The sequence below is a fragment of the Triturus cristatus genome, chromosome 8 (assembly GCF_964204655.1).
Source record: "Triturus cristatus chromosome 8, aTriCri1.1, whole genome shotgun sequence".
NCBI lineage: Eukaryota > Metazoa > Chordata > Amphibia > Caudata > Salamandridae > Triturus > Triturus cristatus.
In genome coordinates this window covers 793,700,062-793,772,150 of record NC_140591.1, presented here as the reverse complement: position 1 = coordinate 793,772,150, position 72,089 = coordinate 793,700,062, and positions in this window count along the sequence as shown.

Genomic DNA, 72,089 nt, shown 5'->3' with positions numbered 1-72,089 from the left:
CATGTTTCTGTCTTACATCCCCACAACTTTTGAATTTCAGCCCGATCAAGGGTTTTATCACCTAACCTCATCTACCCCTGAACCACATGAATTTTATTTTTTTCAAGCAAAGAAACTTAGTGGAGCGTTGGGTGTACTTGGTGTCCTGCACAAGAAAGTTGTCTGTCTGGCTTCTCCCCATCATTTGTTTTTGAGTTCCAGTTGGCAAGCTGTTCAGGAGTTTTATGCCCCACTCATTGGCCACCATTGGACCCCAAAAGCCACTTTAATTTTAGGGCGTATATTTTGTCAAATGACAAAAATTGAGTCAAAGTGGGAATACATATTTCATGACCTTTCTCTGGCCTTTGCCCACCCTTCAAAGGAAGAGTACCTAAATGGTGCTGCCTACGCTGTGCCCTCTCAAAGTTTCTGGCACGACCCTAGGTGGGGATATTTGTTGGGAAGTGAAGAAATAAAAGGGAAGCCCAAATGAGTCTAGAACTGGGCATATTGTTTGGCACAGAGAGTGCCAATCTCTGGCCTCCACCTGTCATCAGCATCTGCGTTCCCCAGTGGCTCAATAAAGGGCAGATTTTATCAGTTCATGTCCACTGCAGTATAGGAACCCACATATGTGGTCTCATTTTGACAATTTGATGCATGGAGTAGCTGAGGGGGGAGAATGGTGATAGTTATGGAGCTTTGATGGGGAGCTTCTATGAATTTCTGTTACCAGTATTCAATTCAAAATGAGCTTTATTCGATTTTAGGCATTCAAAATCATAAAAGCATTCGTATTCATAAAAGCAAGTAAAAACATTTGATATATACGATAATTAAAATACATTATCTATCACAAAGTGCATGAAGTGCTTTCAAGTAAAGGTAAGTTAACCTACAGAGTAATGCATTCCAGACTTTGATCAAAGTAGACATTGTACATTTACACTTTTTCTGACTCTCAGGGTATTTTTCAGAAAACCAGACATGGCACATACAGATAATATACTATCTGAAAATTGTAAATGTAAAAACGCTGGTCTGCATTGTCTCCATCCTTCCTGTTTTAACAAAGGGAGGATCCATCTAGTTCTTTCCCTTGCACAAAATTTACAAAAAAATGTCATGTGGATAGTAGATTGTGTTGACATGTTATAACAAGGGCAAGGAGAAAGTTCTCTGGACCAATGGTTTATTCCTGGATAACTGCCCAGACAATGAAAACTGTTAAACCTAAAACGAGTTAAGAGATATCTATCATATCCCTCCGTGCAACATAAGAGATATAGGGCATATTATCAAGAAACGGCGTTAAAATTATCGCCGCTTTAACGGCAGAAAACTGCCGCTAAAGCGGCGATAATGGGCTTGATAATATGCCCTTAAGAATTCCAATAGGAGCCCATGTTCTGGTGTCAACATGGGCTTCTATTGGAATTCTCACGGGCATATTATCAAGCCCATTATCGCTGCTTTAGCGGCAGTTTTCTGCCGCTAAAGCGGAGATAATTTTAACGCCGTGCTTGATCAAAGTCATTTGATGTTGGACTACCGTCCCCTTTATGCATCTCCTTGGCGACTCTAAGTGACTCTAAGTGGGTAAAACAGATTAGTTTGAGCTCCTTCCTGGAGATAGAGTTAATTTTCTCTGGGGTTAAGTAGTAATCTGGGTGGCCTATGTCACTCAGAAATTTTTTAGCATAATTCAGCCATGTGATCTTATTAGCATGGTCCAGATTTATAGAATCATTGATTATCTCTCTATTTAGACCTGTGCTGCTGGTGGTCCATACACGGTGCCACAGCAGCTCAGTTTGCATTTTTATAATATCAGAGACATAGGGATACCCAGCTCGCTATGGCAATTAAAATCTGGGGAACTTGCTGGTACAGCTAAAATATACCTTAAAACGGCGTTTTCTACACATTGAATCATAGACACATCATAAAAGCCCCACACACCCGCCACAGATATCGCAATACTTATGCACTTGGCCTGCAAAATTTTAAGAAGAATGCCAGGGGGCCTTTTTCCCAATTTCTTGGAGAAATTAACGAGAGCGGCAGTTGACTTCATAAATAGTAGTCTCCTACTTTTCACCGCTGGGCTCCAGGAGCCCATATTTGCAAATAAAACACCCAGATAAGTAAAAGTGTTGGTGGAGTCTACCATTTTATCCCCCAAGGGGAGGCTGTTACATGTATTGCTCCCTCGCCCACAGGTCATTACAAATGTTGTTTTAGCATTTAATTTCAGACCTAAATTATCCATAAAACAAGAATATGTCATAAGTGCTTTCCACAAACCTAGTTGCGTGTGGGCCATAAGTACTGCGTCATCAGTGTAGAGGAGGGAGACTATCGGACGTTTTTTGGCATACTGGGGATCCTGCGCTGTTCCTTCAAGCTCCTGCTCCAAAGCGTTAGTATATAGAGTAAAAAGGAACGGCACAAGCACACAGCCTTTGTCGCACCCCCTATCCATGGTGAATGGCGCAGTACATTCCCCATTAGTGCCATAGCGCACTTTAGCAGTAGCCCCAGAAAATAATTGTTTTAAAAACTGGATCAGTACTGGGTCGACCTTCAGATTTGATAATATGCTCCACAATTTATTATGTATCACGCAATCAAATGCGGCTGTTGAATCTAAAAATGCCACATAGAGTTTCCCACCCTTTTCCTGTGTGTACTTTCCGATTAAAATGTTTAGATTCAAGACTTGCTCGTTTGTCCCCAGCCCTTGTCTAAAACCATATTGCACATCGCTTATTATGTTATTTTCATCAGCCCAAGTTTGTAATTTGTTCAAGACAACCATTCCCATAACCTTCATTAAAGAATCGAGTAGGGATATCGGGCGCGCGCGTGCCGGGTTTTCTCGTTACCCTTTTTTTAAAATCGGGACAATTACAGACTCCGACCATGTTTTCATAAACCCCTTGGCGCAACTGGCTTGGAAGACCCTGGTTATCAAAGGTGACCAGAGTAGTGGGATAAATTTAAATAAGTCAATGGGAAGCCCATCGGTCCAGGGGCTTTGCCACCCCTGCTTGCGTTTATTGCCTCGATCACCTCATCAAGGGAAATTTGTAATTCAATGGGAATAAAAGTAGTGGGATTTTCCACCTGTGGGGTTAAAAAATCAGGAATGATTTCCTCGTGCCCCTGAATGCTGTAAACCTTTGAAAAGAAATCTACCCATGTCTTTTCGTCTATTGCAACCGCAATTGTCGCAACATACTTGGTTTTAAAAAATGGCGCATTTACTGCCCACCAGAACAAGGTACAATCTTTTCTCAGTGATGCATCATGAAGGGCCATCCATGCTTGTGTTTTTTTAGTTGTTTCTTTCGGATTTTTCGTGCTGAATTGTAAGACTTTCTACACTCCCTAATCTTGTCTTGGTCTCTCACTGTCCTATGTAGGGCCTCTTTTAATCGGGAGTATGACTTTGTACATTTTGTGTCGAACCACCCATTTTCACGGTCTCGACTACTATCTTCAGTTTTGAGCATATTTTGAACAATCGAAGTAATCTGTAAAAAAACATTCAAAATAGTTTTGTGGGAGGAATCTTCCTTCAAGCAAGCTAGAATTGAATCGTAGGCCTTAAAGATAATTTTCTTGTTCAATTCGGCCATATCACAGCTCTCCCAGTGCAAGGTGAATCCATTTTGGCTAGAGAGGTGAACGCCCTGTGTCCGGACCAATTTGTTTTTATTCGCTGGGCAGGTACATCTGGCAATACTAAATCAATGCTTAGGAGCAAATGTTCACTCGTAACATTTACGTGAATTTTAAAATTTTCTAACCAATTTGCATAGCAATTTGGAACAATAATAAAATCTATTATAGATTGGTAGCCTCTGCCTATAAAGGTGTAGTCAAAATCCACTCTAGGGGTACACAATCGATTTGCAAAACCGTAGTCGTGAGAAAACAAAAGTTCATTAAATATTTCTCCACGCTCCGAATGGTCGAAATTTATTATTGGGTCATCCTCTTCAGTCGTTAAGTCACAGGTGCCTGACCCTAATTTAGAGCATAGATTGACATTAAAATCATCCCCCCAAATGGTAATCATATCTATGTCATTCGGAATTCTCAGTTTGCCAATATCATCACTAAGCTGCCTTAGGGTGTCCCCCAAATGGCACTTCTCTATGTTATTGTAAACGTTTACCACAGTTAAAATACAATTTGGGACCACATGAATCAGTTCTATCTGATAATAGTTTGTAGATTTTATCAGGGACTTTTTTGCACCTCCAGTAAGTTTGAAATGTAGATGCAAAGCCCCCCCTTATGTCTACCATGATTTGTTTGGCTTGCCGGCGTATGGTATGTCTTATATCCTTCAATGTGGATTTCCTCTGCCAGCCAGGTCAAAACACAAGATATCAAATCTATCAATAAAATCAAACCAGGCTGTATTATTTTCTTTACTCCGAAGGCCAGCCATGTTCCAAAAAAGCACACTAATAGCCTTCTGGATATTTGATTTGTTCGTGCTTATTGTTTCTATGGCAGTTTCAGTCTGGCAAACCAGTTCAGACCCCATGCGCTCATCACAGCTAAGAACACTGAGCTGGCTTGACTCTAATAAACCGCTGATTATAATCCCCGGCCCAACATCACCTTCCTTTATATCCATATACTCTATCCTGCCAGCATTCAGACTGTGTTTATATTAGTCCTGCCATCCTCATAATCCTTTAAATTATCATTTTCCCTAGGATCAACTATCTGTCCTCTCTTAGCCGACAGTCAATCATTCTCATCTAACGATTGGAGGGTTTTGAATCTATTTAACACTTCCAGGTTATATTTCATTTGGGAAGATTGCTCTGGTCTACAATGGGTTTCATGTTGCCTATTAATCCAGCTTGGTCGATAAAACAAACCTAATGAGAGGACATTTATGCCTGTTTCAGTGATGTTCATTTCCTCTGCTCTATTCAACACTTCCCTAACCAGGGATGGTAAGCCAAGGGAGAGCCACGATGACGTCCCCAGCAAGTGCCAAGCAGTGCCAGCTGGGGATTGTGGTTCTTGTGGCTGTTGCCGTTGCCCTTACGGCGGGACCTGCGGATGGTTAGCCTATGTGCCAGTGAGCTGTTCCCCTCATGGCTGAACTCAAGCTGGTGGAGGAATGATGATGATGAAAAACTGTTCCCCTCACAGCACTGGTGACATGCAAGTAAGCGCGTCCCCAGTAAATAAATTATCCCCTACTGTGAATAAATATCAGTTCCATTAGGTTGCAAGGGAGAGCTCGGTCTACCAAAGTTCTTCCTGTGTAAGCATAAATGCAAATGGTAGTTAAAGGTCAGAGACAGACACTCCCTATGGTAAGCAGGATGCGTGATCCCCACACAGTTGATTTTTGTCTGTTTTTAGGCAATAATTCCTGGTGCCAAAGGGGCAAATCCAACCTGCTACGCCAGGGGAGAAGAGGTGTGGATGGTAGAGGACAAAGAGATGCAGTGCTTTCTCCAGCTTGTCTGGATTCCCACTTAGTTGCTCATTTAATGATCCCTGGTGTTGAGGGTACTCTTGAGGCCAGCAGATGCGGTCGATCAAGGGTAACAACACAAATCTGAGACATCAGGGGAGCTGAAATATGCTTATAAGGCAGAGGCCAGAAAGATAACAAGATACTCTACTTCTCTCTTTTTCTGGTTCAGTAACAGTGTTGCCTAGTGTCCAAAGGGCATTTCATATATCCCTCATAACCTTCCTAATCTTCTCCTAGGTATGAGGGGCGTGCAGATGATGACCTAGAGCCATACTTTCTACCTTGGTTCCATTGCATTATTGACTCTTTGTTAAACAATGATACCTGGTGCTCACGTTTTCAGATATTTCTGAGGTTGTTAAAATTCCCTATGAGCCAGTCGACCTCTGACCCAAACACTGCAGCCTTCCCTCTACGGACAATTGCTACCATTTCTGCACCTCTGTCTAACACTTTGCTGCTGCATTGGTAGAAAAAAGTCTTCTTCACATATTCTGGTACAACACAAAGTGACTTTATTTGAAGTTACATGTTACTCATAAGGTTCAAGTATTTAGGCAACACTAAACATCAACAGGAGCTATTGATGTTTCCTGCTGAAGCTGAGTGTCCTTCCTGACACTTCAGACATTAATATCAAGGGAATAGAACATTCTCCACAGAACCCACATTTCATGCACCAGAACACTCAGCCAGCGTAAGGGACACCCAGGATACTACACTTGTATTGCCACTATTATGTCACTTTTGACTTCGATATGATAAGCCCACCCACACTTCATTAATGCAGTTTTTATGGAGCACAAGAAATCAGGATGGCGGAGCTTTTGAAATTGACTTCAATTTGCATGGCTTTTCATTGCATAACAAGGGAACCCTGTGGGTCAGATTTCCCAACACTTTGCTCTGGTGCAAAGTCACCAAAAGTGCCGCAAACTGACACAAAGGGCCTCATTATGATGTTGGACGGAAAGCCCCCTCCCAACAGTCGGAATTTCCTTGACCACGCCGTAACCCTTCCGACCGACTCTGTTGGTTTACAATCCATCCGACCGATTACGAGGTTTGCAGTCGATAGTAAACCACGCTGTTATTCTAAATCGGTTTCGACTGGCTCTCTGAGTATCAGTGTCGTTCGGAACCATGTTCCACCCTATTTGCCCTACTAACATTTTTAAACGCCCTTGGCACAGGTTTAACCCTGAGGTTCTCTCTGTCTGGTTATCTAGCCATCAACCTCAGTTACCCTCGAATGCGGACGCATCAAATCTGTGTTATCACGATTGGCTGCCGGCCGGCCTGGATAATTGCATTCCTGCTAAATGGGGAAGGAAAGGTCGCGGGCCATCTAATCCATGGTTCAACGACACCCTTTCCCTAGCCAAGAAGGGCTGTAAACAGCGTGTTTGGAGACGCTCATATGATACAACAGCAAAACTCGAGTATCGGATGGCCCTCAAGCAATACCATAAGGGTATCCGAAGAGCACGGGCGGATTTTGTGGCTAGGAAAATTCTGGGCAGCTCCAACCCCGCCAGGACTATTTTTTCTTTGCTGGGTCACATGAAGAATACAGGAGACAACAGGGTTTCTCCTGTTGCCTCCAATCATCAATGCAATGAGCTAGCCCAACATTTTATCAATAAGGTGGAACAGATCTATCAGGGACTTCCGCAAACAGCTTCCCTGTCTGTGGAGGTGGACCCGAAAGGGGGTGAGGCTGCGGAGGGTCGTAATTTGGTGGCATTTCCTTTGATCTCGCCTCTGGAGTTTGTGGCTTTATGCTCAAAAATTAAATCAGGCTCCCCAGCTGACCCAGTGACTCCCACTCGCTTCCATCAGCTCTATCCTTCCATTTCAGGTGTGTATCTGGATGTGGTTAATCTGTCATTGTCGATGGCATCAGTCCCAAGGGCTTGGAAACATGCAAAAGTTGTCCCCTTGCTGAAAAAACCTACCCTAGACATTGCCGGACCGGGTAACTATCGACCCATCTCTCAGTTACCCTTCCGGGCCAAAGTGGCGGAGGTGCATGTGAATTCCATTCTGGCTAACTTTGTTGAGCAACATGCCATATTCGACTCTACGCAACATGGCTTCCGGCCCCGGCACAGTACCGAATCTGCGCTCTTGGCCGTGTCGGAAGCCATTTGGAGCAGTATAGACGTAGGGGACTCAGCGGCCTTGGTCCTTTTGGACTTAAGTGCCGCTTTTTATACGATGTCCCATAAAATACTCCTGAAACGCCTGCAGGATATCGGGATCAGGGATTCAGCCTTGGCCTGGATTAAATCATTTCTATCGGAAAGATCCTTTCAGGTCCTGGCACCTCCCTTTTTCTCACAGGCGTTTGCTCTGCACCAGAGGGTACCACAGGGCTCCATATTGAGCCCACTTGTATTCAATCTTTATGTTAGCCCTCTGGCGGAGCTGGCGAATGGGAGGGGGATGTCGTTGGTATCGTACGCAGATGACACCCAATTGGTGATAGCCTTCTCTAGGAAATGTACCATCAATCTAGACAATTTCAAGGACGATCTGCTGGCTATCTCCGATTGGATACCAGCCAATTGCCTGCAGCTTAATTCCGGTAAATCGGAAATCCTGCTATTTGGGAGGGACAGGGAGCTGTGGACCGATCTTTACTGGCCGGACCGCTTAAAACCTGCCCCATTCCCCAAGGATACCGTAAAAAACCTTGGGGTATGGTTTGACCGAGGATTGACCTTTGAGAAACAAACAAAAGCTGTCGCAGAGGTCTGTTTTGGACTCCTGCGGGATCTAAAGCTGTTGCTCGGGTTTTTCCCCCCTTCGGCGCGCCAGACTATCATCCAGGCAGCTGTTTTGTCTAGACTGGACTACGGTAACTGCCTATATTTAGGAGCAACAAGGGCCAGCGTAAAGTGCCTCCAGAGGGTCCAGAACGCAGCAGCACGGATTCTGGTCTCACTACCCAAGCACTGCTCAGTAGTCCAGGTGCTTCCCAAACTCCATTGGCTGCCAGTGGATAAGCAAATACAATTTAAAGCTCTGTGCATTTCACATAAGATCATAGCAAGACAGGCTCCGCCGGGCCTTCTCCACTTGTTGGAGGCCTATGTACCCAAGCGCCCGTTGCGATCTGCTGACTAAGCTATGGTCTGCACTCCTCGAGTGTGTAGGGTTAGGGCAGGGGGGCGTTCGTTCCGCTGCCTGGCAGCAAAATTGTGGAACTCACTTCCGACCCCTACTAGAAATATTTCTAATCACTTGGCTTTTCGTAAGGCCTTGAAGACATGGCTTTTTCCCATCTCCACCATTTAATTGCCTCAACTTTCTTAAAGCTCCCGCTTCTGGTCCCCTGTGCTGTGCTGGGATGCCTCATTGCTGTGGCAGCCATGCGCATTATAAATCCTAAATAATAATAATAATATGTTGGTAAGTATAGATTTACTATTCTTATTTCCACATCTTCATAACCTAAATCTACACATAAAGGCAAGATACATATATGTGGAGTTAGGTATAGTAAACCTATCTTTACCTATATACACTTACCTTTAAGATATTTTGGTGCTGAATATTTTTGTCACTATATTTTAGCCTCATCATATTTTTTGAACTTGCATTTTTAGACATAGCCTGAGGTTAGCTGTGTATTGTTTCAATCCATGCAAGCTGCAACTCCAATGATTCCAAGCGAGTCTGGTTTTCAGAACTGTCTATATTTGTTAGGGCTCCTATGATGCTGGGCGAACACAGGCCCAAATACTATGGCTGGGCTACATTGGAACTTGATCCCATTTCTGGTACTCAAAAAATACTTACTATGGTTAATATTTTGTGGCCATTCCAAGGATAGGCTAGGCCCACACATGTAGTTTAGTGTTTATCTCAGAGAAAATGTAGAAATAACGTACTATAAGACATTTTATGTAGGCCTCGACTTTATTATTTTATTTTCTGTACATAAATTTGAGCAAATTATCTTTTTTGCTATGGCTTTAGAGTTGCAGAGCATTTTGGATGACAAATGGTGGTGCAAGTTATAAGAATGTCTTCTCCCTGGATTCTGTTTTCAGAAATGTCTGCAGTTCATGGGGTTTAATGATGTAGGTTCACTTCAGGGCCAATACTGCAGCCATGCACATATTAATTTGCTACCATTTCTGCTACTTAGAATAACACTTGGCTTGGATGACATGTTGGCCCTTTGCTCTTCTGTATGAAAAGCCCATCCACACATGGGTGGTAGACTTTTTGTAAAACGAAGTGTGGGCATGCATCACAATAGGACTTTTTCATCATCTCAAATTCTAGTATTCTTTAGTCATAAATATGAGAAAATTGTCTATGATGGAGCTGGGTTCCATGTTCTAAATTTACTCTGGAACCCCTGGTCGATGGCTCTTTGTTTCCTGCTTAAAAGTGTGGATGGGAGTAAAAATCATTTGCCAATTCTTCTTTACCATTGTTCATGACCCCAAAGGAACACGGACTCCTAATCCAAATTTTTATATATTTATTATAAAGCCAGGACCAATTGGCCATATAACCACCTCAATACAAGAGTGTAAAGATACATGGGCACTAATACAAAACCCAACCTACAAATACATTTTAAATGGTGCAACATGAACAGAATAATCAATTCCAAAATCAGGACACAAATAATTATAGGAAGCACATCCAGGGCCTTCTTCATTGGCGGATAATAAACAAAAGTATTGTCTGTCCCTACACTACTTCTATCATGACGTCCATACTTAGCATTCCCCAGGCAAGCTCCCAGAAAAGTGTCAGCACATGAAGACTTCCTAAGAAGCACACTCACGTTGAATGGGTCGTGTAGAGTAAAGCTACAGAGCTCGTTCTAGGATGCTCTTCCCTCTTCAGGTAAAGCAGAAGTCATCCCGGGCTCTGTCCCTAACCTCAATACAAAGTCGAAAACCACACCCAAAAATATATCACATGACCTCCTTAGTAGTTAATTTTCCATGAAGTAATAGTGCATCCAGGCTAGATGACCTTGGTTCCCATGCCGTTCTAGACACGAAAGACATCTTCCCACGGTATTAGCTCCACTTATTCAAAGGCATCCTCTCCTCCTTATGTCCGTCTAGCTCCTAAAACCAAGATGTTATTCTAACTAGCGAGTACGAATTCTTGCACCTGCAACAGAAACGTAACAGGCACATAAACTCTAATTAGCAGTTTCAACATAAGAGCAAACAGGGAGAAACGAAAGTTAGGCCTACCAAATTCGGATAACATAAGAAGAAAAAACACATTTTAAAATGCATGAATATATGAACCATTAATATACACACATTATATGAGCCTTTATATGAAAAGTTCATTAGTCATGAACACACTTCACACATATTTAATTCATCCAAATAAGTATGTTTACTATGTTCATTCCGATTACATGAAGAAACTATCTAGCAGTTCACTTAACTGTTATTACAATTTACGTTCTAATGCCCTAATGTTAAAACAACAACAGATTATATGTAGATGCAGACTAATCATGATTATAATGCACCCCTACAAATGAAAGAGCAAGGTTGCGCTCTATCATGTATTACTCATAGTTTGATAGTTGCAAAAAATTTGGGATCAAAACATGCCAAACCTCCCCTGATTGCTATAAACCTCTAGATTTCACAAATGTCTAGAGCTGGTAGGGTTTTCATGGTTCTGGCTGACTTCATACCTAAATACTATAGCCATCACATCCCCCATGGAAATGTGTATTTCTGCTCTTCAGAATGACACCTGACAAAGTTGCCATATTGGCAGCTCATACCCCACCTGAACATGTGGGGTACCATTTATCTCTGGTAAATCACTGGAATTTAGATTGAAAACACTTTTTTTCCATGTGGCATAATCCCATGTTTTCTTTGGCATGTGTATGATGAAAGTATTTCTTTAGCCGTAGGTTGGAAGTAGCAGACCATTCCTAGGTAACAAACAAAGCTCAGATTCACCTAAGCCATACTTGCATGGATTATGCTACATTTCTAGTTTTCAGAATTATCTACAGTTGGCAGGGTTGCGCAGATTTGTGTATCTTTGATTGACAGTTGGCGTGGTTGCTGTTTTGATAAGGTCCTGTCAACTTGTTTTGTTTTTTTACAGGAGAAGAGTAGGAATGCAGGATGTTAGGACTTTTGCTGGTGGAAAGAAATTCTTGTTTTTTCTGAAACATAAATATAGGGAAAACATTTTTAGCCATAGTTTGGAAGTAACAGATAATTATGGTTAATAAAAAGTAGTGGGTAACAAAAAGTAGTGCTATCCATGCAAGTCACTCCTACCTAGAGATTACTTAGTTCCTCTGGGTCTCTACTTTTTCAGAAATGTTTGATATTTGGTAGCTGACTTCTGATCCCTTGCCTAAAAATCAAGGCTAACCCAATGGGAATTTGCTACAATTTCTGCGCCTAAGAATGAACAATGCCTTCCATTTGTCCCTTCCCAGCCCCACATGACATGCCACCCGCACATGCACAGTACTATTGCCAGTGGTTAGACAAATTGCAACTATTCGTCCCATCACCTTTTGTGCATTTGATCTACTACCCTATGTGACAAGGTATGCCCAGACATTGGTCCCCTTTTGTGTGTTTGATGGATTACCTTGAGTGACAAAGGTACACCCAGACATGGGTCCGGCTCTCACTGTGCTATTGGAACCTAGCTACACCCAACTGACGAGCCCCAATCAGGGCTACACCAGTCATGGGTTACTTGTGTTCCAGTTCATGAAGGACCTAACCTGGAAGTGTGGGCTGGACTGTTCCTACTGGAGCAGGTTTGAGATTTTTTTGCATATGGCTGTTTACAAACTGAAGTGGCATGATTGTTTGGAATGCTACCCTGAGCGATTGCTAGTAGTAAGGGAAATTGCAAGCATTCTTTCCATCGCCTTTTGTGTGTTTGATATGTTAATAAGTTTCCCATACTGCCAGCCCACCCTGTTCTGATAATTGCATCCATTCCACGGGGGGATTAGGTACCATTTCTGCTTCTCTTGCTCCCCTTGCCATGGTACTGAGTTGAAATTTTCCTTCCCTCTATGATATACTCAGCAACATGTGTATGTGTGCTACAGTGTTTTTCAGGAGAAAGGAGGGGGTGTAGGATGCTGGGCCACACATTTCAATATTACCTGGTGCATAAATGTGAGGGAAATGTATTTTTAGGCCATGGTTTAAAATAAAATAAGTGAGGCATTTTGTGCATAAAATATGAAGGGAGACACAAAAGCCACAACTCCTTGGATTCCTGTGTGTTTCTAATCTTTAAAAATGTCTGGTGTTCATATGGTTCCATGGATGCCTGTTGACTCCAGTTGCAAATACTGCAGCCATCTCCCATGGGATCATACTGCTCCTTTGAATGAAAATTGCCAGGTTGCACTTTAGACTTCTTTTTGTCTAGTCATATGCCTATCCACACTTCGGAGAATGTTTTTTTTCTAGAAACATTTAGGAATCTAGAATGGTGTTTTTTTTGCCTTTGATCGCATATCTTGGTGATTTCTTTTGCATGCAACAGAATAAATACTGCTTCTTCACCACATAGTTTATTTATTTATTCTTTTAACAGATTTTATTGTTTTATTCTTTATTTCATTCCATGCATGTACATTTTGATATGATATAAGTAAACCTCCCTTTATAAACTCCCTTCTCCGATCCCCACTGCAGGTCATATCTAGACAGCTGTTATATGGAGTGACACAATTTTGATCAGGTTACAGCCTCTATTCAGCTTGCTGCAGTCTCACTTTAATATTTTGAAACGTCCTCTTCATTCTGTCTTGTTTTCACTCAGCTAGGTACTCTTTCCTTGTGCTCTCCCCATATTTTTAATTACCTAGGCTCTCCGGTGGGGATATTATGAAGGGCGAGGACTGGCCTGACTCTGGCTCCTGGTCTTTCATCCCTTCTAATAGTGCTTCCCAGGCTCTGGCTCTTTCAATTGTACCTATTCCCCTGTGAGCATTTCTAAGTAATACTCTACTCTCACAGACCGCCTATGTTTTTAGTTCCTTTTTCCACCCTGCTATCTGAAACCCCTCGGGTGTCTTCCACGATCTCTTAATTTCATGCTTGACTAGTTTGAAGGCCAGACCCTGGAATCTGTCAGTAACTCTTGATTTAGAAGTGTGAGTAAACAGACTAAGGAGACAGTGGGATGGGGCGCAGAAAACCACCCATTCAGCTACTTTCGCCACTACAGATATGACTCCCACTGCCAGTATGTGAGCAATGTTGGGCCAAAACGTGTAACATTCCCACCTCAAGATCTCCAAATCGTGGCAATCCCATATCCTCCCTGTGAAGGTATTGTTTAATACGTTCTGGGGTGAGATATGTCCGGTGAAGAATATACAAATTAATCAGTTTGAATTGGGCGTTTCTAGAAATCGGAGTGATCCTTGCCAGTGTATTCCCCCAGTCCTTATCTTCCATAGAAACATCCGAGTCCATTGCCCAGTGCTCTCTTAAGGTTGTCAGCGGTTGTAGGGAACCACATAGTTTACTTGCTGTGCATTCCTGGTAACAAAAGGTGGTGGGGTCAATGCAAGCCTCACCTACCTGGAATCTCCAGGACCTCAAAACTATTTGGAGATGGTAGGGTGCCCTCAGTATTGAACAACCCCAGTTCCAAATATTGCAGTCGCGCCTCATTGTAAATTGGCACAATATTTGGTTCTCTTGTTACTTGACATGTTCCCGACTTTGGTTCATTCCTGTCACATATTTTATTTTTACTGAGATCCATTGAGAGTTTACACATATATCCAAATAACACAATACAAATATCCAATATTAGAACATTGGAATGTGGAGCACTCCATTGTAGACAATATAGTGCTCCATGCTTCTACGGGCCGGTAAAGGCCCGCAGAGCAACATTCCAATGTTTTACAAAAGCCTCTCGAAGCTCGAGGGGATTTAAATCCCCTCGAGCTTCGAGAAGCCTTTGTTTAATTTGTTAGAACATTCTGCCCTCTATTGGCAATATGTTCTAATGGTCTTATAGCCCTTTGTAGCAGGGCTATACCGCTATTAAAGTCCCGCTGCTTCTGTTAAAGTCGCTGCAGCGGGACTTTAATTGCCGGTATAGCTCGCTACGGCGGGCTATAAGGCTATAATAGAACCTTGCACAATAGCCATTTTGATCAAAAAAAGTCTGTTGAGATCAGGTTACATAGTCAGAAGAAAAAAGAACAATCTTGGATTAGACAAACCATTAGAGATCAGATACAGTATCCTTTCATCATTAACTCGATAATCACTAAAGCGCCCATCAAGCAGTAAAATATAAGTCAGGGTAAAAGCTGAAAGTATTGCCGATATGAAGGCTACTAATGGTGTTTTGAGTTGCTAAAAATCAAATGCAATGTCGGCTGGCAGATCTAAAAAAAGCTAAGGTGTCTATTGTGCGTTAGGTCCAATAAATTATGCAAAAATATCAACATATAAGTCATGATTAATGTTTTTGTCCTGTTGACTTAAGCCATTTTTTTTAAAGGAAGCTAAAGTGTCGATAGTGCAATACACTGCATGTAGAATACATGTCTGTAGCGCAATAAAGTGCAAACTAGTATACATATATGCCAACAAATACAACACTATTTAAACTTTCTGCAAATTGGGACAAGCTTTAAAAATGTAAGCTCTTATTTGAAATTCAGTCGAAATGGGCCGCCCAGACTTTTTCAAACTTTTTAATCCTTCCAATTCCTAATGCATACAAGTGCTCACTATTCCTAACCTCTTTCATTTTCCGAACCCATTCACATTTTTGTTGGTACCGGGTCTGATCGCCATTTCTGAAGCAAGAGTGACCTGGCACCACCATTGCAATATATAGAAATTTGACCAAATTATCAGAGAGATGTAAAGAAGGATCATAGCCAAGGACTTTCAGCCAAATAATGGAGTTTATTGTGATGGAATATTCAGCCTCCAGATGACGAAAAATCTCTTTCCAGAACCCCTAAATTGACGGGCACTGTGATATAATATGCATCCAATTGGCTATTGGATGATTTAAACAGCGAAAACACTGACTGGATTGGCTGGGGTAAACCTTTGATAAAAAATGTGAGGTTCTATAAAGAAGTAATTTGCTGAAAAATAGCATCTGGCGCCAATTTGCCCCCCTTAATGTTGTAAAGTTATGTGTATTTAATTTGGATCACATACTCGCTGTAACCTCCAAGCCTTCGTGCTTTTCCCATTTTGTTATTGCTTTCTCAGAGATATCTGAACCCCTGATAGGGGCTAAAAGATTTTTCCACTCCTCTGGTTTCCTGACTGAGATTTCTTCAAAGAGATCATATGCCAGGTTTTTACGTTCATTAATCTGTATCAGATCCAGATTGTTAAGGAACCTGATAAGAATATTAAATGACCCGAGAAGAAGGAAATCATACAGAATTAGATTGTACAATTCAGAAATATTCTGCCACCTATTGATCCTTATCAAATCTGAGATCTTCCGGAAGCCGGCCTTTGCCCATTTTAGAATAACTATGGTTGATTCTCTAGCTCCAAATACTGAATTGAGTTCGGAAAGCGGGGTTGATGAGTTAATGACTGGAATTATGTATCTTCTAAAAAAAGTCCTGACGTTTATAAAAGATACCACTGCATGCACTTATAATACACCAATTTGGGGGATTTTGAAATTTTTAATGGACAGCGAATCAGATGCTCTTTACAGATTAAGTTCATAAAATAATAATTATGAATAGTCCTGTATTCAAAACTGGTTTAAACCTAGACATATAGTGTGAAAAATATGCAAAATAATAATCCCTGAGATTGGGGAGAGCTAACCCACCATTCTCGACCTCCTCATATAAAGTGCTTAGTGCAATTCGGGGAGCTTTCGTTCCCCAAAGAAAGGATGTAAACATGGACTCTAATTTCGCAAAAAAAAGGTGCTCTTAAAACACACGGAATTGCTGGAAATGAAACATTAAATAGCGGGAGAACAGACATCTTAATCAGTGAGACCCTTCCCATGATAGATAGCGGGAGCGAGTTCCATCTAAGCAGTAAATCTTGGTATTCAGCAGAGGCTGGTCAAAATGTAAATCATACAAGTTGGCGATTTGAGACGAGAAATAGACCCCCAGATATCTTTTTGGTTTAGATTTTAGACAGGACTAAATGTCAGAATGTAGCACATTGGGCTTGCAACCACACAGGATTATATCTGTTTTCTTTTTGTTGATTTTATACCCTCTGACCAATTTATACTGCACAAAAACCTCAAAGACTTTTCCTTTGACCCCCTATTGCTTTTGATTATAAGCATGATATTGTCTGCAAATAATTTTAGTTTCCACATAGTAGGTAAAGGAGGGCGAATATGTGCATTGTTTCAAATAGCAATACCCAAAGGTTCAATACAAAAAGCAAATAAAACGGGGGACAATGGATAACCTTGTCTGGTTCCTCGTTTTACACTGATTTGTCCTGCCTTGGAGTCATTAACAATAATTTTGGCTTCTGCATTAAGATATATTCTCTGAAACAACCCCGTGATCTTAGGAGGTATGCCAAAGCTGGAGAGGATATGGAATAAAGTCTCCCAGACCACGAGGTCAAACGCCTTCTCGGCGTCTAACAGAAAATCCAAGGCTGGAATTTTCTTGGTCTCGAAATAATCCAATGCTTCTGCTAGATAATGCATGTTAGTCCCAAGCTGTCTCCCGGCTTTAAACCCATTTTGGTTGGAATGTATCAAATTCGGGGCTAGAGCTTTGAAACTATTGGCTAAAAGTTTGGTGATGATCTTGTCAGAGTTTAAAAGTGTGATTGGGCGATATGAATTGGGGTCTTCGCAGTCTTTTCCCTTTTTTTAAAAATTAACTACATTCCCATTTTTGGAATGAAGGTGGGATCTGGCCTCCCTGTAAGATTGAATTAGCAACCAGCAAAAAATATTCTGAAAATGTTTTACAAAACTCGTCCGGGAGACCGTCCGGTCCACAGGCTTTGCGATTCAGGAGATTTCTTATGATATCCCCCAGCTCTTCTCTGGAGAAAGAGCGCATCATTCTACTTTTATCGGCCTCAGAAAGTACCGGAATTTCCTGTCCCTGGAGAAACTTGTCAAGGGATGCCTTATCAATAGGTTGTGTTGACCACGAATATTTTTATAATGTTGAAGCATTATGTCCCTTATAACCGCTAGATCTTCCCATCGGGCACCAGTTACAGAACATCACAAAGTACTCATCCGGTTACTTGTGGCCTGCTCCCTGGCCTGCCATGCAAGGAACCTCGGGGTAAAATTGCTCTCTTCTTAAACCTTTTGCCTATGGTTGCTATTAAATATATTTTACATTCAACATAGTAAGCTTCAGTAAGATCCAGTTTGGCCTGTTCGAGTTTTTGTCGATTGGGGCGGAGAGGTTACTCATAAAAATATCCTGGCACCTCTGTGCCTCCTCTTCTAAATTTTGCTTTTTTCCTTCTCTTTTTCTTGAACCTTCAGCATCCTTTCCAATAGATAGGTCCCGAATATAAGCCTTCAGAGTGTCCCAGACAATTTGAGGAGGAGCTGTCCCATGATTTCTGGTGAGAAACTCCTTTATCTCTGTTATACAGAGTAATACCCAATTTTCTTCTGAAAGATATTGCCTATTTAAAGTCCATCTCTTAGAATGAGCCGAGATTTTACCTAACCCGAGCTCTAAAATGAGCACTGCATGATCTGAAAATCCATTCAGAAAGATTTTCTGCTGACTAAAAATCAAGGTCTTAGATATAAGAAAGAAATCGATGCGTGAGGAGGTGCGGCATCTGCCCGAAAAACAGGTACATGTAATCTTAGTCAGGGATACTGCCCTCCAGGGGTCGATTATATCCAGAGTTTCCCTTTAATGCAGAATAATTCTACAGGTTTTGGGTTGTAATTGTTTTTTAGAAATGGGTGAGGAATCCATTTTTGGATTGGGTAGAAAATTAAAATCTCCCCCTATAATCACTTCCCTGGAAGTTTGTATTAGGAATTGGAAAAACTTTTCATATGGTGCCAGATTATCCTCTAGTGGAGCATAAATGCTAACAAAGGTTAAAAATATATTCCCCAAATTTCAGGTCGCCCAACACCACCTTCCTCTCCGATCACTTACAAAATTAATCACCTTAGCTTGAATTTTTTTGCCCAAGAAAATCGCTGTCTCGTGATGTGATGCGGAGGAGGAGCAGAAAACCCGGTATGCTGCCCAGGACCTAAACATTGAAAAATCTGTTAGCTTCCCCTCTGCCATATGAGATTCTTGAATTAAAATAACGTCAGGATTTTCTGACTTAATCCATGATTCAATGGCCCGCATTTTCTTTTTATTATTGAGTCCGTTTACATTAAAAGAGACCACCTTAAGGATTTTCTTTTTCTCCATTAAAACACTGCACAGAATGATCTGACATTTCTCTCCCACTTATCCTACCAAGATATAGATTTATAGTTAAAATTTGAATGAATCTAAAATTTACAAATGGATCTCTTTTTTCCCTCTTGCTGGCCATCCCATCACAGTGACCCTCCACCCCGAAAAGCTGCGGTGAGCAGTGCACCACCCCTGCTCACACTTCACAGGCTTACCCAAATCCCCAAAACTGGCACCTTGACCTTGTCCCAGGAGCCGCCGGCCTACATACCCGAACCTCCCCCCCTCAACCAGGACGTGAAAGATAAAAAACAAGGAATAAGGTTCAAAAATAGGAAAATAGAAAAATAAACCAACCAGACTTGAAAAGGAAGAAACAAAGTGAAAAGAGCAAATACACAACTTAATTATAATAGCAACTATAGAGGCCATAAGATAAGAAATCTAGAACTTGCTTGAAGAGATTTGTTGCAGTCGTTCCTGTGCTTCGGGGATGTTACAAAAAACATGGAATCTACCTTTAACAAGCACTTTTAGTTTGCTTTGTTGTGCAATCATTACCTGTGCCCCCTGTTCTTTAAATAAGTGCAACATTTTAACCTACTCTTTACGCCTTTTAGCTGCAGAGGCAGACATGTCAGAGAAAATGCGACATAATGGGACGTCGGAGGAGGTGAACTGTCACTGATTTATGGCCTTAAATAGAATTTGTTCCTTGACCCTGTAATCCCCAAAGTTAACAAGGATTGTCCGGGGGAATTTTGCGTTAGGGGGGAGATGCGCTGGCACCCGTTGGGCCCTCATAAGAATCTGATCTCCATTAAATTCCAGGAGGACATTTTTTTTAATGAACGAATCGACCCATTGTAATGTCTGCTGCCCCTCGAGGCCCTTTGGAATACCTAGAATACGAAGTTAAGAGCGCCTCGAGTGATCCTCCAATGACCCAGCGCAGCCCAGCAGGGATCAGGAAAAAACCAGGAGCTTGATTGGTGTTGAAGCTCCCAACAACCGAATTTTCAAAACCACATATAGAAGTTAGAGAGGCTTTCCACCTTGTTTCTCTGTGCCTGGCCTGCTGTTATTTTTGCCTACCTGCATCCGCTTCCTGCCACTTCTTGCCGTCCAGGAGAGGAAATTGTCCCAACTGCCCCCACTGCGATGCTCAGTTGTAGTGAACACCAGAGCCTCACTGTCTCCCGCTCCTGCTCAGGAAAACAACTGCGGCCATTCCGGCCAAACGCGCAGCGTTAGAGCATCTTCTCTGGTGTCCTGAACGTGGAGGGGGGTGTGGCCTACGGCACGCTCAGCCAGCCAGCATTTCCATGGTCAAGTCCAAGTTCCTGTCACATATGATATTCACATTCAAACATGTTGGATTCCATTTTTATTGTGTGAGTGTATACAAAAACATGCTGTACAGAGTAGTAGAAAGAGTGGTACAAATGATGCCTACACATAAACTCAGAGGTATATTTACAAATTCCTTGCGCTGCAGGGCTGCCACTTTTTGTGATGCTCCAGCGGCGCAAATCACAAAATCATTTCCATGAGGCTATGCATGGCTTTGAATGGCCTCATGCACTGGAGTAAGGCAAGACTGTGCAAATCGCTGTGTTGCCTTACCCTGCACTAGGGAGACATTCCATGTGCATTGCTGTGGGTTTTCCCATGCAACACCCATTGATTTTGACTCTGCCCCAGATTTACAAGATCATGTAAACCTGGGGAAGTGCCAAAGGTGAGGCGTAATGAGGAGAAATATCTTTATTCTCCACATTTATTCCTCTTTCTAAGTGTGATACATTCTGCAGCACAAACTGAAAACGCCTCCTAGGATAGTTGCTGTGCAGGAAGTTGCCCCTTCCTGCACTCACTACAACAATGCTGAAGACAACAGAGGCACCCTTGCACCATTGTGCAAGGGTGCCTGCAATTGCGCTAGGCTGCTAAAATGGCACCAACACAAGGGGAAAGGACAGAAGTGCACCGTATTGCATAAATACAGTTAATTTCTGCCCTTTGACTTTGGCGTTGGGCAGCGCAGCAATATGACTTGCTGCTCTGCCCTATGCCAACACCCCATAAATGAGGACCTCAGGGGCATATCAACAACAACCGGCGATAATTATCGCTCAGCGCTCTTAGCGTGAGGATAATTATCACCGGCTAGCGTGAATTTTTATCGCTGAGATAGCGTGCTATTAGCAACGCTTATCTCAATAGCGATAAAAATCTACACGCTAACAGGCTAACGTGAGATTATCGCTGGAAACCCAGCGATAATCACACATTACCTTGTTGATAGGGACAGACAAACTTAGCCATGATATCCTCCTTCCATAGGATATCATGGCTAAGTCTGAAAATTAGCAGACGTAAAAAAGCAGCGTTAACCGCGGTTAGCGCTGCTTTTTTTGTCTCTAACAGGGTTAGCGACATTCTTGATAATAGGAGAAATGTCGCTTAGCGACATTTCTCCTATTATTGTACTCTGGAACGCCCCCTTTGCATCTCATTAGAGATGCAAGGGGAAGCGTAGAGTAAAAGGGTGCTAACAGGCAAATTTGCGTGTTAGCACCCTGTTGTTGATAGGGCGCTAGTTTTATCTCTGCTTTTTTGGCTTTTAAAGCCAAAAAAGCAGAGATAAAGCCCTTGTTGATATGCCCCTCAGTTTCTTAGGTTCAGTACAAGAATGCATGGCTGCCTTCCATTTCCAAGACCTATTCTTTCTTCGTCTAAGCTATCTGACACACGGTTGGTACAAAATTAAAACTCATTATAAGCCAGTTCTCAGTCGTAGCCTTTTTAAACCAACCGGAATATGGGAAATTCACTGGTGTTTTACTTTTGCAGATGGACCTAGATCATTAACCAGATGTAAAGTTTGTTCCTAATGTCTCTTTTTCTCATTTGTATTGACTATTTTGTGAATCAATGATTAGTTTATTTATGAAAACCTTTATTAATTTGCACAAGTGACACCTTGCTGAATTCAGATTTATGTCTAGTGTTCTGAATCATACAATTTTCTGTTTTTCATTGAATTTTGAATTTCATACATACCTAATTTCCCCCAAAAAGTTGAAAGTAACACAAAAAATTGAAAATATTGACTACCTCCTACTAAAGTGAAAAACATAAGAGCATATTTTTGAGCTCCTTGCGCCACCGGAGCGTCAATTTCTGTGATGCTCCGGTGGCACAAACCTTGAAATCATATCTACGAGGCCACGCAAAGGAAATTTATGGCTTTGAATGACCTCATACATATGAAGTAAGGCAAGGCAGTGCAAATCGCTGCATTGCCTTACTTAGACTCAGGAGGCATTCCAGGAGGATTGCAGTGTGTGTTCTCATGCAACACCAATGGATTTTGACATTGCCCCAGATTTAAAAGAAATTGTAAACCTAGATATGCACCAAAACCTCATGCCTCCTTAAGTGAGGTGTGAAAAGGAAGAATAACTCTTCTTCTCCTCCTTTCTTCCTCTTTCCATGTGTGCTCAATTCTGCAGAACACATAGAAAGAGGAAAACACCTCTTAGGATGTTTTTGTGCAGGAAGATGCCCCTTCCTGCACAACAACAATGCTGCCTGTATCGCAGGCACACTTTGAACCATGGTGCAAAGGTGACTGTATTGGGTATAGCCTACAGAAACGACATTAGGACAGGAATGCACCATACTGAATGAAGAGTGCATTTTTGCCATTTCACTCTTACGTATGGCCCCGCAGCAAGGTGGCTTGCTGCACTGCCCTGCGCCCAAACCTCATAAATGACGCCCATTATGGGTAATAATTCCCTCTGTTGCGGTTTTTGACACTTGAAAAGAGGAAAAAGAGAAAGGCAGAAATTTCACTGATGCCACATTTATAAAATAACCTACTCTTTTTTAAACCTTTTTTCCCCAAAAGCCTATTAAATGAGCAGGTGTTTATTTATCATGAAAACACACTTATTCCTGTTTTTTGCAGTGTTTATATGGGTTTTTAAAAAGTAGGTAAGAATCTTTGAATTGTTTGTAAATGTTCATTAACCTAGAGGTTTACGGATGTTCCAAGCATTTTGCATTGTCACTCACAATCAAGCACGTTTCTCACCACACACCTATACTGAGCTTTGCAGAAAAATCACTGCACTGGTATACTCTTTGCGATATTAAGTGCAATCTTCAGGTATCTTAATTCAGTGAATTAGGCTGTGCTTAGTTGTATTTGGATTTTGACGCTGCCACAGATTTACTTAATCACATAAACCTGGGGCAGTGGCATAATCGTATGTCTCCCCAGAGCAGGCTCAACGAGGATAATTATTTTTCTTTCTCCTCGTTTTTTCCTATTTCCATGTGTGCTGCATTCTGCAGAACACATCAAAAGAGGAAAATGGCTCTCTGGATTGTTTATGTTTTCAGGAAGGTGTCCCTTCTTGCACAAAAACAATCCTGCATGCATGGTGCAAGGATGTCTGCGTTGACACTCCGCAGCAATTTGTGCACCAGCGCAGGGGGAAAGAACAGGAATGCACCTACATAAATACAGTGCAATCTGCCCTTTCACATTGGCATAGGGCAGTGCAGCCAGAAGACTGGCATTGCTGTCCTACGCCAATAACCCATAAATGAGGTCCTAAATGTCGAAATACAGAAATACACATAAGGAAGCTAGAAAAAATGTTCACTTTCCAATACGGCCCATGGATGATGGAGGCCCTGGGCAATTGCCACTTTGCCCATGCCTTAAAACGTCTTGGTCAGTGCATGACAGCTTCCGGTTAGTGAATCAAATATCTTCACAGTTTAAAAAAGATTCTCTATTTTTTTTAGAATGTGGACCACTGGTTCTGCTTGTTTATCCATTATGGCAATTATCTTGATTGATTCTGATAACTGCCTAATTTAAACACCCCTAATGCTTTTATGTTTAGTTGTAGTTTTTCAAGCTTAGATATTTATACATATGTAATATTTTGCTGAGTACCTTAGCTGCCGGTTAAACTGTTGTGCATTTTGAATGACACTTGAAAAATGATGATGCTTTGTTCTGTGACTTCTTTTAAAAGCTTTTCCTCGCAATAGGTGGGAAACTTGAACATTAAGCACACATTGGCTTTAATCCATTTTCTTTTGCTACTGTATACTTAGCCCTGCATGAGGCATTTCCTGTAATTCAATGCATTTATATATTGAACAGAAAACAATTGTATTGATGTATTGTTGAAAAGAAATCAGAATATTTAAAAGTATAGATGACTTTAATTATATTTCTCCACTCTCTCTGTATCGTGTCGGTTTTCTTTTTGTATTGTCTTGTCCTTGTTATTTAGAAAGTGCTTTGTCTGTAGCATTGATAACATTTTACTAATAATATACCTCTACTTAAATTACAAAAGTAATCTAAAACCTAAGACACCACTTTCAAAACACGAAGAAATACTAAAAAAGATTCCATATTTAACAACTGAGAGCAGTGGCGGCCGGCATGGATCAGTGGTGGTAGGGCAGGGTGGAGGAGGCGAGGTAGGAGGTGGAATGGGGACGAGGGGTAGATAGAAAATAAATTTCAACGTATCTCCTCGCCACGTCCTTCCTCGCCACGTCCTTCCTCGCCGTATCCTCCTCGTCCCATCTCCCCTCTGGCCGGAACAAGGCACAGGAAGCACTCAGTCTGAGGCTCACCTGAGCCAATCACAGTGCTGCATTGTAGCGTTGTGATTGGTCTGAGTGCCAAACCACGGCGCTCAGACGGGGACAGGGAGACTGGGCTTGTTCTTGAACCAGGCTGTAATGCAGCCTGGGTGGAGAACATGCTAAGTGCACATGAATGTTTGGCTTGCCCGAGAGGGCCGGACAAACATTCATGAGCACTTTAGGGAGTGCAAACCACTCCTCCCCTCCCCTGCTCTGTCAACAGAGCAGCCCCAACCTACCTGACAAAGCTGCAGCGCCTGCAACAGGAAAAAATAAAATGATAACTTTCAGTTATTATCATTTTATTTTTCCTTCCACTGCTGAAAAACAGTGGGACAACGCTCCTTTGCCTTATCGGATTGAGCTGACACTGACTGAGAGTATGTATGTACATGGTATTTCTATAGTGCAAACAGAGTCAAAGGCAGCAGAGTACTGTGCGGGGTAAAAGACAAGCATAAAGTCAACAAGGGATAGGAGAAGTAGCTAGTTACTGCATTGTGACATAGTGCTCTTTAAAGAGGGGCGTCCTCAACTTTCCCCTAAACTGGAGCCACGTTGGGCAGTCCTGGTGGATGCTGTGGTTGCTGTTCCATATCATGATGGCGTAGATGGAAAGCTCCTGGTGTTTTGTCTGCTACGTTTGTTATTTTGTATGCTTCTTAACATGCAGTCTAATGGTGTCCTGGCTGTGGGTGAGTGGGGAAGCACACGGCATGATGAGCTTGTATTTAAGATAAGTGGGTCTGCTGGTCATGATGACTTTGTAAATGATGCAGCAGCTGGTTTTGAAGATGGTGCAGGCTGGAAAGGGGAACCATTGAAGTCCCATCATAATGGGGGTGACGCAATCATGTTTTTTCAGGATCTAGGTGAGAGATGTTTGTGGTATGTACGATGCCTCATAGAAGGTGCAAATGTGGATTGTGGGAGGCAATGGAGCAGGGCGTTGCCACCATCCAGATTTTCACAAGTCTGTAGCAGCAGTTCTGAAGTGCTTACTGGAAAAAATGGTTTCGCTTTCTTTAGAAGAGATTGATGGAACCAGGCCGTCTTTGTTTTGTTTTTGGTAATGTGCTCCTAGAGGTGAGGTTCGTATCTGGAAATGAAATCTAGTGACTTGGCTTTCGGTGATAGTCAAGGTTCAAAGCTATCAAAGGAACATGATATAAAATAATTTAAAACATCCAGCATTCATGCACAATACTTGGATTTTCCTAAAGGTTAATTTAGGCATGTTGTCAAGTACTTGTTCCTTGTAGATTAAAACCAGAAAATTACCCTTATGGAGATCCATACATCCATGAATGTAGATGCTATTTTCACATGTTTTCTTGTTGTCAGATTGCACAGACATTGATGCCTTGCAATACCACAGGTAGTGGGGGCAACATCGTGCATCCTTTGACAAACAATGGCATTACTGGCTTGACAGTTTTTCCTGCAGTATGATCCTAATTGACTTCTATTGATGCTAACAGGTAAGGTGAAGAAAAAATGCCCTATTTTCTCTCTGTTCTCAACAAAGTTCATGCCCCTTGATATTACGAATTGCAGGAACAATACTAGGCACAGAGTGGGATCAGCGGAACTTTGAGATGATTGTCAATCCCTGAACCAGCCTCAATGCGGTCACAGACGTGGATTTTGTCGAGGAAGAGCGGGGGGACAGAGAGCCGGTCAGCCCACATCTACCCCAGCAGCATCTGCCTCAAAGCCTTCCTAGTCCGAGCTTTCAGGCCCATTCCACGCCTGTGGGAGGCAGAGTTCGCCATCACCTGCTCCACTGGTGTACCATCACATCGAACAGGTGGGTGCTGCAAATCATCCGAAGGGGCTACTCCCTCCCCTTCGAGGTGACCCCTCCAGCCATGCCACCACAGTACCACCGCATGTCGGGGATCACTTGCAACTTCTGCAGGAGGAATTTACTGCCCTCTTGGCCAAGGGGGCCATTGAGCGCGTTCCTGGCCCAGAGGTAGGTTGGGGTTGTTATTTCCACTACTTTCTGGTTCCCAAGAGGGCAAAGGGGGCCTGCGCCCTATCTTGGACCTCAGGAGCGTCAACGCCTTCCTTCAGAAGGAGAAGTTCAAGATGCTCACCTTAGCTCAGGTTCTGGCTGCCCTAGACCCTGGAGACTGGATGGTAGTGTTGGACTTGCAGGACGCTTATTTCCACATCCCCGTCCTGCCGGCCCACTGGCGTTACCTGCGGTTCACGGTAGGCCACGAGCGCTTTCAGTTTACCGTGCTCCCCTTCGGCCTCAACAGTGCCCCTCGGGTGTTCACGAAAGTGATATCGGTGGTCGCAGCTCATCTGCGCAGATTAGGGGTTCAGTCTTCCCCTATCTCGAAGACTGGTTGTTGAAGGCGGGCTCGCCCCAGGCAGCGTCTCCCACCTCCAGACTACGGCCGACCTACTGCATTTGCTGGGGTTTTCCATCAACGTGCCGAAGACGCATCTGAGTCCCTCCCAGAAGCTCCTTTTCATCGGAGCGGTTCTGGACTTGGCGCAGTTCTGGGTCTATCCTCCGGAACAGCGGGTTTGGGATATTCAGGCTCTGATTCTGATCTTTCAGCCTTTATCCCGGGTTTCGGTCAGGTTGGTGCTGCGGCTACTGGGTCTGATGGCCTCCTGCATCCTGCTGGTACATCACGCCAGGTTGCGGATGCGGGTTCTGCAGTGGGACCTGAAGTTTCAGTGGGCCCAGCATCGGGGCAACCTGTCCAACCATGTCTTGATCTCAGAGGGCACTGTAAGACAGTTGCAGTGGTGGCTCACGGACCGCGATTGAGTCAGTGGCAGATCCCTCTCCCTACCCCAACCGGAGCACGTAGTGGTGACGGATGCGTCCCTCCTGGGATGGGGGGGCCACATGGGAGAGGTGGAGAACAGAGGCCTCTGGTCTCCGACGCAGTCCCGGCTCCATATCAACCTATTGGAGCTGCGGGTGATCCGAGTGCCGGTGTTCACGGACAACACCACCGCCATGTGGTATTGCAACAAACAGGACGGGGTGGGGTCGTGGACCCTTTGTCAGGAGGCTCTGCGCCTCTGGACATGGCTGGAACATCAGGGCATCACCCTGGTGGTTCAACACCTGGCAGGCTCTCTGAACGCCAGGGCGGACGAACTCTGCCGCCGGTGCATGATGGATCACGAATGGCATCTGAACTCGGACGTGGCGCAAGGACCTCTTTCGGCAGTGGGGAGAGCCTTGGTTAGATCTATTCGCCACCGAAGAGAACATGCAATGTCATCAGTTCTGCGCATTGGAATTTCCAAGGCGGCATTCGCTCGGAGACGCTTTTCGTCGCGAGTGGAGTTACAGTCTGTTGTACGCCTTTCCGCCTATACCACTTCTGTCCAGAGTGCTGAAGAAGATCAGGCGTGACCGGGCTCAAGTCAACCTTGTGGCTCCGGATTGGGCACAAAGATACTGGTATCCCAAGCTACTCAGTCTATCACTCGATCCCCCGATTCAACTGCCTCTTCAGGAGGACCTTCTGTCACAGCAGCAGGGGACGGTCCTCCACCCGAACATGTCCAGCCTCCACCTCCATGCGTGGAGATTGAGCGGCTATAGTTGATGCCATTTGACTTGCCTCATGAAGTCTGTGATATCATTCTGGCAGTAAGGCGTCCCTCCACTAAAGCGGTATACGCCTGCAGGTGGAACAAATTTGTGGCATGGTGCACAGCAAAAGGCTGTGGATCCCCTTTCCCCCCTCTTTCTGAGGTTCTCCTCTTTCTTCTTTCCCTGGCCCAGCAGGGCTCTGCTCTGGGCACCCTCAAGGGATATCTTTCAGCTATTTCTGCTTTCTTACGGCTTCCTGATCAGCCTTCTCTCTTCAAATCCCCTGTTGTTGCTCGATTCTTTAAAGGCATTACTCATATGTTTACTCCTGTCCCTTTCGTAATGCCTCAGTGGGATTTGAACCTGTTGTTAACCTATCTGATGTGCGCTCCCTTTGAGCCACTTCATAATTGTCCTCTTCGTCTTCTATTAAGACTGCTTTCCTGGTTGCCATCACCTCTGCTAGAAGGGTGAGTGAGCTCCAGGCTCAATCTTCTAAGCCTCCTTTCCTTTCTGTCCATCCGGACAAGGTTGTTCTCAGGACTCATCCTTCCTTTCTCCCTAAGGTGATAACTGCTTTTCACATCGGCCAGTCTGTTACACTGCCCACCTTCTTTCCGCCTCCGCATCCCTCGAAAGAGGAAGAGAGGCTCCACCGTCTGGACCCAAAACGAGCGCTGTCCTTCTATCTGGACCGCACGAAACAGTTCCGGGTGGACGACCAACTCTTTGTTGGCTACGTGGGCGCTAAGAAGGGGCAGGCAGTGCACAAGCGAACCATCTCCCGGTGGGTCGTTTTGTGCATTAAGGCCTGTTATTCCTTGGCTAAGAAGGATCCTCCTGTGGGGCTGAGCGCCCATTCCACCAAGGGCCACGGCGGCTACTACTGCCCTGGGACGGGGAGTCCCTCTGCAGGACATTTGTCAGGCAGCAACGTGGGCCTCGCTGCACACGTTTGCCAAGCATTACTGCCTGGACAGCCAAGTCCGGAGAGATGGCTTCTTTGGCCGTTCCGTTCTCCAGGACTTCCTGGTGTGATCTTGGTTCGCAGACCCACCACCGGTGTTGGTATTGCTGGGGTATCTATTCTAAGGAAAGGAATCTAACTAAAGTGTTTCTTTCAGATGAACAAGTTACTTACCTTCGGTAACGATACATCTGTAAGAAACATTAGTTCGTTAGATTCCTTACCCATCCTCCCCGCTCTGCAAACTGATATTTAGGGTTAAGGTCATCCCTTTCATGGCCCTAGATTCATGGCACCAGTGTCAGTCTCTTGCATGGCTCTGCGTTCCTGGCGCAGAAAGCTATGTACAAGAACTGACGTCAGTGCGCGAGGGCGGCATCTAAGTACTCCGACGACGTCATCCCGGCGATCATGACGCCGACGATGGACGCGGGGCCGCAGATGACGCCTAGCGACGCGCAAGGGTATTGCTGACGAAAAATCTTTCTGGATCCAGCCTGACGCCTGGGGATATTCTAAGGTAAGGAATCTAACTAACTAATGTTTCTTACAGATATATCGTTACCGAAGGTAAGTAACTTGTTCAACATTACTAAAATTGTTAATAAGCATCAAATCAGGCAATTTCTTACCCTTATAAAGCTAGTCTGCATACATTTCATAACTACTGTCTTGAAAATGATATTGATTTCAATAACCCAGTTCTTGATTCTGTATCTGAATGGGGCTAATATTTTTGCATCTAGAAAGATATTTAGTGAAAATAAGACTTTATTTACTTGGAGCAAGTATTGTAAATAAATAATTGCTGGGTCAGGGATTGGTTTAACTTGTCCTTTTCTATGGCAAGTTTAGTCAAATTTTGGGTATTTGTAAAATGAAGAGATATACTACATATGGTAGATACATGGGCAATAAAATATAGGTCAGGATTCATTTGATCAAGATTTCCCACAAACTGCCCACAGTTCAAATTAGATCAATGGGCAACAAATATCTAGGGAAAAATATGAAACTGCAAAAATGTACCAGAGAGAAATGTACGGGTAAGTGACAGCATCAGGGCTGGAGTAGTTGAAGGTCTATGTTAAGGAAAAAAAGGAAAAGGGCAAAGTTAGCATTGGGATACTGGATAATGACTTTTCTGCATTAAAGTATAACTCTATTTTACTGTCTTGATCATTGTTCGTTGCTCATACTACATAGAGTAACATCCAAATGTAGTTCTAGGAGGAACTACTCTGCACAGAGTACCTATTTTTGTATCAGTAAGTGTAAGACTTTCTTTAATCCTGATGTGGGGATGTTTGCTAATATTTTGGTGCTTGTGATTATTAGCAAAATGGGTCTGCACCTTGAGCAGAGCATGGGGTCTTTCTCTGTTTTGGGATGATGGGTATATATTACCTCTGTTGAATTCAGATCAGAGGAAACCCTAGCATTCCCCATTTGTAAATGTGTGGTATAAAAGAGGTACAATCCTGGTTGCAGTGATCTTTTGGAATTCCACTGCATCCCAGTATTCCACTAGTATTCCACTGGCGTGCGTAGATTTGATAGCCTTAGAAATGTCAGTCCCTGGATTTTCCCTCTCTAGTCAGTCATAGCATTCCATAGATAGGGAAGGTAATTACAATGGTTGTATTGCATTGTAGCATTTATGTAGTGCTTCAAGCCACATTGATGAGGAAGTGCATGTGGTAGAAACCTAAAATGTGCTTTACTTCCCACCCTTGCATGTGCAGGATGTCAGTCTGGATAGGGTCTGAGCCATGACATCTAAGGCTTCATAGCTGGTACTCACTAGCCTTTGTCAGTCTTCAGGAGGAAGAAAGGGGCACAGGACTTTAACCACAACCACAAGTTTGTCTTCCTTCAGACTAGCAGGAGTGCGTAAAACCTGGGACCTCAATAAATTAAGTAAATTCTGTTAAAAGTTAAACAATTTATCACTTTTTCTGTAGCATCATTGATAAAATAAAGCTATCACCCGAATCAGAACTACTCACCAGTACTGTTCCCTGATTCGTTCTGATATTGTAATGGCCAAGGGTTATTCAACCAACACAGATAGCTTTGATTATATACAATTGTTTTTTAAGAAAGGTGTTTATGGGGATGTACTAGTGTTCTTGGATACTCGATTGATGCCCAATTCCAACAATGATATCCAATTGATATATAATCCTTCAGTAACAGTGGCACAAAAAGATGGGAAATCCATAGTGGTTCCACAATGGGGAAACTCTGGCAATGCTTGTGATAATGGTGTATCACAGATACACTGGCATGTTATTATAGACCACCAAAGATACCTGACATTGACAGTGTAGTCCTAACTTTCACACCATCTCCATCTTCTACTGGGATGTCCGTCCCAGATTACAATTTTACTTTGGGGGCTGAATGCTTGCTGAGATCTACCACGGTTGATTGTCCGAGACTTCCGTTGACTGTCGCCACTCGAAGAACTAACAATTTGGGTGAATATTTCTTTGGCATGTACAATTAAACAATTGTCAATTTTTAGGACTCTCGCTATTTACTACTGGGGGGCAAGAAATGTAACGTTTTAATATTTATAATCGTCCCATCCAGAAACATCACAATTCAGAGCCATTATTAAAATTGGAAGACTCCCTAGAAGCAGAAATTGATAATTGTACAGTAATTTTAGCTGGGGATTTTAACATCAAATATGAACCACTAGATGCCATATTCTCCAAAGCAGATGTTGAGGATCAGAAGTAGAGTACACCTTACATGGACCTTCCCCCATACAGAATTAGCCCGGTATGGCATTACAGTTGTTAGGGCTGATACTATCACATGGTCTGAAATCATGTATTGGGAGGACGTGCTCTGATAGAACAAGAGCAATAGCAAACACTTTCAAGAGAATAGGATGCAGGAGTAGGCTAGATTATATTATGATTTCTACTAGTTTGTGGGCAGCCTTGGAAGACAAGCAAATTATAGAATGAACAGATGGCAATCACAATGTTCTCCATATGACATTGAAAGGTTAATTTATTCCTAACATGGACCTTGCTACCCAGATAGCAGATATCAGTCTAATTGTGACAAGTAATAGGAGGTCCATTTCAGTGGAGTACTTAGTTACCACATCAGGATATTTTAGCATCTCTTTACAAGGAGGTTGCAGACGCGATGGACACATTTCAAGTAGATGCCCATGTATTGTAATGTAAGGTGGATTTGTAGAGTGCTGCTTGTCACCTGGGAGGGTATCCAGATGCTGATTAGGTGAGTATGGGCAGTCTTGATGTTCCCGCAAAAAGACTAATTGAAAAGTCCAGTCTTCAGCTTCTTGCTGAATTCAAGAAGTGGGGAGGAGGCCCTGATGATTAGGGTGAGGGCATTCCAGGATAAGGGTGCTTGCTAGGAGGATAATCGACCTCCGTTTCTGCTTCTGTGGATGCTGGCTGTGTATGAGAGTGAGAGTAATGCTGAGTAAAGTTATCTGGTAGGCTGTTGGAAGTGAAGCCAGTGATTGTGTAGTAAAAGGAATGCTTGTGTGAGAAATTTGAACTGGCAACGCTTCTGGATGGGAAGCTAGTGGAGCTCTCTGAGGAGTGGTGTGATATGGGTTTGGCGGGGGAGGTCAAGGAAGAGTCTGGCAGAGGCATTTTGGATAAGGGTGCTTGCTAGGAGGATAATCAACCTCTGTTTCTGCTTCTGTGGATGCTGGCTGTGTATAAGAGTGAGAGTAATGATGAGCAAAGTTATCTGGTAGGCTGTTGGAAATGAAGCCAGTGATTGTGTAGTAAAAGGAATGCTTGTGTGAGAAGTTTGAACTGGCAACGCTTCTGGATGGGAAGCTAGTGGAGCTCTCTGAGGAGTGGTGTGATATGGGTTTGGAAGGGAAGGTCAAGGACGAGTCTGGCAGAGGCATTTTGGAAGTCTATGAAGGAGATGGGTTGGGATGCCGGCATAGAATGTGTTGCTGTTGTCCAATCTGTTTGTGATTAGGGTCTGCCTGATAGTACTTCTGGTTGTCCATGTGAAGCAGTTGAAGATTTTATATAACATGCAGACGATGTGAAAGCATGAGGAGGGGCCAGCATTGGCCTGGGACTTCATGGCGAGGTTGGTGTCCAGGATAAGGCCTAGGTTCTTAGCGTAATCTGTTGGAGTGGGTGTGGGTCTGAGTTCAGCCGGCACTAGGTGGAGTCCCAAGTTGAGCACTTATTCCCAAAGATTAGCACTTCAGTTTTATCAGTGTTGAGCTTGAGGCTGTTTTCTTTCAGGCAATTTGCCATGCTGGTCATGCATAATTTGAAGTTTGTCTTGGTTGATGGTGTCGCCAGAAAGGGAAAAAATGAGGTGGGAGTCGTCAGCATAGGAGATCATGTTGATTCTGTGGGATCTGATGATTTTAGTCACAGGATTAAGGCACATGTTGAAAAGTGTGGGGCTGAGTGAATATCCCTGTGGAACTTCGCAGATGAGGTCCTTGGGTTCCGATGTGAACAGCAGTAGCCTGACTCATTGTGTTCTTCTAGAGAGGAAGGATGCTATCCATTTGAGTGCTGGCCCTTGTATTCCCACTGTGTGTAGTCTGGCAATGAGTGTGGGGTGGGCGATGGTGTAGAAAGCGATGAAGAGGTCAAAGAGGAAGAGGGCGGTGGTCTGTTCATGGTCAAGGATGGTGCATACATCATCTCTGGTAGCAATGAGGGCTGTTTCAGTGCTGTGGTTGTTTCACGGTCCTGATTACTAGTCGTCCTGGAATTTTTTGCATTCTAGTTGGGCAGAGAGTTGTCTGTTGGTGGTCTTCACAATGACTTTGGCTATGAAAGGGAGCAATGAGATGGGTCGATAGTTGTTGAGTACTTTGTAGGTGGCTTAGTGGCATATTAACAAGGGCTTTATCTCCGCTTTTTTGGCTTTAAAATCCAAAAGAAGCGGAGATAAAAATATCGCCCTATGAACAACAGGGTGCTAATGTGCAAAATCGCATGTTAGCACCCTTTTTCACTGCGCTTCCCTTTGCATCTCTAATGAGATGCAAAGTGGGCGTTCCAGAGCAAAATAATAGGAGAAATGTCGCTAAGCGACATTTCTCCTATTATCAAGCTTCACGCTAACCCTGTTAGAGACAGAAAAAGCAGCGCTAACCACGGTTAACGCTGCTTTTTTACGTCTGCTAATTTTCAGACTTAGCCATGTAATCCAATGGGAGGTGGGTTACATGGCTAAGTCCACCATGGGCTATCAACAAAGATATCCCTATCCTTGTAGTTTTATCGCTGCATTACCAGCGATAACCTCCCATGATGCCCTATCGCTGGATTTTATATTGCCTAGGCGGTTAGTGTTGTTAATAACGCGATAACCAGGCGATATTATCCAGCGATAGCGGGCGTTAAAAAACTTAACGCTAAGCGCCCTTAGCGTTAATTTTCACTGTTCCTTGTTAATATGCCCCTAAGGGTTTTTTTGAGGAGGACAGTGACTTTGGCATGTTTCCAGCCATCTGGGAAGGGCTGTCTTGAGGAACATGTAGATTGAAATGAGTGCAACGCTGATCGTGGCTCTTCCCAGGTTATAGATATTGTGGGGGAAGGGCTCTCTCGGGCGTCCCTAAGTGGACTGTCTTTATTATCGCCTACAAACAGTTGCATGGGTCTAAGGTCATCCCAGTCCATAACAAACTGTTTGCTTTATTTCAGGAATATAAAGCAAGTAGTGCTGGTTTAAAAACAACTCCTTGGTTCTCCAACAACTGAAGAAAGGTAAGGAGCGTCCTTCTGATGGCAGTCAGAAATGATAACAGTGAGAAAATTAAAGAGGCAAGGACCAGTTTTAGGGACATCCTGGCCCAAAGTAGAGGAGATTTTGAAGAAAATAATTTGCTGTTCCTTATAAAAGCTCTAAAGATCAAGGATAGCAGAGCTTCCTGGTGTATTGTTATCAAGGGAATTCAGCATACCCAGGCTGCCTCAGATTGTCATATCACCGCCTCAGCTATGGATGAAACATTTGGAAGATTATTATTCTGTGAAACAAGCTATTGATTATGTGGAAAATGTACCTGAGGTAGTTTGTTCTGGAGAGGGGCTTGAGTTTATATTAGAAGATACCTTGATACCAATATGTTCAGTGAAATGTGGTAAAGCACATGGCCCCGATAAAATATTTTCTGCTCTCAACCTAAGCTATGGAGTTCATATATAAATGAGGTATCAAAGGCAATAGTAGCAGGGGCTAATGTTATGGATCGCTGGCGACATGCAATAATTGTCCCCATTCATGAGAAAGGGAATAAAAAGGATCCTGTTAGTTGCTATCCCGTTGCCTTAATTGATAACCTGCAAACAATCTTTTGCAGGCAGTTGTTTAGTAGGCTTCATGATTGTATACAGGAAAATTCTATTCTTACTCTCTTACAAGCAGGGATTAATAAAAAGGTGGGTACACTAGATTAGATTTTCCGTTTTATGCTCATCTACTGGAAAACAGCATAGAATGAGAGCACCTTTATGCTGCCTTTGTGAGTCTGTTGGTATCTTTTGGTACAATCCCCAGATCAAAATTATGGGCAGTTTTAAAGGAAATGTGTATTCTGCGTAACATCTTGGACAATCATATCAGACTCCACAATAATACTTAAGCCCAAGTTAGGTGGGGAAGAATGGGGATCTAATTTAAGGCATTTCAACTGACAAAGGTGTCAGACAAGGTTGTGCCTCAGCTTTATATTAATGGAGTGATTAATTATCTCCATGCCTTTAATAATGAGACTCCCAAAATGCCTAGAGGCAGATACCCTGCTGTCTTATTTGCCGAAGACACTTTGCTCATATTGAAAACGTTAATCGGCCTTCAATTCCCTTTTGATCAATTTGTGTGCTTTTGCGATGCTTGAGGGTTTGAGCTGAACCCACAGAAAACTAAATATATGATCTTTAGTACACATACCTTGCAGCAGTGCTCGCTGACTGTGGGTTAGTGATAGAACGATTCCCACACTTTGACTCCACACTTTGACTATCTGGGGGGATCACATTTTCAAATTCTATGTCTTGGTCCTTGCAATTCTCCAAGAGTCAGTTAGCTCTTCAACACTCTGTGTTCGCTCTCCAGAAATATTTTGAATTAGCAAACATTAGACTGCTTTCACCAGCATTTCAAGTTTTCAGAGCTAAGGCTAGGGGAACAGTAGTCTATGGTGCTGATGAATGGGGCTGCAGTAATGTCCTTCGACTTTCCCTTGTTGAGAATACATTTTTAAAAGCCTTGTTATATTTACCACAGATTTACCCTATTTAAACCCTTACATTTAGACATGGGTATTTAAGGCATTGCTGATGTAATTAGTCACAGATCATTGTTATATTGGTGTAGAATTTGGTACACTGAGGAATTTGCTTCTTATAGATTGTGTTAAGAAAACGTATAGCCCTAGATCAGTACTGTGTTTTGTATAAATAAAGGAAATGCTGGTTGATGACACTGGGTCTCCACAAGATGAGGGCCAAACCAAGCACAATTACAAGGGGTGCAAGCAATCTTTTAAAAGCACATTTTGACCTCATGAAAGGGAGTCTTGGTATTGATCTGTGAGAGTGTGAAGTATAATTGATAATTTTCTGTATAATAAAAATGTTCTAAACTTTGAGCCTTTTTTAGAAGATATTACTCTGCAACTTTTCAAACATCTGTCGACAAAATGTATGTATGGAAATCTACAGCTAAGAAGTTTTACAAATAACTTGTCTTCCATCAGTTCTTCTTTGACACCAGATTGTTTTCCCGCATGTTCTTCACAGAGAGAGACTGAAGAACAGTACTTTTTCTTCTGTCCAGCCTACGTGGTCCAAAGGAAAAAGTGAATCATACTAATATGCTGTGTATAATGATTAGAGAAGTTTAATTGTGTTTAGCGCTCAACTCATATTTTATATGCAGCTTGGCATCTGCAAAGCAAAATGTTATCTTGATGTAGTGAATTTAGTGAATTGTCTGTCTTTATGAAAACATTTTAAGGACTTTTGTATATATTTGTTATCTGTTTTATGATAACTTGTATTTTAGTGATAATATATTGTATTTATTTATGTTTTATGGGGAAGTACCCCAAAATAAACAATATTGGTAGATTGATATTGGGGGCAGAGGTGTTAGTTGGTGCAGTCTCCTGAAATGTGCAGCTCAATTCTGCCATCTAGGAGAAGAGCCTTTTGTTCACTCGTAGTACTTCTTTGTAGGATTTATATAGTGTACTACACCCCATAGAAAGTTTGATCTCTCGGTCATCATATCTTCCTCAGAGGTGTTGAGGTTTTAGAAAAGCAGGGTGAATTTGTTTGCCATCCTCAGATGATGAATGACAACAAGTTGCCTGAAGACAATATGGCCAATATTAATGACATGGCTTCCCAAAATCTCAACTGCACAACGATCTCAACTGCACAGCAAACAATCTGTCTGCCCTACCCCCTTCATACTGTGCCCATTTAATGCGCTGGAAGCCATATTCTGTCATTGAGGTAAAGATGGTGCTGAGATTGCATTTTGCTTATCAATGCTGAATCTGTTGGGAAGGTGTTGTATTGTTAAATAAATTATTTCATCCTGAATTCCACATCCATCTCCTTCTGTGAAGTGCCCTTGAGGACTATGGTGTACTCCGTTATCATTAAGCACATTATAGATGCTTTGCTTGCAGCTCAAAATACTTGTGGAAAGCAAACGGCTTCTTCATTTTGGTCTATTTATACATCACTTCCTTTTGGGGGGGGGGGGGTTTGTATTCCAAAACCCCAAACCCTTTTGGCAGGCACATTATCTGAGATACTTCTCTTTAAGATGTCACAGCCATGAATCTCATTCAACAGAGGGTGAATGATGATGTAGTCAATTCTGGAACTTGTGCCCTGAGCACAAGACAAAATTGTATAGTCTCTTTCTGTGGGAGGAATGAGATGTGAAGTGCCCATCACAGTATAATCATGCATAAGGTCTGAGTATAGTCCCCTGGCTTTCTGATTTCCATTTTAATGTCCCAATGAGAGGTATAAAATTTAGTCCAAAGGGAAATTCCAATCTCCACCTACAATCGCCCTGTAATTTCAAATCTCCATAAATAGCCTGTATAGCTGGGTAAACAAGACTGGTGGGATTGGTGTATAGATAAAGCCAATAATGAGGGCTGTGGCATTTAAGTGGATTTTAGTGAAGTTATATCTATCTGATGCATCATTCCAGGCCTTTAATAGACAAAATGCTAGTGGCTTACGGAACAGTATGGTCACACTCCGACTTCTTTAATGTAGTGACGGTTGAGATAAAAACATAGGACTCCACCTCACTGAAAGAGAAAGGGATATTCCTTAGCTTGTCCCTCTTCAGGTTGGTAGAGTTAGTTCCGGATAAGTACCTACTGCAACAGAACTATGCCTGACCTTTTAGTTGCTAGTCATCCAAGCATTTTCAGGCATTTCACAAAAATGGAGAGATCAACACTGTTTGAAGAGAGTATTACAAGGTCTCTGGGCATAGCATTTCATCCATTGTGGGAACTTGTTGGCTTCCACTTCCAGAATGTGCAATAGTGCTGAATTGTTGATGTGCAATATAGGATGTAAGGAGAGTTATCAGAAGCCTAGTGCTTCGATGGAGGCTTTAGAAGTTAACCGAAAGGGTGTCTTGAAGAACAAGTAAAGATGTCCTCACGTGTTAGACCTGTCTGCTTCTGGATGATCTTCCCCAAAACGTTTCACGTTTACCCCTCCTTTTTCCTGATCTTGTGTTTGTTGGTCTTAGGACATTTTGTGTCTATTGCTTGCATCCTGGGTCACATGACTAGGTGTACTTGGCAGTTGGTCTTTGTGTATTTTCCCCAGACAGTGATTCAAAGAGAAGCTAGGTGTTTGCAGGGTGGGCCACTCTGAGCTGACTAGGGGAGAAGCTGTCACCTACCAAGCCTGCTCATCACAAACGCTCTGCCTGAGCCCTCTTACAAAGGGTTATTAAGCTAGTCTATTGTGAACCCAGACAATCTAGGTCCAGGGCAAGGAGGCAGGAAATTCCGAGTACCTCTGGGAGGTGGCATTCTCTAGAAGCTTCTCCTACTATAAAGTGGCACCAGCTAAAATATGAGACCTCAGACCCCAACTCTTCAGTACAGTCCTGGACCTGTGGATACTACAAATGGACTGTTGTGCTGCTTTGCTCTCAGAAGGACTGCCACTCTGCTGCCCTGCTACTATGCTGCTCTGCTGCTCTGCTGTTTGCTGCCCTGATTGCTGAGAAGAAGACTGGACCTGCGCCCTACATCCCAGTTGAAGTGACTTCAAGGGTCAGACAGCTGACCTGCTCTGAGCTACAGGGCATAACAAGTTCCAGAGGCTGTCTGCAACTTCCCAGATGATCTGCTGGATGATCTGCTGTCTGGACCTGCCACTTGACCTCCCTGTGCCCTTCTGGCCTCTGTTGGAGTGGGTTCCTGAGCCCGATGTGGTACCCATCTGGTCCTGGACCCTTGGTGTGGCCTCAGTTGAGCTCCCTTGATGGTTTTTGGCACCTTACAAACACGAAATGGCCCATACGTGGCAATATCTTGCCGTCCCTCAACACCCAACATGATATTTGTGCCAAACTGACAACCACCCATGACACCCTGCCTGCTCCTTCCGCTGCTTTGATGGCCATCCGCAACGCTCTCCCTGATCCTCGCAGCCTCTTCCACCTCAAAAGGGTCTCTTTGCACTGGGCTTTGAAGGTAACTCTTTCAGTTGGACTACCCTGGACCCTGTATCTGGTTTGCCTCCATTGCAGTTGAATGGAACTTGTGACTTTCACCTAGTCTTGCATGACCAGATAGCCGAGAGTAGCGCTTTTGTGCTTTTTGGCACTATTTACACTCACAGTTTTGAAATTACATATCTCCAGTTCTACTGATTTGATTTTTATTGTTTATTTATTATTATTTTTTTCTAAATTGGTGTGGGATTTTTCTTGTGTTTTGTTTCACTTTATTTCTGTTTGAAGTGCTGCATAAATACTTTACAAATTGTCTGGTGAAGCCTGGCCACTTTTGTGTCAAGCTACCAGAGGATTAAGCACAGGTTAATTTTGTGTTTACTTGTATATTCACCCTGACAAGAATTGTGGTGCTGCTTGAGTAGGGTTCCATCCTCTCATCCAGTAAAACAATTGTTAACAGTGCAGAATTAATGGTATAGGTTGATTTGGTTCTGTAGAGAGAAGCCCACAAAATGAAAAGAAATTAACAGCACAAGGCCTTAGAACTCTAAATTTTGCATATTGCAAGCATAAAACTTTTATCTGGTGGGCTACACATTTGGCAAGTGCTTTTCAACTCCTTCATTGCTCAAAAACAGTTTGTCAGTTATATGGGGTAGAGATTCATCCCACAGTAATAAACTGTACTATGGTTGGTTTCAATCAATACATTAGTTAGGTGCATCATTGACTGACTTCAGTAGAGACCTTGACTTACCCCGGCTAAGGGTGGGTCTCACTTCCTGACATCTGTAATTGTCTGACTAACACTGTGTTGTATGTTTAAATGCAGGCTTTCTAGTCTGTTCCAGTAAAAGTGTCCTGCAACTTCCTCTATATCTTTTGGCTTTATGACAGGTGAGACTTCCATGGCCGAGTAGTCAAGGTATTTAAAAAATGCGTCCTAGATTTCCTAAAACATAGCATTCTAATGTCTTGTGCTCCACCAGTATGAGCATTATGGCAAAGAAACTGGGCAGAGCAACCCTCAATGTCAAGGAATATTTGCCTATAGAAGTAGTGTATTGATGCAGAGGAGCAGGAACAGGGATGCACCAGGAAAGAACAGACACAAGCAGGGCATAGCACAAGAACAGATTAGAGAATACAAAGCAACATTATTGTGAACCATCAGGAAAAGGAACCAATAATGGACAAACACACTGGTTTGCAATTTTGGGTTGTACACAGTAAGACTGGGAACTTCCTACAGCAACTAGGAATTTCAATTTGTCTGTGCAGATTTGTTGTACATATAGTCACCCTGCAAACCCTATTGAAAGGAGGCAGCAAGAGTGATTCTGTATCGGGACCTTAGGGCACAAACAAGGATTACGTTCATGAGAATGCCCTTACAGGTCCAGCAGAAGATACAGTGATGATCCTTAAGAAAATAGAAAGTTACACTATCACAGTTAAGGCATTTGAGACTACATGTAATACAAGACAAATGATGGGGCAGGAATCGCTTCCTTGAAACCAGGAGACAACCCATGGACATAGGAATACATACCTACATAGGTGAGAACGAAAAGGCACACTTACCAGACACAAGAGCCCGAGAGGAACATGCTGAGCAAGCACTAGAAATGTAATTAAGAGTTGTAGCAAATAGTGAGGAGCAGAGTATTAAAGGAAATTCTGGACAACATTTAAGCAAGTCAAGTACACAGATTCTAGGAACTGTAACAAGCAAGAGACTGCTGCGTCAAGGGAACTAAAGACTTCAAGAGAGCCACTAGGAATCGAAACATAAACAAGGAGCAAAATCTAGGGGACTGACGTGAAAATCAACAGTATGAAAAAGAAATAGGCAAATGGAATTGATAGCAGGAACAGAAGGAACAAACTAGGACAATTAGAAGGAGGGCATCCCCTGGTGGAACATGATTGGGCAGCACAACACTAGTCACAGGTGTGTGCAGTTCCCATCTCTCACAAGTCCTTTAGGAGAGAAACCAGTGCTGATAAATAGCAGGACTACTCCCATTGAAAGCAATGCACAGTGGAAGCCAGGTCTGAGTAAATACCTAGCAGAGCATTATGGAACATAAAGTCCATAAGAACCAAACGTAGGCTTTCCAACGTGTCCAGAACTTAAATGGGAAGCAGACAGAAGTCATGCAGGGACTTTGGTTGAGTCTTAGTGGTGATTTACAGGCTGCAGTTTTTCCACGTACAGCATCTCCCAGAGGTGGAACAATGGAATCGTTACACATTGTCATTAGTTCCACATGGTCAAACTTAATGTCCCATGTTCTGAGTAGCAGGCTAAGAACTGTGATTTGTTTGTGAATCAAGCGTGTTTCTACTGTAAATTCAACATAAAAAAGATTCAGTGTTCTTTGTATTGCTCTGGGCTGTGTATTTTATGCTGCTGAAATTATTTGGTGGCCATTCTGATAGCACCAAAGGCAAAGATTCAGGGTTATGGGAATGGATTCTTTTATTACCCTTTTGAAATTCAAGTAGAAGTGTAAAGGTGAGTTCTAGAATGACGAGGACCAACATTTAAAGGAAGGGTATCATGCCCCCCTCTTCTGATTTTTCTGGCACTTCAAATGCTCTTAAGCCGTTGACATCTGCCTTCCAGGTTGATCACTTTCCAGTAGAGGTTCCCTACGTCTCCAATGCTGTCAGAGATTTGATGTATAGGCTCTTCCATTGTATTCTGTTTCTGCCTTATGCAGTCTTATATTGAAGATGGCGAGCTCAGTACTGTAGTGTGGTTTGTGTGAGAGATAGCGGGACCCCTCTGGTCCCTGACGGACTCCGTAGGAGAGTGACATAAGTGATTGGGTGTGGTTGAGAAAATTCCTTGCTGCTGATGTGATTCCTTGCCATCTTATTTACACATTGCAATATTTTGCACATATTTATGTTGGTTTGTTGAATCAAATTCAGTGGGTAATGTTTCAGTGTTTTGGGCTTACATTTTAGTGTTTTTAGCAAACAACAAGAATAACAAAATAAAGTTGGTCCTTTTTAGGTTTCACCTGCTTGTGAAATCTCTTGTATGTAATATATCTTAAAAGGGGCTCTTATCAGTTCCCATTGCCTAATTACTGTGTTCATTCACATGTGTGTGGAACTTTTTTTTGTTAACTTACCCTGGCTGGAGCATTTATGATACTTCTCCTAAGGCTGTTCAATCTGTTTTTGCCTTATTCGCTGTCAAGAAAAGATCTCTTCCCATGGAAAAGGGAGACAACTTGTGTTTGAAATCTATTTTATTATTATTATCTCACACTTGTATACATGATTATAACACCTAAATTGTTGGCAATGATTGTATAAACATATAACGACCTGGCAGGTCAGTTATATTGCTTATTGTCACTCAAACACCCACGGGGCCCCAGCCGATCCTGGCAGCCTTGTGGTGGTGGAACTATTCGTGGGTAAGCATGCTTGGCATAATTAACTAGCTTAAGGAAGCAAATTGTCTTTGCTGCCAAGGTCTATTGTACCAAGATACAGTAAGAAAAAAACTGGGAACAACAAAGGGAGGGCGGAAAGAGGGAAAGGTTGAGGGGGGAGAGGGTTCCCATAGGGACATCACTTGGGGATATGTCATAACCCTGATTTGTTGTGCGCGCTTGCAGTAGCGACAGCAGCAGAGGGAGAAAAACGATGGAAGGGTGATATGCCATTAGCATGGCCTGCTTCCGTCTGAGAGTTCTGCCCCTCGTAGTAACAAAGCGTCTTTGAATAATTGGAGGGCCCTTAGGCGAGAGGGAGGGAGCAGCTGTGCTCTGGTTTAGCTAGGTGCTGCACTAGGGGTTGCCATATTTGTGTGATTTAGTATCAGAGTTCGCAATGCGGCTGATCAAGAGCTCCATCACCATATTATGCCAGAGGCGGGTGAGCCACACCTGAGTCGGTGAAATCAGGGCTTTCTTCCAGTGCAGGTGAATGACGTGCTTCGCTAACCCTAGCATATGGAGAATCAAACGCCAATCCAAATGGGTCATGGCTTTGAGAGTTTGAGGTCGGAGCCCGAGGATCATTATCTTCGGTGTGCTTGGGTTAGGGAATCCCACTACGTCTTTGATGTGGCTCAGCAACTCTTTCCAAAACAACGTTAGCATAGGGCAGGACCACAGAATGTGTATAAATGAACCTGTGTCAGTGTTACAGTGCCAAAACAAGGATGTGAAGGTGAGGAAAATTTTCTGGAGGTGAAGTGGAGTGTAGTAGCAACGGGTCATAACTTTATATGGCGACTCCTGCTGTGCAATGCCTTTATGTGTTCAGGGGATGTCTCGCCACAGCTGATCCCATTGTTCTACCAGGGGTATCATCTGTAATATCTGTATGCCATTCCTGTTTATAGAGGTGAAGGGGCAAAGGGTTAGAACACGGCATGACCTGGTACGTTCATGAAATCAGTCCTGGGGCGCCATCATAGGAGCGTACTAGCATCTCAAATGAGGTGAGTTGGTGTGTGGCTCCCTGCTTGTTGAGGGGTGTGCATAACCAGTGGCAAATTTGATATTTTTGCAAGTGTGCCATGGCTGGAAGATGAAAATCCTGTCTGCACCTCTCAAGGGACTTGAAGGCATCTCCCTCAAAGAGGTCACCAATCGTACAACACTCTCCGCTTACCCAAGCCTGGAAAGAGCTGGGCTGTAAGGCTAGTGGAAATCTGGGATTTTGGGTAAGAGGTGTATTGGGGGAGGGGAAGGAAGTGAGACCCCGGCTAATCGCTATTTTATCCCATATGTACAGGACCGTTCTAGTTGGGGTAGTGATGTAGGTACTGCGCGATCTAGCTTTCTTTGGCAGCCAGGCCAAGTCCCATAGCAGATGACATGCCACTGCCCTGTCCATATGAAACCAATGTTTCTCACTTTCTCGAACTACCCACTCTGAGATATAACGCAAATATGCCACCAACTAGTAAACGAGAAGATTGGAACAAGCAAGGCCCCCTCCATTTTTCAGCAGCATTAAAAGCCTGTTGGAAACTCTTGGTTTTCCTTTGCACCAAATGAAGGCATTGACCTCTTTCTGGAGTGTTATGATAGTGTCTGCAAGAGGTCGAGTATCTTAGGCAAGACAGACATTTTAACCGCATTGAGGTGGCTCAGCCATGATATGGGAAGAGATTTCCATCCCCTAAGATCTTCCCTGATTTAGCGTCTACAATCCGGCCAGTTTACTTGAGACCACGACTCCAGCATGACTGTTACATTGAGGCCCAGGTACTGAATTGAATGAGGTGCCCAATGAAACGGGGTGCGGGCGCTAAGCTCGAGAATCTCTTGAGGGGAAAGAGTGAGATTCAATGCCTGCCTTTTATTTACATTAATTTTCATTCCTGAGATGCGTTCAAAATGTGTAAGCAAAGTAAGAAGCGCAGGGAGGGAGCTATAGGGCTCCGTTAGAGTAAGAAGTAGGTTGTTTGAAAATAGCGCTACTTTTTGTTCATCACTTCCAAATGGTATGCCCTTGATTGCAGCCGACTATCGGATGCTGATCACTAGGGGCTCTAAAGCCAAAGCAAAGAGCAGGGGGCACAAGGGACACCCCTGGCGAGTACCCCTGAGAATCTGGACGAGAGGGGCCAGAAGCCCATTGACTCTAATTTGCGACAGCGGGTTGACATAGGATTCCATGATATGAAATACCATGACTGGGCCCAATCCAATCCTCCATATTACAACTCGGAGAAAGGTCCAGTCCACCCTATCAAACGCCTTCTCAGCATCAAGGGAGAGAAGGAATGCTGAGATATTACGCCGTTGGACCTTTTCCACCAGGTGAGCTATCCGCCGAATATTATCTGCCCCCTGCCGTTGGTGTATAAAGCCCATCTGGTCTATCAAGCTAGGAACATATTGTTCCAGGTGCTGCACCAATATTTTGGTATAGAGTTTGGCATCAAGGTTAAGAAGAGAAATAGGACGGTAGGAAGTACAAGACATCGGATACTTCCCTTGGTTTGGGGATGAGCATTATCTCTGCCCTGGCCATGGTAAGGGTCAAACTAATGAAGGAGAAGGAGTTAAAAAACCGGATTAAAGGGGCCTGAAGTTGAGGGAGGAACAAGCGATAGAAGGAGGCCATGAGGCCATCAGGGCCTTGACGACTTGCCTGGCTTTAAGCTTTTCAATGCCTTTTGAAGTTCCTCTATATAGTCGCCATTTTTAGCGACTGAATGAGTGTCTGGGATATGAAAAAATAATCTAGACAGGAGTATGAGCGGTGGACATGAGAGAAAAAAGTGTAGTCTCTTATGTCTGGCTCCGTGTCCTGCCAAGTGTCCACCAGGCCCAAGGTGTTGATATCCTGCTTCAGTGCTGCAGATATCGCCCCGTGCCCTGGAAGGAGGTTGCACCACAATCTAGGTGAGGGTCCCAAACTAAGTTAAAATCTCCCTCAACGAGCATCAGGCCCATCTCCTGGGAGGCCATGTCTTTGAGTAGATTCCTGATGTATGCTTCTTGGGAATGATTGGGGGTGTAAATGTCAATCAATTTGAGGGGCCTCCTATTTAGTAGTAGCTTGAGCTTCACATACCACACTTCTTTGTCCCGCACTTTTTGTGTCCCCTATATGTGTAGACGCCCTCTAAAACGGATAGCTACCCCCGCTGTTTTAGATACTGAGGACGCCCAAATTTGAGTCGGGTATTTGTGGTGTGCCATGCGCTGTATATCTGCTGGTAGGAGATGAGTCTCCTGGAGGAAGACAATCTCAGGGTCCTGGATCAATAGGTAGTGCCAAACTTGCTACTACTTATTGGGGGCATTCAGACCTTTCACATTGAGCGAGAGACCATATGTGCCATATGTGAGAAGTTGGCCTGCAATATGCTGTCCACTAGTTATAGTGGGCACCTTGCACCAGTCCAAACAACCCCTTATTGATGATAGATTAAAGACAACCTTTATTGAAAGCTATCCTAGTGGTAGCTATGGAGAGCAGCCTTCAGGCTAAGTCTTGAAGGAATGCAAAGCAGCTTGCTTTACCAGTCTATGATCTCTTGAATGGCTAAATGAAAGACAACCACAACAGGTATATATATAAAATATATGTATTTATTTCTAAACACACCCTACTAGTCTCTTTATGAGACTAGAGGTCCAAACATTTAAGTTACACTTCAAATATGACAGTAAAATAGCACAAATACACGTCAGGCCCTAGGGGCGAGCCAAACCATATACTAAAATAGTGGTATAAGAGCCACAACTTAACTAGACACAAGGCCTAGAGCCTGTAGAATCACTGGGACCCCAAGGAACCACCCAAGGTAGTGACACAGGGGACCCACGGGGGCAGTGTGCAGTGTGAGAACACAGCTGCGAGCTCCCGTTAGCTTCTATGGGGAAAGTCGCAGTTAGATTTTTAAAGATTAGGGAAACTTAGAGATAAGCTAGGACCAAACACTTTTGGACTTAGGAAGTTCTAGGGTCAACACCCACAGGAGCACCAGAGTACTCGAGTTACCTAACCCAGGGAAGCCAGGTGCATAGGTGTCAAATGGTGTCGCGTCGTCGTTTTCAATGGGAGCTGGCGAAGGAGTGCTGCTGCCGGGAAGATGCGAAGTGTCCGAAGACATCCAAGCCTGGATCAAAGTCGAGAAGAACATGAAAGCAGAGGGGACAGAGTCTAGGTCACTAGCCAGTGACCAGGGGCACGATAGGTGAATGCCCACCGAAGTCGGGTGATTTCAGGTGAAGAAGGTGAAGCTTGACTCTTCAGCAACGAGGACCAGGAGGTGTCGAGGACAACCAGGAGCTGAATTTGGGCTGACCCATGAAGAATGCTGAGTGCTGCAGTGTCGGTGCCCGGATTGGACGCAACAAGCCTTGGCTACAGCAACCCACGCAGATAGGAGAAAGATGCTTTGGTGCAGACCAGCAAGGTCTGAGGGACTCACCACGAAGTGGGGAGTCAGGCCACATCTGGAACAACCATATTGCATATTACAAAATCTTGATGTTAATGTTGAAAAAAAACGGAATGTCATCCAACATAGACACGACAAAAAAAAAAAAAAATCCAGTCATCTGAAGGTGGAGAACACCTTTACTCACTAGACCATCATGCTCAGTCCGCTTAATACACCGTTGTTGTCAATCTCGCCATAGAACTTTATTCAAAACTGAAAAAACAAACGTGGTTGGCAAAATCCCACAAGGAAATGAAGATCGAGATGCATTGAAGGTAGATCGAATGCTCACGCCAATTCAAAGATGGCGGCACGATTTTTCACGCCATCCCGGGTGGCTCAGGGCACGCTGGGGCATGGAAGCGCGAAACAACAGGAGAACAGAACGCCGAGGAGCGTCACAGAGAACTGAATTGAGCAAACGAAGACGCAATCGAATCCAACTGCACGAGATATTTGAAGGTGAAAAGCGCGTGCCTGTATTTTGTAATTCGAAGAATGCGCTCGCGTTAAACTGTAGAGTAGCGAAGATCCACCTCAGGGCTTAAAATAAATAATAAAATACAGACTCACAAAAACGAATAGTTTTTGCCCTGACATATGCGTATAAGCTCAATCAAAGTACCAGTACTCACGTTAAGAATTGCATGGCCAGAACCTCAGTGTCAAACTACCCTTCGACAAACGCAGTCATTAAATGAAGGTACAATGTCCCCTTGAAATCCAAACCACACAGAGACAAATAGCCGGGTGATCAGGCCGACTACGTCTTGGTGGGTGCTGAAATCGAGGCTCTTAAAAAGGGTCTGGATGCACACTTGAAAATCAACTGTAGGTAAATTGAATGAAATATTTTTTTTTGAAACGCTGTAGATAGAGCTTGCAGGCTTGCTTGAAAAACGCATACAGTTCACTGTTAAGCAGGCAGATAAATTATTTTGTTAGTAGACATATTTGAGTTACATTAGAAACCGGAGCAGTTGAACAGACTAACTTCTTGAGGTGCTGGATGCTTTGGAAGAACAGACCTTTTCAAACGCTGTAGGAACAGGCAGAGGCATGAGCTGTTGCGTAGAGTCTGGAACTAGCACATTTAAGTGGAGGGCGACCGATGGGAGGTCACTGGTGGGGTCACGAGTGTGAGTTGAGACAGGTGCCAGTTAGAATGTTGTTGACGTTTGTTGAAGTGGTTTCTTGAAGCTTGACAAGGTTGAAGTTGCAGGTTCTTTAGGAAATCATCGCCAAAAATTGTAATGACTGAGTCCAGACATTTGGAGGATCTTAGGATGATTATTGGTAGTTAGTTCCAGGTAATCCAGATCAATCCATAACCAGTAGACAAGACCAGTACATAGAACAATAGTAGGCCCATGGTAAACCCCACCAGGAGCAGCTAGACTCTTGCTCAGCCCTTCCCAACTGACTCTCTGGCTCCCAACATTCTGTAATGCATCATAGAATGAACATTCCACTGGCTGAGTAGGAGATCACATAAATAAATACAAAGCCAGGATATAACAAAATGCAAGAAGCGGGCTCACGAAACACTTGTGAAGTGTAGGCCCACAATCTTCTGTGCAGATGGTGCTCGGGGTGTTGGCTACAAGTAACCCAAAACACAACTTCGAGAGACGTTGGAAAGTCAATGCACTTGCAAATGTGCAAAGTGACCAGGAGTTCCATGTTACTCACGAGAGCTGCAGGTCTCAGCTGTGCTGGGGACTCGGGTCGGCCTCTGATAAGTCTGGAAATCCACTTCCTGGGCTGCAAATACTTTGGAGTCAGGCGGGAGCTTCAGAGATGCAGACCGGCAAAATGCTTTGTTGGTGCCTGCCAAGCAGGGGAGTCACTCCTTGACCACAAAGGAGATTTCTTCAGTCCTCTAGTCTTGAGTAGAGCGTTGAAGTTCCAGGATTCAGCTACAGAGTTTCGTCCGGGGTTATCTAAAGTCCTGTTGCCAGGGGTTCCTTATTATACCTAAGAAAGGGGTTGGACTAACTCAGGGGACCCACCTATTGGAGGGTTTGGAAAGAGGGGTGGCTACACCCATTTCCTTGTCCAGTTTCATGCCAGAGCAGGGGCTGGTAGCCTCTGAACCGGTTAGGGCTGGACTATGCACAGGGACACCAAGTGTGCCCCCAGTGCAGGACTTCAAAGCACTCTGAGAGTGCTCCCACCCAGCCCCAAATACACATCAGCCTGTCTGGGTGGTGGTTACACCTCCCGTGACAGGAAACCTATTGTCCAGGCCTCCCCTGCTGGAGTTTCGGTCAGCAGCAGGAGGCCAGACCGTGTCTGTGCCTGCAGGATCCATTTTGTGATGCCAGGGCTCTGTTAAGTTTCTACCAGGTAGACCAGTTCTGTCATGTCTCTCCCTCTAGAAGGGTGGGATCATACTCCCACACCAGTTACTGGTGTGGGGATATGATTCCAAGGTGTTTGACACCAAACACAACATGTTTTCGTGCAGCCAGTCCAAAGTTAGCATTTACCTTTGGGTTATAATGCACTTAAGAGTATAAGGTCAGGCTGCACCACTGACAATCCCGGAGGATAGATTCTGAAGGCTGAAGAGGGTCTCAGCTCATGCCTGGGCACCCTCTCACATATAACCAAGCACCCTGCCTTCAGAATTGATAAGGCCTGCCATAGGGGTGACTGATAGGTTTGTATGTGCAGTGATAGGTGAGGTATAGTGAACCTATACCTCAGGAAGGGGTGCATGCACCACCTTACCCAGGTTGCAGTAGCAGACCTGTTGTGTCATTTTGGAGGGCTTTCCTGGGGTGGCATAATACATGCTTCAGCCTCTGGTAGGCCTCTGGGGTACCTATGCCCTGTGTACATAGTATACCATATACGGTGGACTTATAAGGGCACCTCAGAATCCAATCTGGTATGTACCTAGGGTACATGGAATCAATTTAGAGACAAAGCAGCTAGGCTGGGGTCCTGAATAGCAGGGCCCCAGCCAGACTAAAGTAAAAAAACAATGTTAAAGTAGCAAAAAGTGGAGGTAACCATGTGAAGCAGATCCTACTCGCCTACACAATCCCCCCCCCCACGCAGGGACACTAAACTAACCTTGATCAGTTGAGTCTTCATGTTCTGAGTGGAAATATCTGGAGAGTCCATCTGCATTGGCATGGTTACTCCCAGGTCTATGTTCCACTGTATAGTCCATTCCCTGTAGGGAACTGGACCACCTGAGAAGTTTGGGTTTTTCACCCTTCATCTGTTTTAGCCATAAGAGGGGCTTATGGTCTTTCTGAACAATGAAGTAAGTACCAAACAAGTATGGCCTCAACTTCTTCAGAGCCCAAACCACAGCAAAGGCCTCCCTCTCTATGGCTGACCAACGTTTCTCTCTGGGGGTCAAACTTCTGCTTATGAAAGCTACTGGCTGATCCTGACCTTCATCAATCAACTGTGACAGTGCAGCCCCTACCCCCAACTCAGATGCATCTCTTTGCACAATGAACTTTTTGGAGTAATCAGGACTTTGCAGAATGGGAGCAGTGCACATGGCCTGCTTCAGGTCATCAAATGCCCTATTGACAGCTAGCTGTCCACTGAACATTTTTGGGCATTTTCTTATAGGTTAAGTCATTCAGGGGTGTCACTATTGATCCATGCCCCTTGACAAATCTTCTGTAATACCCAGTCAGGCCAAAGAAGGCTCTCACCTGAGTCTGGGTAGTGGGAGCAACCCAGTCCATTGTAGTCTGGATTTTGCTCTGCAATGGTTGAATCTGGCATCTACCTACAAGGTGGCCCAGGTACACAACCTGACTCTCCCCGATCTGGCACTCCCCGATCTCTGCTTTTTGCAGGGCCTCCAAAACATTCCTCAGGTGGACCAGGTGATTCTCCCAGGTGGAGCTAAAGACAGCAATATCATCTAGATATGTTGCACTATAGACTTCCAGGCCTGTAAGGACTTGATTCACCAACCTTTGGAAAGTGGCAGGTGAATTTTTCAAACCAAAGGGCATTACCACAAATCGATAGTGCCCACTAGGGGTAGCAAATGCTGTTTTTGGCTTTGCATCATCAGCTAGTCTGATCTGCCAGTAGGCAGGTGTCAAGTCAAATGTGCTTAGAAACTTGGCAGAGGCCAAAGTATCTATTAGCTTATCTGCCCTTGGGATGGGATGGGCATCAGTCCTAGTGACTGCATTGTGACCCCTGTAGTCCACACAAAACCTCATCTCTCTCTTGCCATCTTTGGTGTGAGGTTTAGGCACAACGACTACTGGACTAGCCCAAGGGCTATCTGAGGGTTCAATGACTCCCAAATCCAACATCTTTTGGACTTCTGTCCTTATACAGTCCCTGACATGATCAGGTTGCCTGTAGATCTTATTCTTCAAAGGCAGACTGTCCCCAGTGTCCACTTCATGAGTACGCCAGGTAGTCTGACTTGGAGTAATAGAAAACATATGACTAAACTGGCTGAGAGGTTTTCTGCAGTCAGTTTGTTGCTGGACAGTCAGGCTGCCTGCCAAGGCTGTACCATCTACTGATCCATCATCAGGGTTCTGAGAGATCAGGTCAGGGAGTGGGTCACTCTTTTCCACCTGTCCCTTGTCTGTAGCCATGAGCAAGCCCATGTCTGCCCTGTCAATATATGGTTTTAGTCTGTTGACATGAAGTACCCTATGGGGACTCCTAGGGGTTCCAAGGTCTACCAAGTAGGTGACCTCCCCTTTCTGTTCACCAATTGTATGAGGGCCACTCCATTTGTCCTGGAGGGCTGCTGGAGCCACAGGCTCCAACACCCACAATTTCTGCCCTGGCTGGTAAACAGTCAGCACAGCCTTTTGGTCATGCTAGGCCTATTGTAATTACTGGGTAGCCTCAAGGTTTTTAGTTGCCTTTTTCATATACTCATCCATCCGGGAACAGAGACCAAGTACATAGTCCACTATGTCCTGTTTAGGGGGCTTGAGAGGTAACTCCCATCCCTCCTTCACCAGACACAAAGGACCCCCAACAGGATGGCAAAACAAGGTTCAAAAGGGCTGTAACCAACCCCCTATTGAGGCACCTCCCTGTAGGCAAATAAAAAGCAGGGCAAAAGGATGTCACATCTGCGCCTAAGCTTTTCTGGGAGATCTTTGATCAAACCCTTTAAGGTTTTCTTGAACCTTTCAACTAAACCATTGCATTGTGGGTGATAGGGTGAGTTGAATTTGTAATTCACTCCACACTCCTTCCACATTGCAGCCAAGTAATTAGACATGAAGTTTGCACCTCATTCAGATACTACCTCCTTAGGGAAGCCCACTCTTGAGAAAATTTCCAGGAGGGTCCTTGCCACCACAGGTGCTGCAGTGGTCCTAAGGGGAGTGGCTTCTGGGTACCTAGTGGCATGATCTACCATCACCAGGATAAATCTGTGCCCAGATGCTATTTGAGGATCCATGGGACCAACTATGTCAATCCCCACCCTCTCAAAGGGAACCCCCACCACAGGTAGTGGTATCAGGGGGGGCCTTTGCTGTTCCACCTGCCTTGCCACTGGCTTGGCAGATCACTCAGGAGTGACAAAACTCCTTAGTGTCTTCAGACCTGTGGGGCCAGTGAAAGTGAGGGACAATTCTGTCCCAAGTCTTGTTCTGGCCCAGGTGTCTTGCTAAGGGAATATCATGAGCTAGTGTCAATAGGAAGCCCCTAAACTTCAGAGGTATAACCAACCTCCTGGAAGCACCAGGCATGGTGTCTCTACACTCTGAATAAAGGAGTCCATCGTCCCAATAGATTTTTTGGGTGCCACTAGCATTCCCAGCAGCCTCATCAGCAGCATGCTTTCTGAGGGGTTCAAGAGAGGGGCAGGTTTTCTGCTTCTGGCTCCTGGCCCTGTCCCCAAGAACTCAACCTGATCAGGTTCAAGCTCCTCTGGGACAGTTCCTTCTTCAGGTTCAAGATCATCTCGCTCAGGAGGCTGATCTGTGTTCTGAGTCAGGGGGGAAGGCACTGCATTGAACCTACTGCCCCTCCTCTTGGGAGGCACCTGGTCCATTCTTCTAGAATCAAGGGTCTGTTCAGTGTTAGACATTTTGGCCTGTAGCCTAGTCACAGCAAAGACATGATCAGGGATCCCTCACATTTCTGCATGTGTTCTGAGCTCCACTTCAGCCCAAGCTGAAGTTTCCAGATCATTGCCAAGCAAGAATTCGACTGGTAGGTCTGCACTCACCACAACCTTCTGAAGGCCAGTTACCTCTCCCCAGGAGAAGTTAACAACTGCCAGAGAATTGTCTGTTCTGACATTCCTAGCATTGGTCACTTGGTACATTTCACCAAGTATAATCTGCCCAGGATCCACAAGATCTTTTGTCACCATTGTGTCACTTGCTCCTGTGTCCCTGAATGCCAAAGACTCTTTTCCATTAATCAAAGGCTGCTGTCTGTATTTGCCCAAGTTACTGGGACTCACAAAGGGGGACATATCCATGCCCCCATCACAGATCAGAACAGCCTGAGTTGGAACTCTGACTAGGCCAGAGTCCATCTCAGAACTCAGGGTTAACCCTACCACACCCTTATTCTGAACATTACCACCACCAATTATAGCTGCACTAGGGGGAACAGTTGCCTTAGGGCAATGGTGGCTGGAGTTGAGTCTTTGGACTTGGTGCAATCACTTGTCCAGTGAGTCTTCTGTTTACAGATTTTGCACCAGGTTTTCTTTTGGCCTTTACCTTTATTAGATTGGGATTCACCCCCTGAAGAAGATCTTTGGGGACCTTGTGAAGACTTCTGGTCTTTACCTTTCTCCCCACCATTGTCAGAGTTCTTAGGATCTTGCGATTTCTGGTCACCACCTTGGTTCTGAACCTCCTGCCTCACCCTGGTTCTGACCCATTTGTCTGCCTTCTTTCCCAATTTTTGGGGAGAGGTCAGATCTGAGTCCAACAGGTACTGATGCAACAGCTGATTTTGGCAATTATTAAGGATCTGCTTCCTCATAATCAAATTGCACAAACCTTGAAAGTCATGCACTTTGCTGCCAAGTAACCAACCTTCGAGAGCCTTAGTAGCACAATCTACAAAGTCCACCCAGTCTTGATTCTGTGTCTTTTGGGTATCTCTGAATCTCAACCAGTATTGTTCAGTGGTTAGGCCAAACCCATCAAGCAATGCACTTTTCAGACTGGTATAATCATCAGCATCCTCCTCTCTAACAGTTAGGAGCTTATCTCTACCTTTGTCTGCAAGGAGAGCCATGAGATTGCTGGCCACTGCTCCTGGGAGACCCTCTGAACTTCACAGGCCCTTTCCAGGGCAGTTATCCATTTGTTCTTGTCATCCCCACTCTGGTAGGGAGGGACAATCGCATTTAGGTTTCTATGGTCATGATACCTCTCCCTATCTCTAGGGATGTTGCTGCCACCATGGCACTCTAATCCCATCTTTTTTCTAGCTCTAGAGCTTTAGGGCTTCCCTTTCTAGTGCTACCTGCTGCTTTCTGATTTCAAGCTGGGCTTCCTCATACTTCAGCAGTCTCTCTCTCCTCTCCTGGGAGGTTTACCTCCTATTAACAGAGATAGAAGTCCCTATAGATGAACCAGAATGGTTAGATTCCACTGAGGGAGAGCAAGATCTTCTAGGCCCACTACCAACTCTTCCAGAAGGGACAAAGAGGGGACCATTGTGGCCCTCTCCATCACCTTCCAGGGGAGCTGGATTATCCAGGTCAAGATCATTGTCATCTTCCTGGTCAGCATTAGAGTTCAGGTCACGGGGAGTCTCACCCCTAGGCCCTTCCTCAACTTCTGCTCCACCCAATCTGCCTAACCCCTTCAGACACTATAGGTGTTCTGAGATCATTCAGCCTGAATACCTCTATGAGATGCTAGGTGGTTACACTTTTGCCTGTCTTCAGTCTCCTAGTAGTGCATAATGCTCTCAATTCCAAGAATGGGAGGTTATCATACTTGGAGGGAAGAAGCCCATTGGCTTCTGGCAGGGACCCACTGGTTCCTGGCCTTGAAGACATTACTAGTGAGGTGTGGTGTATTGCACTACCTACTCTAGTGAGGCCTACTAAACTCTCTTGGGTTGTAGAAAGGGTGTGCTAAGCCCTTAACACACAACTCTAAGACCAGTAGAACTTACTGTATTCTAAAGCTTGTATTATATGTATCTTGGATACCTTTAGTCGTTTTCAGTTAGTCACTCAATTGAGATTATCTGGTAAAACAAAAGCAAGCTGGAATCCCACACGCTGCACACCAATGTGAGAAGTTGGCCTGGTATATGCTGTCCACTAGTTATAGTGGGCACCTTGTACCAGTCTAAACAACCCCTTATTGATGATAAGTTAAAGACAACCTTTATTGAAAGCTATCCTAGAGGTAGTTATGGAGAGGAGCCTTCAGGCTAAGTCTTGAAGGAATGTAAAGCAGCTTGTTTTACCAGTCTATAATCTCTTGAATGGCTAAATGAAAGACAACCACAACAAGTATATATATAAAATATATGTGTTTATTTCTAAGCACACCCTACTAGTCTCTTTATGAGACTAGAGGTCCAAACACATAAGTTACACTTCAAATATGACAGTAAAATAGCACAAATACACGTCAGGCCCTAGGAGCGAGCCAAACCATATACTGAAATAGTGGTATAAGAGCCACAACTTAACTAGACACCAGGCCTAGAGCCTGTAGAATCGCTGGGACCCCAAGGAATCACCCAAGGTAGTGACAAAGGGGACTCACTGGGGCCGTGTGCAGTGTGAGAACATAGCCGCGAGCTCCCGTCAGCTTCAATGGGGAAAGTCGCGGTTAGATTTTTAAAGATTAGGGACACTTAGAGATGAGCGAGGACCAAACCCTTTTGAACTTAGGAAGTTCTAGGGTCAACACCCACGGGAGCACCGGAGTACTCGAGATACCTCACCCAGGGAAGCCGGATGCATAGGTATCAAATAATGTCGGGTCGCGTCGTCATTTTCACTGGGAGCTGGCTAAGATGTGCTGCTGCCGGGAAGATGCGAAGTGTCTGGGGCAGTAGCCAGTGACCAGGGGCACGATAGGCAAATGCCCACCCAAATCGGGAGATTTCAGGTGAAGAAGGTGAAGCTTGACACTTCAGCCATGAGAACCAAGAGGTGTTGAGGATGACCAGGAGCTAGATTTGAGCTGTTCTACAAATGATTTCGAGTGCAGCAGCGTCAGTGCCCGGATTGGACACAACAAACCTTGGCAACAGCAACCCATGCAGAAAGGAGAAAGATGCTTCGGTGCAGACCAGCAATGTCTGAGGGACTCACCAAGCTGTGGGGAGTCAGGGCACATCTGGCACAACCAGGGAAGCCCAAGGAAAATCAAAGTTGCCTTCACAGGGACCCACCAGTCGACGGACCAGGGATCGCGAAGGAGCCTCAAGCTGAACTGCAAGAAGTGGGCTCACAGAACACTCGTGAAGTGTAGGCCCACAATCTTCAGTGCAGATGGTGCACAGGATGTGGGCTACAAGTAACCCAAAGCACATCTTCAAAAGATGTCGGGAAGTTAATGCACTTGCAAATGTGCACGGTGACCAGGAGTTCTGGTTCCACATTACTCACAAGGGCTGCGGATCTCAGCTTTGCTGGGGACTCGGGTCGGCCTCTGATAAGTTTGGAAATCCTCTTCCTGGGCTGCAAATACTTCGGAGTCTGGTGTGAGCTTTGGAGATGCAGACTGGCAAAATGCTTTGTTGGTGCCTGCCAAGCAGGGGAGTCACTCCTTGACCCCAAAGGAGATTTCTTCGGTCCTCTAGTCTTGAGTAGAGCGTCGAAGTTCTGGGATTCAGCTACAGAGTTTCATCCAGGGATATCTAAAGTCCTGTTGCCAGGGGTTCCTTACTTATCCCTAAGAAAGGGGTTGGACTAACTCAGGGAACCCACCTATGGGAGGGTTTGGAAAGAGGGGTGGCTACACCCAGTTCCTTTGTCCAGTTTCATTCCAGAGCAGGGGCTGGTAGCCCCTGAACCGGTTTGAGCTGGACTATGCACAGGGACACCAAATGTGCCCCCAGTGTAGGGCTTCAAAGCACTCTGAGAGTGCTCCCACCCAGGCCCAATACACATCAGCCTGTCTGGGCGGTGGTTACACCTCCCTGTGACAGGAAACCTATTGTCCAGGCCTCCCCTGCCGGAGTTTCGGTCAGTAGCAGGAGGCCAGCCATGTGTCTGCAGCATCCATTTAGTGATGCCAGGGCTCTGTTAAGTTGCTACCGGGTATACCAGTGCTGTCATGTCTCTCCCTCTAGAAGGGTGGGATAATACTCCCACACCAGTTACTGGTGTGGGGGTATGATTCCAAGGTGTTTGACACCAAACACCACATATTTCCGTGCAGCCAGTCCAAAGTTAGCATTTACCATTGGGTTAAAATGCACTTAAGAATATGTGGTCAGGCTGCACCACTGGCAACCCTGGAGGATAGATTCCGAAGGCTGCAGAGGGGCTCAGCTCTGGCACCCTCTCACATATAACCAATCACCCTGCCTTCAGGATTGATAAGGCCTTTCATAGGGTTGACTGATAGGTTTGTATATGCAGTGATAGGTGAGGTATAGTGAACCTATACCTCAGTAAGGGGTGCATACACCACCTTACCCAGGCTGCAGTAGCAGACCTATGGTGTCATTTTGCAGTACTTTCCAGGGGTGGCATAATACATGCTTCAGCCCCTGGTAGGCCTCTGGGGTACATATGCCCTGGGTACATAGTATACCATATACTTGGGACTTATAAGGGCACCTCAGAATCCAATCTGGTATGTACCTAGGGTACATGGAATCAATTTAGAGACAAAGCAGCTAGGCTGGGGTCCTGAATAGCAGGGCCCCAGCCAGACTAAAGTAAAAAAACAATGTTAAAGTAGCAAAAAGTGGAGGTAACCATGTGAAGAAGATCATAATCTCCTACACAACCCCCCCCCCCCCAATGCAGGGACATTAAACTAACCTTGACCAGTTGAGTCTTCATGTCCTAAGTGGAAATATCTGGAGAGTCCATCTGCATTGGCATGGTTACTCCCAGGTCTATGTTCCACTGTATAGTCCATCCCCTGTATGGAAATGGACCACCTGAGAAGTTTGGGGTTTTCACCCTTTATCTGTTTTAGCCATAAGAGGGGCTTATGGTCTGTCTGAACAATGAAGTGAGTACCTAACAAGTATGGCCTCTACATCTTCAGAGCCCAAACCACAGCAAAGGCCTCCCTCTCTATGGCTGACCAACGTTTCTCTCTGGGGGTCAACCTTCTGCTTATGAAAGCTGATGGCTGATTCTGACCTTCATCATTCAACTGTGATAGGTCAGCCCCTGCCCCCAACTCAGATGCATCTCTTTGCACAATTAACTTTTTGAACTAACCAGAACTTTGCAGAATGGGAGCAGTGCACATGGACTGCTTCAGATTATCAAATACCGTTTGACAGCTAGCTGTCCACTGAACCTTTTTGTGTATTTTCTTAGAGGTTAAACCATTCAGGGGTGTCACTATTGATCCATACCCCTTGACAAATCTTCAGTAATACCCAGTCAGGCCTAAGAAGGCTCTCACCTGAGTCTGGGTAGTGGGAGCAACCCGGTCAATTATTGTTTGGATTTTGCTCTGCAATGGTTGAACCAGGCCACAAACTACAAGGTGGCCCAGGTACACAACCTGACTCTGTCCTATCTGGCACTTAGTAGCCTTGATAGTGAGGCCTGCTTTTTGCAGGGCCTCCAAAACATCCCTCAGGTGGACCAGGTGATACTCCCAGGTGGAGCTAAAGACAGCAATATCATCTAGATATGCTGCACTATAGTCTTCCAGGCCTGTAAGGGATTGATTCACCAACCTTTGGAAAGTGGCAGGTGCATTCTTCAAACCGAAGGGCATTACCATAAATTGATAGTTCCCACTAGGGGTAGAAAATGCTGTCTGATCTGCCAGTAGCCAGCTGTCAAGTCAAATGTGCTTAGAAACTTGGCAGAGGCTAAAGTATCTATTAGCTCATCTGCCCTTGGGATGGGATGGTCATCAGTCCTACTGACTGCATTGAGACCCCCGTAGTCCACACAAAACCTCATCTCTCTCTTGCCATCTTTGGTGTGAGGTTTAGGCACAAGGACTACTGGAATAGCCCAAGGGCTATCTGAGGGTTCAATGACTCCCAAATCTAACATCTTTTGGACTTCTGTCCTTATACAGTCCCTGACATGATCAGGTTGCCTGTAGATCGTATTCTTCACAGGCAGACTGGCCCCAGTGTCCATTTCATGAGTGCACCAGGTGATCTGACTTGGAGTCAGAGAAAACATATGTCTAAACTGGCTGAGAAGTTTTCTGCAGTCAGTTTGTTGCTGGACAGTGAGGCTGCCTGCCAAGGCTACACCATCCACTGATCCATCATCAGGGTTCTGAGAGAGCAGGCCAGGAAGTGGGTCACTCTCTTCCTCCTGTTCCTCATCTGTAGCTATGAGCAAGCCCATGTCTGCCCTGTCAACATATGTTTTAGTCTGTTGACATGAAGTACCCTGTGGGGACTCCTAGGGGTTCCAAGGTCTACCAAGTAGGTGACCTCCCCTTTCTGTACAACAATTGTATGGGGCCACTCCATGTGTCCTGGAGGGCTGCTGGGGCCACAGGATCCAACACCCACACTTTCTGCCCTGGCTGGTAAATAGTCAGCACAGCCTTTTGGTCATGCCAGGCCTTTTGTAATTCCTGGATAGCCTCAAGTTTTTTAGTTGCCTTTTTCAGATACTCAGCCATCCGGGAGCTGAGACCAAGTACATAGTCCACTATGTCTTGATAGGGAGCTTGAGCGGTAACTCCCATCCCTCCTTCACCAGACACAAAGGACCCCTAACAGGATGGCCAAACAAAAGTTTAAAAGGGCTATAACTAATCCCCTTTTGAGGCTCCTCCCTGTAGGCAAATAAAAGGCAGGGCAAAAGGATGTCCCATCTGCACCTAAGCTTTTATGGGAGACCTTTGATCATGCTATTTAAGGTTTTGTTGAACCTTTCAACTAAACAATTGTATTGTGGGTGATAGGGTGTGGTGAATTTGTACTTCACCCCACACTCCTTCCACATTGCAGTCAAGTAACTAGACATCAAGTTTGCATATCTTTCAGATACTACCTCCTTAGGGAAGCCCACCCTTGAGAAAATTCCCAGGAGGGCCCTTGCCACCACAGGTGCTGCAGTGGTCCCAAGGGGAACGGCTTCTAAGTACCTAGTGGCACGGGCCACCACCATCAGGATAAATCTGTGCCCAGAAGCTGTTTGAGGATCCATGAGACCAACTATGTCAATCCCCACCCTCTCAAAGGGAACCCCCACCACAGGTAGTGGTATCAGGAGGGCCTTTGTGGTTCCACCTGCCTTGCCACTGGCTTGGCAGGTCACACAGGAGCGACAAAACTCCTTAGTGTCTTCAGACATGTGGGGCCAGTGAAAGTGAGGGACAATTCTGTCCCAAGTCTTGTTCTGGCCCAGGTGTCCTGCTAAGGGAATATCATGGGCTAGTGTCAATAGGAAGCCCCTGAACTTCACAGGTATAACCAACCTCCTGGAAAACCCAGGCTTGGGGTCTCTACACTCTGAATAAAGGAGTCCACAATCCCAATAGATTTTATAGGTTCCACTAGCATTCCCAGCAGCCTCATCAGCAGCATGCTTTCTGAGGGGTTCAAGAGAGGGGCAGGTTTTCTGCTCCTGGCTCAGACCTGCCCTGGAAGGGCTCCCTGTCCCCAAGAACTCAACCTGGTCAGGTTCAAACTCCTCTGGCACAGTTCCTTCTTCAGGTTCAAGATCATCTCCCTCAGGAGGCTGATCTGTATTCTGAGTGAGGGGGGAAAGCACTGCCTTGACCCTACTGCCCCTCCTCCTGGGAGGCACCTGGTCCATTCTACCAGAATCCAGTGCATGTCCACTGTTAGACATTTTGGCCTGTGACCTAGTCACAGCAAAGACATGAGCAGGGATCCCTAACATTTCTGCATGTGTCCTGAGCTCCACTTCAGCCCAAGCTGAAGTTTCCAGATCATTGCCAAGCAAGCATTCGACTGGTAGGTCTGCACTCACCACAATCTTCTTAAGGCCTGTTACCCCTTCCCAGGAGAAGTTAACAACTGCCAGAGAATGGTCTGTTCTGACATTGCTAGCATTGGTCACTTGGTACATTTCACCAATTATAATCTGCTCAGCATCCACAAGATCGTTTGTCACCATTGTGACACTTGCTCCTGTGTCCCTGAATGTCAAAGCCTCTTTTCCATTAATCATGGCTGCTGTCTGTATTTTCCCAAGTTACTGAGACTCACAAAGGGGGACATATCCATGCCCCCATCACAGATCAGGACAGCCCAAGTTGGAACTCTGACTAGACCAGAGTCCATCTCAGAACCCATGGCAAACCCTACTACACCCTTATTCTGAACATTACCACCACCAATTATAGCTGCACTAGGGGGAACAGTTGCCTTAGGAGCAATGGTGGCTGGAGTTGAGTCTTATGGACTTGGTGCAATCACTTGTCCAGTGAGACTTCTGTTTACAGATTTTGCCCCAGGGTTTCTTTTGGCCTTTACCTTTATTAGATTGGGATTCATCCCCTGAAGAAGATCTTTGGGGACCTTGTGAAGACTTCTGGTCTTTACCCATCTCCCCACCCTTGTCAGAGTTCTTAGGATCTTGCTAATTCTGGTCACCACCTTGGTTCTGAACCTTCTGCCTCACCCTGGTTCTGACCCATTTGTCTGCCTTCTTTCCCAATTCTTGGGGAGAGGTCAGATTAGAGGCCACCAGGTACTGGTGCAACAGCTGATTTTGACAATTATTAAGGATCTGCTCCCTCATAATCAAATTGTACAATCCTTGAAAGTCATGCACTTTGCTGCCAAGTAACCAACCCTCCAGAGCCTTAGTAGCACAATCTACAAAGTCCACCCAGTCTTGATTCTGTGCCTTTTGGGTATCTCTGAACTTCAACCTGTATTGTTGTGTGCAGATTTAGATTCCCTATATAGGTTTCCCAATTTATGCCCTTATATAGGTACAATTCACAATGCCCTTATTTGGACATAGAAATCCGGCCCTTATTTAGACATTGTCCGTACAAACCAAATACAGGCATGGCCACCTACATCCGTCCATCCACGTCACAATGAATTCTTGGAAAGCAAGACCCTTAAGCCTTCAGAAATTTCCCTCAGCTTGACTATTGATTTCTCCAAGAACACATTAAGTATGCATGAACATCTATTCCTTAGGGGTTCATTCATGACGTTCCTCTGCCCGACTTTTACGTCAATACTGGCATTCCTAGACACCTTCAAAGTATAAATATACCAGCACTTGCCATGGCAAATTGCAGTTCCCAGAGGATTCGATCCAACCCAGACTAGGCGGTTTGCCACGGCAAGTTCGGAAGGAGATTGAGTTCCAGCCTGATGCACTGACCTGACGCTGCCATCCTCCTCGCAGAGAATCCAGCTCCAGTGCTCTCTGACTTCCCTTGCGGGGGGTTAGACTATCGAGTCCAGAAAAGAGGTTCCAACCTCTCTCATTCTCAGGTATGGAGCTGACCATAACTTAGAGAAATGTTTGCTAACTCTTGGCTAAACTAAAATATAGCTAGCTATACTTTAGAAGCAGCACCTACTTCAAACCTCGTACTGCACTTAGGTTAGGTACACTGGGGTAGAACAATTTAGAAGCATCAGATGAGTATCACATTTTAGATTATGTTATTTATGTATGTATTTTGATTAATATATGTCATAGCTACAAACCATGCTATTGCAGTATTATTTTATCTTACTGCTAACCTCGTACATATTGTACATCGCAGTCTGTTTTACGATTGTAGTAATTCATATCTCTTGAATGAGAAATAAGACTGTTCAATAATCCCTTTTGTTGACACGCCCGTCTCTCTATTTCTGTGCAACTCTGTGGAAACGAAGCATGCACAATTGACTGAGTGAAACTGTTATCTATTGTTTCCACGATTCTGAGACTGTTCCGATTCTAAAGGGAAACAAAGTTGTCATTTTTATGCAGTTGTCAGAGACTAATTCCTTCTTGTATATTCGAGAAGTTTCTAGTGACCTCTGAGTTAGCTGGCACACACAGGTAATTAAGTTTAATATACTCGATAGAGACATACTGACCTTAGTCCTATGTCAAATCTATAGTGTATGTTATTCCAATGCACAGAGCCTATCAGGGATATAGAAACTACACTACATGATGCCCAACGGTTTGGTAAGGCACAAATTTAATGCTAGATACTGAAGTAACTCAGTCGTGCTTTTCTCAGAGACCCTCTACTCATAAAACTCCATAAGACGTCTGGAGTGGGTCGGGATAATACCCGCCATAGCTGAGTAGGACGAAAATCCCATGTATTAGCTGTTTGGTTTTGTTCAACGTTGAAGGATACAGTGTTGCAAAATATTGTGCACCTTATCTTTGTTTCCTTGAAACTTGCTCTGCATTTTTCATTAAACAATGTCCGACACCGGAGATGTTGTCATCGACAACGGTACAGCTGCGGCTGACGTTACAGGTTTTAATGAAAACGAAGTGGGTGTTATACACATCCCACCAAATTTAAGGAGAGCCATCACTCTAAAACGTATAAAACATGGCCTAACACCAAGAGGTGGTAGAGCAGTTTTCGTGATAGAGGCACATGAAACTCACCAGACAGAGGTATTCTATTCATGGATAGTATTCGCAGAATCAAATCCAGTAACACACTTGTTTCACTTCTACAAAGAAGATGAACCACCTGAGGAATATATTCCTTTCGAGGATATTGAAATTCCACTCACATACCAGGAGCATGAGCTCTGGTTTAAAGGTGCCCTAAAACATTACATTCACATTACCAGGATTGGTCCACTAGGTAGACCAGGAGCAACATGGCCGATTTTAGCTGGCTGCACACCTCATCCTGACATTGAAGAAATGTCAGATGTGGATCTACTAGCTCAACTGAAGGAGCTATTCAAAATTTATAGACAATTGGTTCAATATGTCATGCAGACTTTCACAGTCCAACCACCATTAACCATTCAAAATCCAGCCCCTCATCAGGGGAATACACTAAAAATCACTCCACAGACCTTACACGCAGTCATGGGGAAAACGCCCACAAAACGTGAGCAAATTCCATTCTGGATATCTCAAAAAATTACTCAAATCGAAGCAGTATTTCCTAATACTAGCTCTAACAATTTGTTTACCAAGGGGGATCACACCACACCTGGAAGACTGCACCTCTTGAGGCACAGTCATTGCTGCAATCTACCCAAAAACACATAGTATTCCGTCAATGGCGGTAATACCTGATGTCCTGAAACAGATTCAAAACGAATACGGGGCAGAGCGTGCTCTGAATTTAGGTATGAAGTTACTTAAAAATTTCGACCAGGTCTCAACAATAATATTATCTAATATTAAAGGAGAAGCAACATCAGTGGCAATTCCCCAAAAACGAAGGGAATTTGATGTAACAGAACAACCTCAAGAACTAGCCAGAATAATTTAAAAATCCTATGAGGAATTAGGCAGAGACAGTCTGGGAGGGAAACCAGTAAAACCACATCTGTCTGAAAGTCCTGATAAGGTCTTTCCTAAAAACACTGCTACCTCTTCTAAAAATAAGTGGGAAAATAGGAAATGGAATTCCAAAGAGAAGCGTTCTCATTCCAGAGGCAGGTTTCCTCCACAGAAGGAGCCCTCTGAAAGGAGGTACAACCTCAGGAATAGGGATAATTTGAGAAAACCTGACAGCTATCAAGATAATGATACACGTTCCTCTCGTACCTTTCAGATATCGCCACAGACATCCGAAAGAAGAGGACGGTTAGAAAACAAGGGAAGTCCAAAAACGATCAACAAGACCTCAATTCTCCAAGAAAAAGGTAAAGGTCTAAAGAGCAGACATGCCGAGAATACTGAGAACCCAACTCAGGAACGGAAAGGGGGCGCAGACCATGCTGGACAGTGCAGCAGAAGTTACAATAGCTCACCAGAACCTGAAGGGACTTCTGGAGACAGTGGACTTGAATGAAGACATCCAAGTTGAGACTGTAGACACCAGGGTTAGTTCTCAACATAGGTTATATGAAATAACACTCCGGATGGAGGGAGAAATACCAAGAAAAGTGAAAGGACTCTTTTGGGAGCATCTTTCAAAGGGTTATGATATACTTCTAGCAGAACAGGACTGGCCACCAGAGTTTGTCAGGGAGTGCCCACATGGCGAGGCCATCATTATGCCTGCCTTCTCCAACCATATTCCAGTTCATTTAAAATATACATTAGCCAGGAAATGGGCAGTAGCCCAAGCCCCATCACTGTATAAAAAATAACGTAGGATGGGATGAAGACTCACCATATAATTCAGTTAAAAAATCAACCGACTGCACAAAGGCAGTACCCAGTTAAGCAAGAAGCTAAAAAACCAGTCAGGAAGATCCTAGATTAACTTCAATATCAGGGGGTGATTGAAACATGCACCTCATCAATGAACAATCCTTTGTTTCCTGTCTCCAAACCAGACAATACATATCATCTAGTTTTGGATTACAGACACTTAAATTCTTGATGCAAAACATTTGCAGTGAAAAATGCACACAGTACAGCATTAATGAATAACATTGCGCGTAAAAAATATAAAACCACATTAGACATTTCAAATGGTTTCTTTTGTCAAAATATTGCACCAGAAAGCAGATATTTGACCACTTTCTCAATATTGGGGACCCAGGGTCAATTTTGTCGACTGCCCCAGGGATTCAAAAACAGCCCGGGGTTATTCTCAGCAAGGGTAACAGAGTTACTACAAACTTATGATGATGAGGCATTGTCATATGTCGATGATATATATCTGACAGACGATGACCTACATGGGCACTTGAACACGGTGAGCACCATAATATTGGGCTTCGCCTCAGAGGGTTACAAATTCAACTTTAAAAGTCAAGAATTGCCCACCTCAACGTCCTGTTCCTAGGATATGAACTATCAAGTGAAGGCAAAAGCCTGGCAGCCAACTTTTTAGAAAAATGTGCGCTGCTCCAACCGCCAAAAATGCTGAAAAATGTACAGTCGATTCTAGGTTTCCTGAATTTCGGAAGAACTTACATTTTAAATTACGCAGAAAGGGTTAAACCTCTCTACGAATTAATCAAGCCTGATTTTAAAATCACACATTGGACACAAAAACACACAGAAATTTTGCGTTCACTCCAAACAGACATGTTAGCAACGAAACACTTGCAAACACGCGTAAACGTGCACAACTTAGTGACCTGAATAATTCCAAATCAATGCGGATTCACCTACTTAACTTTTAACTAAGGTGAAAAAGTACCAATTGCATACAAATCCCACTTGTGTACACAAGCAGAAATGAAATTCGCTTCTACAGAAAAAATTCTGACAACAGTTCAAACCGCTGTAGCAAAAGAAAGAGCCCTAACACAGGGAAAACGCATTATGATTGTGACTTCTATACCAGCCCTAGAGGCAGTTACAAAGGCTAGCATTCCAAATGCAAAAGCTTTACATCCAAGATGGATACAATGGGTTAATTCTCTTGCTGCAACTGATGTTGAATACATTTTTGATCCATATTTAAAAACACAAGCATTCCTGCAATATGAACACAAATGTCCTCTGCCTGCTGAAATTCTCCCTCTTGACCAGTACGAATTTATAATTTATACTGACGAATATGCACAGCCCGCTACAGGGAGTAAACAAGCTTACAGTGCAGCGTGTGCTATCGTTAAAGGTCGCATGCGAGATAGCAAATTAAGACCAATGGTCACAAAAACCCAATCTCTAGGAAATTGTACAGCTCAGCGAGCTGAACAACAAGCATTCAAGATGGCACTTGAAAATACGGATTGCGAATTCCTCACACTTATAGTGTGCGATTCTTTTGACTGTGTTCAATATTACAATGAATATTTACAGAACTGAATTCAAAATGATTTCAAAGATGCAAAAGGTGGCACAATCAAGCACAAATTGCTTTGAGAACAAGTAGTTCATTTGTGAAACGGACTACAAAACACTCACGTGATACACAAGCTGAGTCACCAACGTGATGGCGTTCAGGTTGAAGGGAATTTATTGGCTGATGAAGCCGCGAAAGGGGCTGTGCAAATGGCTTCCGTAGCTGCAATCACTTGTTCAAAAACGAAAATAGACAGCAAAATAATGCTGGCTGTCAATGCATCAAGCAAAGGCAGCGGTGCGGCATTTCCCCAAAAGTTTCCACTCAAATACTCATATATAATTGATGCGAACAATGTTCCGTTTGCTCGAATCCCTGGAGTGGGGGATAGAGTAATTCCAAACATGGAACATAGACTAGGGCTAATCCTAACAGCACATGAAGGGCTCGCCTCTGCCCATGCAGGTCTTTCTGCCACAGTAGCATTATTAAAACAAAGATACTGGTGGCCCGGCATTAGAAAACAGACTAGAAATGATGTTTTGGACTGTGAGATATGCCAGAAGATGAAAGTCTCTACTGTGAAACGTCCTGCGCAGACGCCTCTGTTAATTTCAGATAAACTATTAGCTTGTGTTTACCTGGACCACAGCGGTCCCTTACAAAGGGATGGGAACTATAAATATATCATGGTGGCAGTGGATTCGTGCTCTAGGTTCCTATGGATGTGGCCTCAGCGCTCGGCTGACGCTCAAACTGTTATAAAAGATTTGCGAGTCTTTATCGGCACATACGCAATAGGCACACTACATTCTGACCAGGGTCCTGCGTTTAGCTCTAGGGATTACAAAGAAGCCACGGCCAGTTTGAGGGAAATTCTGTTGTGGAAAGAAAAAAATGGGACATAAAGCAGTCTATAATAGCTAGGGTATTAGGTTCGGGTGATGGGTGGTTCAAACATTTATATGGGGTCCAGCGCACACTTAACAACGTGCCAAGAAGTTCTCTAGGGGGTGTCACTCCATATGAGGTCCTATTTGCGACTAGAATGTTGGTTCCGGACTTAGATATGAAAGGCACAGTGGTGGAAAACAAACAATTTGATATCAAAGATCGTTTGGCTGTTTTACAGGACTTAAATGAACTTAGAAAGCAACAAAGCAATTTGATCCTGAAGCCAACCACCACTGAGAAAAATCTGGCCATCCCAGCAAGGCCTGTCTGGATCCCAAAGCTTGGGGATCTAGTCAGAGAAAAGATCGCGGACAAGAAGGAATTTGGGCCTTCTTACAGACAACCAGTACCTGTCCTAGCAATCCACGGATCAAGAACAGTACTTTTGCTGCCCCTTGCTGGTAAAAAGGAGAAAAGATTTGTGTCCATCAACCTGATCAAACCACACTATGTGGCCGATACTGAACAGTAGGCCAAGTGGACTCCGCCAGTGCAGCAGACGCACTCCTGTAGCTACAATCCAAGAGGTTCAAACTGAGAGACTCATCACTTTTTTGGAGATTCGACAGTAAGAAATAGAGGACTAAGCAACAATGCTATGAACCTTGTACCTCTTTAGACCCAAATAACAGTTCATCCAGATACACCTATTTACAACTAAGTAACAAGTGATCAACTGGTTCCAGCAATTTCATCACACACGGATGCAATTCCATCCATTGACAGAACTGCTTCTGGCTATTTAATGAACTTTGATACGTTTTCTGAGGATCCCAGTGAGCCTGAAACAAAGCCAGCTCAAAGAACTTTCAAAGAACAAGCAACAGACTTTTTTCATCTACTGAAAAAGACTTATCTGGTTTCACCATGGTTTGAACTATGGATTGTTTTGTGAATATTTTTCTTTCTACTTTGGGTAGCTCTGGTAATAACTCTGGGTATGCTGATTAATGGAAGATATATTCAAATGGACACAGCACATAAAAGAGTGAACTTACTTCTCCAGCCACATAAATCATCCCATCGTGAAGCAAGAGACTTGTCAGCAGTGAACATCACAGCGATTCTTATACCAGATGGTATAGTTTGGGACACAACCGAATATGACATTTTTGGTCCGTTTGAGCTTTTGAAGATTCCACATTAATTTAAAATTTCATTAAGTGACTTTATTACCTCCAGTACCTTTTCTGATGATTGGGACTTCGAGACTGTTAATAATATGATGTCTGATCTAGAGATGTCAACTTTATTTACTAATAATGAATATTTACAAGGTTCTTCAGACTATGAACAACTGTATTGTTATAACCACTATGGTCATCATTTCTTGCATAAAACTGCAACACCTAGAAATGTATTTATATATAGGCAATGGGAACATTGTCCTATGCCACCAAAGGGTAGCTCGAAAACATTTGCAATGAAATTTCCATATTTTTCAGGGTTTAATATCTCGAATGCAGAGACATTTTACTTTAAGAATGTCAATAAGACAGGAATGAAAAGTATGTTGACCAATACCAAACAGATTTATTCTGCAGCCTTTATTGCCCAACTGTCTAGACAGGGTTACGACTTTTGGTAAGACAACATTGAGACAAAGTCTGTCTGGGGTACTAAAGATTGGCAAGTACAGGGAATAGAAGCATTGTTTGGAGCCTGTATCATCCCTGAGCAAATTATGTTTTTGAGCGACACTGTCCAACAAACATCATGCCTTGGAATAGCCAAGATAAAAGACATGAACACTCTGTCTATACCTGCACCTACAAGTGAAAGCACTACACAGGGGGAGGTCGACGTACATAAACTTTTGCATCACAACAGATCAGATCCTGAATGAAAAAAATTGTTAGTCTGGCCCTTAGACACAAACAACTGTCAAGATAGATTCCTGAACAAGACACAAGGTTTTACCTTTCATAGGCCAGACCCACGTTATGTCCAAAGACAACATCCGGGGCTAGTAACAACTTACAGTTTAGGGAAACTTTGCCTTGATTGGCTACAGAAAGCTACACTAGAGGATGTAAAACAACACTTAACTTTACTTCAAGAAGGCGCATACCTTAGGGAAATCTTGCTAGGTCCAAGAAAACTGCGTCAAAAACATTTCATATATGCCGGTATCTACGCTTCCTATAATGAAGCATGGAAGATCACCCAAGCAGAGACTGCAGAACGAATACGAGAAATTGATCTTATTTATTTAGAGAAATCTCTCTCTGTAGTAGACTATGGTTTAATGACTCTGTCGTCCAGGATATATTCTTTGGACAGTATTGTATCCTCTGTCATAGACATCATGGAACAAGACTTGGTCATGTTGCAACATGGTCGGTCTCAGCTACGTTCTATCATGCTATTAGGCTGGACGCTTCAAAACCTGCATTCTTGCTATGTGCTTTGGCGTTTAATTAATACTACGTCACTGTTTTTTCAGAATTCAATCTCACTGATAGACAGAGCAAAGTGGCACAAAGGGGTGCAGACTATACGGTGCTGAGCATTGAAAACCTGAAGAAATTACCATGCACAGTGGCAGAAAAACCAGCTACTGAGTGGATCATACATGGTAAGATTACTCTGCCTGTTACGACTTTCCATTTTCAGTATTGCCTAAAAAATATACCAGCATGCAAATATGAAAGGTTGGGTAAAGAATACATCAAGACATCGTGGGATTTACATTACACACATAGATGTTGGAGTGGGGGCCATGAAGTGTTTGTTAGCGTTGAAAACTGTGAACACGCACTAAGCGGTTCTCTCCTTTGACGGTTCCACTACAAACTTATCATGCCACCTGCATGGTTCACTGGCAGCAGTGATTAATCCAATCTTTGGTCAACTTTCAAATGGGAGTTACATTATGTTGAATGATCACAGCTGCTCTGGCATACTGCCAGGTATCCCACATCTAGTAACGGTTTTATCCAGGGTCACTTGCTGTATGCAAGTCTTGTTTCCACAAATAGACGTAGTCAGGGAGTCGCCTTTATGGCCTTCACTGAATATCTCTTCAATACGAATTGATACTCTAAGCAGAATGAAAGCCATTCTTTTACTATAAACTGTGCCTTTGACCTCTGCCAAAGAAACCCATGACCTCCAAGTCGCGAAGACTTCTGCGGAGATACATACCCTTTTGAATACAAACTGCCCTGTGCATTTCTCATAAATGTTAGGTCGTATCTTAAACATATCTGATACGAGCGGTATTGTACATGTATTTAAGAACATGTGTGCAGGACTGTTAGCACCTTTTCAAGCAGTCCTCGGAATTTTTCCAAACTTCGTGCACTGTGTTTGGCGGACTGCCGCT